The 72089-nt window shown below is 42.4% G+C and overlaps 3 protein-coding genes and 1 long non-coding RNA gene across 5 annotated transcripts in view; 2 read left to right on the forward strand and 2 right to left on the reverse strand.

The window, feature by feature from the left end:
- The first annotated feature begins 25277 nt into the window (after positions 1 to 25277).
- On the forward strand, positions 25278 to 28106 carry LOC120952980 (apomucin-like). Its single transcript, XM_049607468.1, has 2 exons — positions 25278 to 27408; positions 28087 to 28106. Exons 1-2 carry the CDS (start codon positions 25278 to 25280, stop codon positions 28104 to 28106), a joined length of 2151 nt encoding a protein of 716 aa, XP_049463425.1.
- LOC120952988 (uncharacterized) lies at positions 27506 to 30448 on the reverse strand. The gene is made up of 3 exons (XM_049606693.1): positions 30141 to 30448; positions 29750 to 30057; positions 27506 to 29623 (listed from the first exon to the last, which is right to left on the reverse strand). The coding sequence occupies exons 1-3, from the start codon at positions 30446 to 30448 to the stop codon at positions 28437 to 28439; spliced, it is 1803 nt and encodes a 600-aa protein (XP_049462650.1). The 3' UTR covers positions 27506 to 28436.
- A 3673-nt stretch (positions 30449 to 34121) lies between these two features.
- LOC125906770 (uncharacterized) lies at positions 34122 to 35972 on the forward strand. Its single transcript, XR_007452112.1, has 3 exons — positions 34122 to 34215; positions 34291 to 35592; positions 35668 to 35972. It is a non-coding gene; the product is annotated as an uncharacterized LOC125906770 (long non-coding RNA).
- A 34324-nt stretch (positions 35973 to 70296) lies between these two features.
- Positions 70297 to 72089, reverse strand: part of LOC120960959 (glutamate receptor ionotropic, NMDA 2B) — a 155082-nt gene continuing 153289 nt past the window's right edge. For both annotated transcript variants that reach the window (XM_040384462.2, XM_040384460.2), the window contains one exon: positions 70297 to 72089. This exon is cut by the window's right edge and continues 1007 nt beyond it. In XM_040384462.2, the coding sequence (XP_040240396.1) occupies positions 70658 to 72089 (1432 nt within the window). In that variant the 3' untranslated portion in view covers positions 70297 to 70657.

A 72089-nucleotide genomic window follows, 5' to 3' on the forward strand; every position in this document is an offset into this window, starting at 1 on the left:
CGCGTGGGTGGGTAGCTCATTGGTCGAAGGGACACTGTATTTCGACAGCGTCACTCAAATCACTCAAAAAATACACTCATTTTGCCGGACGGGAACAATAGTATCTCGTGAGTGCCGAGAAATGGTGTGGGTGAGAATATAACTCGTCAGAAGCTCTCTCTTCTTAGGGTGCATTTACATTCCGCCTTACCTCAGCGCCAGCGATGAAACGTTTCAATGCCTGTCATGTTCAATCGACAAAATTCACGACATTATGAGACCAAACGATAAACTGATAATACTTGGCGATTTTAACCAAAATCGAATTGAATGGAGTAGTGGTTCTGCCCAAAGCGCTATAGGTGATAATCATATAATTGATATCATTGATATGTACCTGTTAAAACAAGTCAACAATGTGAGAAATCAAACTGGACGAATATTAGATCTTGTATTAGCTGATGACAATTTAGCAAATCTTATGACCGTTAAACAATCAAACTCTACAACATATTTGTTACCTGCTGATAATTATCATCCACCTCTAGTCATATGTGTCAAAATGGAAAAAAACCTCTGCACCGCGTGCTTGTTCTAACAGCAACCAACGAAAACTGAACTTCTTTAAAGCCAACTATACTGCACTAAACACTGAAATAGCAAATACAAATTGGAACTTTCTGTATGGTGAAGGAATCACAATTGATAACGCAGTCTTAAAATTCAACAAAACATTAACAAATGTCATAAGTAAAACAGTTCCTCCAAAAATAAACCACGCAAACCACCCTGGGGTAATGATGATGATGATGATGATAAGTCCCACCTCTTACCCCAACACAGGTTTGAGAAGGACGAAAGTATCTATAAGATAATTCTACTCTAATAGTTGTTATGAAATAAAAAACGAGCAAGTGGTGGCTTCGGAAAACTCTCAGAGGAACCGTCCGAGTCATACACACACCCAAGATGACCAACATAGTTTCATCAAGAAAAAACGGGTCATACTCCATCGAATACAATAGTATTCCCTAGCATTCTTTACGTAGTCCGCCAAGAACCAGCAAATGGATCTGGCGCACCACTTATCAGGACACAACTGCAACATGCATATGGCCAGTTCCACTAGTGCCAATGGTTGGCTCTAGGGCACTACCTTCCGAAGCAGGTGAACCTAATGTATCTGGAATTGGCCACTTACAATCATCAATGAGTGAATCCTGTTGTGACCTCCCAGACCGTGTGCAAACCGTAAATTCCCCCAAATAGATCCCGAATCTCCACTTCAACGCGCGCGTGTCTCAAACCTGTGTTGTCTCTTTCTTATATATATTTTTTTTAATTTAAATTTTCATATATAAAGAAAAAATCTTATCATCATCATCAAGATCGTGATGACAACTGTAGTTACACATTACATAGTGACATAGGACATCTACACATATTTCACGTTACACAGTTTGCTTAACATAAATGACGCACTTACGTTTGAAATCAAATAAGTTTCTCGCATTCTTTATTTCTCCGGGTAATCTGTTGTACCGTTGAATACCTTTGAAGAACAAAGAGTTTCTGGCACTTTGTGACTGCAAGTTGGGTACCCTCGGCTCATTAGCCCTGCGTGTGCAGTGCCGGTGGACGTCGTACCCCCGAATTATGCTCTCCCTCAGATACCCAGGCAACAGGCCTTTTAACATTTTAAAAATAAAGATCATGGTCTGGTATACAATCCTCTGCTCTACCGACATCCATTGAAGAATATCTAGCATAACAGTGGTCGGCGTACGTCGACCGCACCCTAGTACTAACCTCATGATGCGATTTTGCTACCTTTGAAGCCTTTTAATTTGCCCCTTATTGCCAAGAAAAAGAATGGACGAGCAAAAGTCAAAGTGCGGCGATACCAATGATTTGTAGAGGTGAACTTTCCCAAAGAAGTCGAGATCCTTCGCCAATCTACTTATTACTCCACACTTCTTAGCCACTTTAGCGATGACCCAGTCAATGTGAGCGAGGAACTTTAACCTGTCATCTAGGATTACCCCTAAGTATTTAGCCTGTCTAACTCTTTCGATTCGTTCCGAATTTATCACAATAGATGGAGGTTCGTCCAATACACCCGCAGACATTACCATGTAACAAGTCTTGTTAATGTTTAATGCCAGCTTTTTGTGCTTCAGCCATCCATCCAAAGCGTTTAAATCGATATTAATCAGAGACTCTGCTTGCTTGACATCTTTGTGCGAGATAAACAGAACAGTATCGTCAGCAAAAAGATTGATCTCACAAGCCTTCAAAACCTGTTTCATGTCATTGATATACATGATAAACAAAATTGGTCCAAGAACACTTCCTTGCGGAACTCCAAGGGTATTTTCTATAGGCTTTGATACAGAGTTACCAAATAAAGTTCTCTGAGTTCTGTCTTTTAAATAACTTTCGAACCAACTGAGCTCCCTCCCCACAATACCAAAACGCCTTAAGGTACAAAGCAATAATGGCCTAGATATTATTTCAAATGCCCGTTTTAGATCCAAGAAAACAGCAACTATCGATTCTCTCCGATCCATCAACACCCTCCACCTCGCCAGTACAAGATTCAGAGCAGTCTCACAAGAGTGTCCTTGCCGATATCCTGATTGCTCTCGGATCAACAGCTCGCTTCCATTCAGAAACTGAACCAATTGCTCCTTAACTACTGTCTCCAGCACCTTTTCGAGCACATGCAACATGTTGATAGGACGAAAATCCTCCGCATTGGCAGCTCCGCTCACCTTAGGAATAGGTATTATCAATGATTCCTTCCATGTTTTTGGGAAAATTCCACTCTCTAGAGATTCATTTATCACTATCAAAAGGTCATCTCCTATCACATGAAAGCAATCCTGTATGGTTGTTGAACTCACGTTCCCTATACCTGTGGTTTTTTTCAGGTTGAAACAAATAATCTTTAGCTGACTAAGAGTTATTTTTTGAAATCTGAAATGGTTTCGTGGAGATTCTCTATGCGACAAATAATAAGGCTCATTAACATCATCAATGTTTTGATTTATATCCAAAACAGTGTTGACAAAAAACGAGTTAAACCTGTTACAGATGATGGAGTCTTCAGATTCGATCAAACCGTCAAATTTAACAATAGAAACATGTGCTTCATCTGGCGTTAACATGCTTTTTAGCACTTTCCACAATTCTCTGCTATCTCCCTTGTGCTTATTTATCTCACTGCTATAGTAATTTTTGCGTGAGTTTTTAAGATTTCTACTGTATAAATTTCTGAGTGTAGTATACTCAGTCCAATCATAATCTGTGTTAGTTCTAATAAATTGTTTGTACGCTTTGTCTCTTTTCCGTTTAATACGTGCAAGATCCAAAGTATACCACCTACTAGTTTCTCTTGAAACAATTGTCTTTTCTTCCACCAAGGTGTTCATTGCATTTTTCAACGTGTTCCATAACAAGTCAGCTGCTTCATCCAAGTTGGACGCGACATAATGTAAGCCTTGTGACACATTGTTGCAAAGAGCAAGTTTCGAGTACCTATTCCAGCATTTAACTTTACGTTGAACCGTTTTACGATGCTCATCATTTATGGTCAAAACAAGTGTTTCATGATCCAATATTTTCAATAGCGGATCAGTAGTGACTTTGATTGAGTCAATACTACTGTAAACCTGATCAATCAATGTTCTGCTCTGCCTAGCAATTCGTGTGAATTCGTTGACTTTTTGGATCATATTTACTGAATCCATTAAGCTTTTCAGCTTCCCAGATTTTTCAACATTCACCCAGTCAATATTGAAATCACCGACGACAATGTTCATTTTACTAAAATCCAGAAATCTTTCTAACCACTCTTCCAAAATGTCTACGAACCTTGAATCACTTGCACTAGGTGAGTGATACAATATGCTATAATTTCCTGCCGTCATACCCCGAGAAATCGCTAAACCGAGAAACCAATTGCCCTCTAATGACTCGTTTAAGATCACTTTAAGGACAATATCACTTCTGGCATAAGCTGCAACACCTCCTGTGTGACGTGAATGTGATAAACACGACACTACCCTATAACCTTTTATATAATATTGCTCAAATGCTTCCTCCTCGGTCACGTGAGTTTCCGAGATCAAGACCAACAAAGGTTGAACTTTTTCTACTGTCTCACGAAACATAGCATAGTTAGATGAAAGACCGGCAACATTGAAATATAAAATCTCTCTGAACCGCCCTAATTCCACCCCTCCCTGCTATTGAGAAAGTTGCATTCGTCTCTCTACCTGTTTTTTAAACAGCGGGCATTCATAGCTATTGGCCGCATGTTGTACCTGTAGTTTCTGGTTCCTAGATGTGTTAGCCAAAACACAATTCACACACTTTAGGATGGACGAGGTGCAATCCGACGTTCGGTGCTCACCACTGCACTTTGAGCAAGCTTCCTTATTTTGGCATTCAGTGCTCTTATGGTCAAACTGACCACATTTAAAAAAACGCATAACATGTGTGCTCCTAGAAATTTTACAACGATCAAAACCAATATTGATTTTATCGATTTTTTCCAAACATTTATCAGTCTCATTGTCGATTTCCAATACCGCGTTGTGTTTCTGGTACTTGTAGATCTTAATCTCAAACATTCCAATTACTTTCACCTGTTAAATACCCGTCTCCTAAAATGCCTTCTACTTCATTTCTAACATTATCTAAATTCGCCTGAGCAGAACATTGAACATAAACTTGACCGTCCCTGCCATTACGGAATTCCGATATTTGCTGTCGCCTCGGATCCAATTTTGCGCGTAGATCAGCTCTTGTCGTATCGCAAGACTGAACCACCTTAGGAACAATAACCAGTGTTTTATTCTTATTTTTGTTTTTATTTTTTTCCATGGACTCCTTCATATCGTCATTTTTCCTAATTTTGGGAGTAACTTTATTGTTTCCCTCGTCAAATCTATTAATAATAGTTTGAACATTACTGTTCCCACTATTTGTCCTCTTCCTTTTTTTAGTGACCGTCGCCCATGATTCTAAATTTATTTCTTGCACTGTTTCGCTGGTTTTCATAGTGTCAGAAGTTGCACGCAAGGCCACCTTAGACATTTTTGAGGCTTCTATAGCACTTAACGTTTCACGCAATGTTGTCTCCAACTTACGCTCCACTTGCGCGCAAAGCTCAGTTTTGAGAGTCTCGATTCCTCTCTCTAAAGCGTTAGATATCCACACGCTCACATTGACCTCTAAATCCCTCAATGTTTGTGCAAGCAAATCATTCGATTTAGCTGCATCAATCTCCATATCAAAAAAGCCCGCTTTTTGATCCAAACAGATGTCACAAATATATACAACATTGCGGTTCTCACTTAAAAGTTTTACCGCAGGCTTATTGAGTGTGGGTGTAATACACCGACGGTGAAAACTAAACCCACAACTCCCGGCACAAACGATCGGGTCATCGCCGTTTACGATCACGGTGGAGCATTTCAAACACTCCATGCCGAAAAACAAATCACGGGCGAAACTATTATCAACTATTTATACTTACATTGATATCTACGCAGGCGTCTTCAAGCAAAAATAAACACACACTCTTCGGTGTCACACACACAACACAAACTACGGTACTAATTTGGTCGGACACAAACACAAACAAATATCTACACCGGGAAGGATCGATCGTTGTCTCAACGTACAACGCTGTTGACCGCACAATCTTCTTCTTCGTCTTCTTCTTGGCCTGCTCAATGAGCACGTCTCGTAGACATGGCCAGGTCGCCAATTCGTTTCCAGGAAACTCGGTCCTGGGCTGCAGTCCTCCAACCACGGTTGCATCCGATTTCCGACAGGTGCGACTCCACCTGATCCAGCCAGCGAGCTCGCTGTGCTCCTCTACGCCTCGTGCCGAACGGGTCGCTGACGAGCACCTTCCTGGTGGGGCATGAGTCCGGCATCCTCATCACGTGCCCCAGCCAGCGTATCCTTCCGGCTTTGATGACCGTCAGGATGTCTGCACCGCCAAACAGCTCAGCTAGCTCGTGGTTCATCCTCCTTCTCAACACGCCGTGCTCGCACACACCGCCAAAGATAGTCCTTAGCACCCGCCGTTCGAAAATGGCGAGTGCATTGGCGTCCTCCGTCAGTAAAGTCCAGGACTCGTACCCGTAGAGGACCACCGGACGTATCAGTGTGCGATATATCGCGCATTTCGTGTGTTGCTGGAGTCTTCTGGATCGCAGCAGTTTGTGGAGCCCGTAGTAGGCACGATTTCCCTGAACAATGCGCCTTCGGATTTCGCTGCTTACGTTGTTGTCCGAAGTTACGATCGTGCCAAGGTAGCAGAACTCCTCTACCACCTCGAGATCGTCGCCGTCAACTGATACTCTGCTTCCGAGTCGGGCTCTATCACGGTCAGAGCCCCCGGCAAGCAGGTACTTTGTCTTCGTCGCATTGATCCTCAATCCAATCCTAGCGGCTTCGCATTTCAGTCGGGTGTACGCCTCGCACACCGCCGCAGATGTTCGCCCGATGATGTCGATGTCATCCGCGAAGCCAAGGAATTGGAGAGTTCGGGTGAAAATCGTGCCCCGGATGTCGAAGCTCGCGCTTCGCATGACACCTTCCAGAGCGATGTTGAACAGCAAACAGGAGAGTCCATCCCCTTGCCTCAGACCCCGGTGAGATTCGAACGCTTCTGACAGCATGTTTGTCACTCTCACCTTGCACTGCACCCCGTCCATAGTGGCCCGCAACAGTCGTACCAGCTTCCCAGGGAATCCGTGCTGCTGCATGGTGTTCCATAGTTCGGTCCGATCTATGGTATCGTATGCCGCCTTGAAGTCGATGAACAGGTGGTGCGTAGGGATCTGGTGCTCTCGGCATTTCTGGAGGATCTGCCGTAGAGTAAAGATTTGGTCGGTAGTTGATTTGCCTCCAACAAATCCAGCTTGATAGCTGCCGACGAAATCTGTAGCAAGAGGCGAAAGTCTGCAGAAGAGTATTCGGGACAGGATCTTGTAGGCAGCATTCAGGACTGTGATGGCCCGGAAGTTAGCACAGTCCAGCCTGTCGCCCTTTTTGTACACTGGGTGTATGACACCCAGTTTCCACTCGTCCGGTAGTTCTTCCTGATCCCAAATCCTAACAATCAGCCGATGCATGATGACGGCAAGCCTCTCCGGAGCCATCTTGAACAGTTCGGCCACCAGACCATCGCGGCCAGCTGACTTGTTACATTTCAGCTGTTTGATGGCGCTGATGACTTCGTCCAAAGATGGCGGGGGCACTTCGTCATTGTCATGCTGGCTGTCGTAGGGTTGCTCTCCGCTGCTTCCTGCGTCTGCTCTGGTATCTGCTCCGTTCAGGTGTCTGTCGAAGTAGCACTTCCATCTGTCGATCACCTCTCGCTCGTCCGACAGGATATCTCCCTCCTAACTGCGGCATATAGCGGTCATGGGAGTAAAACCGCTCCGTGCCGCATTCAGCATCCTGTAGAACTTACGAGTTTCCCCCGACTGGGATAGCTGCTGCATGAGTTGCTCGTCCGACTCTTCGAAGCCGCGCCTCTTGTCCTGGAAGAGTAGGGTCTGCTGCCTTCTCAGTCGTCTGTAGTCTTCCACGTTCTGCCGGGTCTCGCGCTGGAGCATGCGGGTCCGCGCGGCGTTCTTCTCGGAGAGTGCTCGCCTGCACTCATCATCAAACCATTCCTTCCTCTGGTTATGGGTCACGCGGCCAATTGTTCGCTCGGCCGTGCTGCTGATGGCTTGCTCCACCATGCGCCAGTGGTCATTGAGAGACATCGCCTCGGTAGTGGTGTCCTCCGGCAGCGCTTCCCCAAGCGCGATTGCGAAGTCCCTCGCCACAACAGCTTGTTTCAGCCGGTCTGTGTTGAGCCTTGGGGTGGGCTGATAGCGCAGTTTGTTGGCCACGCACAGTTTCTAACCGCACAATCCATCCGTAATGTTGCACAATAAACAACGTACACAATATCAACAGTGACACCGAAAGAGTTTACAAACATTTAACAGCACTTGTTAAATTTTTTTGAGCGCTCAGCTCTTTATATCACACGTTTTACAGGAAAACACAAGGAGCTAAACAGTAACACAACTACACTTGACACCAGTCACCAGAAAGCTTGTAATCGCCTTTTAACAGACATGAAAAGGCGAAGTAAAACAGCATTACGAAACTTTGAGCGTCATAACACAGTTACAAACCGAGAACAACATCGTAATGCGTCGAGAAGATACCGTGCATACAACAGAATGCTTCATGAAAATTATATTACTCGTGTCCAAAACAACCTTCGAAGAAATCCAAGAGCATTTTGGTCATACATAGACTCAAAACGAAATAACAGACAAAGTATTACAGAACTGTCATACAATGGTACCACTGCATCGCTAGAAAGTGGCATTTGTGAGTTGTTTGCTTTTCGGTTTCGTGATATATTCAGTCCTCGCATTATTGATCAAGAGAAAATTAGCGAAGCCACTTGTAACACTCCTGCTGACATGTTAGAGATGCCATTAATTGAAATAAATTGCAAAATGGTAGAAGCTGCAGTAATTAAATTAAAAATGAACTACAATCCTGGTCCAGATGGGATTCCCTCTGTTGTACTAAAGAAATGTGTCATCACCTTATTGCCGTATATGACACAATTATTCCGAATCTCATTATCTTCCGGAACGGTCCCGAGGATCTGGAAAACTTCCTGGATGACGCCCCTGTTCAAAAAAGGCGATCCGAACCTTGCAGAGAGCTACAGAGGAATTACGTCAATGTGTTCATGTGCTAAAGAGTGTGAAATAATTTTTCATGAGATCCTGCTGAATGCGTCTCGGCATATTATATCTGCAATGAACAACATGGATTCATGCCGAAGCGTTCAACATCCACAAATTTGGTAAAATTTGTCTCGGATTGTTTGAGTGGCATGGATTTAATCGTTAAACCAGCGCGCATCGCTGGCGCGTTGCATAACATAGCTAGTCAGCATTTATTGACCTAGCAACGCTTTGTTTTTTAAGCCTAAATTGTCGTCAGCGACATCCCTCCCCCCGTAAATCCTCGTAGGGGAGTTACAATTCTAGGTTTAAAGTGGGTGGCCTGCATGGAGGAGGACCAATATTTTGTTTTAGATATTTCTTGATTAACATCGCGGAAACCAAGATGACCGTAATAGAAACACTTAGTATGGTTATCGAGAAGAGTACATAGTTACTGGTTACTGATTCTACTTCGTTAGACTTATCTTCTTTTGATATGCTTAAATTTAACATGGGTTTAAAATATGCTCTAACTTGCTCAGATTTTATTAGCATCGTCGGTTGTATTTCGAACTTGCTCGTCAAAATGCTACAGTCTAGTGACAAGGTTATGATTCCGATTGAGCAGCTTGGTGTAGTGAGTGTTTTATTACATTTTAGTAATATCTTATCAGGGTTGGTAGAGAAGAACAGAATACTGTTTGGATTTGTAAGTTGTATAAATTCAGTGACTTCTGGCCCTATTTCCTTTGAACTACATCTGGTACCACTTTCTGTGTATAGTAATGCTGATGCTATGCAGTCTGGTTCTCGTTGTATTATTTTCTCAGAAGATATGTAATGCGATTCGTTCAGTTTAACAATTTCCTTCGGGTATAAGTAACTAGTTTCGTTGATGGCTATTGTATTTTCGTGTATGTCTAAAATCGTATAATTAGCAAAGTTTGGAATGGCTATGACTTTAAACATCTCGTAATTTTCTATCGATACAATTACGTTTTTGATAGAAAAGACTATTTCACCATTTTCTATCCTCCTATTGGTTATTTCCGAGTATTCTAAAACATTATAATGACTTGCCATCTTTCTTCGTATAGTTTGTTTTAACATCTCTTCATCCTCTAAATATAATTGGTTTGAATCTATTTCGTGATACTTATTTATCATGTCTTGTACTAGAGCGGTTGTAAGCATGATCGTTTCTTGTATGTACTTTGTTAGAACTTCATTTTTGTTATGCTTAAATTCTTTGCTGAGAACATCTATACCATCATAGAGTTTGTCTATTCGGTGACGTAAATTTTCTGTTAACTCATTGTGTTTTTTATTTGTTTGGGTCAAACGTTCGGACACATGTGTAATTTTTGTATCCTCTGCTGCTCTGAAGGCTGCTAATTGCTCGTCTATGTCGTCTCCCCCGAACATGAAATCTTTTAATATACCAAATATTCCCCGGGAGCGTTTTGTCCTTTTGTGACTTATTCCTTGAATTAGTTGAATTGCATGGTTGCATTCGCGCTGGATTGTAACTTTTAGATCTGAGAGTTCGGAGTCCGTACTATTAACGGAGTTCAATACTGTGGTTAAGTGTTTTTTCAACGTTTGTAACGTATCCGTATCATTTGCCGGACGTGTCCCCGTATGGAATGTCGTTTCCCATGCTCCTTTTTTCAATAGGAGTGTCCCAATATGATCAAAGTATATTCCTGGTTCAGGGATAGGTACGATCGATAAGCATTCGACTTTAAACAGAGCGGCTATGTATATTGTTATTTTAAGGATGAGCTCCATGATACGGGCCTAATTTTGAGCTTTTTCCTTTTTGGTATTTGACTTGCTAGTTCTTCTGCTTTAGCTTTTATAACGTTAAGATTTGTTTCCTTCCTTTTTCCCCAATTTGGAAATGTTTGATCTCGTTTTACCTCGAGTACTGCTAGTTTTACAGTTGGCCTATTAACTACATTATTACCTACTTTGATTCGTGCTGAACGAGTTTGTCCGTCTACGCCAGTTACCAGCTCGCAGATTCGGCCTTTAAACCACTTTCCTTTCCTTTGTTCATCGGGAAACGTGACAATATCGCCTATTTGTAATGGTTTGGCCGGTTGAGTCCACTTTTCTCGTATAGAGAGCTTTGGGAGATACTCAGCTATCCACCGTCGCCAATATTGTTGTGTGATTGCCTGGGCCCTTTTCCAATCGGACCGTACCAATTCTGTTTTGGTGATATCTGAGATATTCGGCTCTGCCTCGCCGGAACAACCTAGCAAGAAATGAGCTGGAGTTAGGGGCTCGTCATCTTCTTGTTCTAGTGTTAAGTGAGTCAATGGTCGATTATTTGTTAGGAACTCTATCTCAGTTAGTATTGATCTGAGAACGTGTTCTTTATAACTCTCAGCCATGGGAAGCAGACTCTTGATTTCTCCAACCATTCGCTCCCACGCACCTCCAAAATGAGGGGCGCCTGGTGGGTTAAAGATCCATTCTATGCCTTCTGAGGCACATCGATATCTTATTTGTTTCATCTCATTGTCGGCTCCGACAAAGTTGGTCCCATTATCGCTGTATAGGAAAGATACCTTTCCTCTTCTGTATTGCAAATTTTTTAAGCAAACAATAAAGGTGCTTGCCGTTAGATCAATGGCTATTTCTATATGGATTGCTCTTGTGGTTAAACACGTAAATATAACACCCCACCTTTTTTCTGACCGTCTGCCTATCGTAACGAATAGGGGGCCGAAGTAATCTACTCCACAATGCGTAAATGGTTTTTTAAACACTGCTGTTCTACATGTTGGCAGTGGTGCCATTATTGGTGGGATTGGTTTAGCTCGTGCGTTTTTGCAGTATTGACATTTGTTTATTACGTGCTTAACACTGCTTCTGAGATCTATCACCCAGAATTTTTGACGAACTGCAGCCATCACTGATTCGCTCTTCTGGTGGTAGTACCTCTCATGATAATGTTGCAGGATAAGGTTTGTAATGTGATGCCCTTTTGGTAGGACAATAGGGCTACGTGCGTTAAATTGAAGAAATTTAACGTGTTCAAGTCTTCCTCTAGAACGCATGATCCCATCTTGGTCCAACATAGGGCACAGGCACCGAATTTTACTGCTGCCATTAATCGGGTTCTTCAATGAGAGTTGTATCATCTCCGTTTGAAAGCTTTCCCATTGAGCCTTTTTTATTAAGTGGCACTCAGCTAAGTCAAGGGTAGCTTTATCGATTGCTGTCGAAAATGACAGAGATTTAGCCTTACTTTTTAACCAATCCAAGTACTTTAGTGCGTACGCTACCGATCGTTTTAGACGGTGCCAGTTGGAACACCATTCGACGGAAATGGCGTCATAATCTATTCTTTCCACTGTTCTCGAAGTGTTTACCCTTTTCCGGTCTTCAAATGTGTCCGGAATGTCTGGTGTTAGTATTTTTATTTCTAAATTTTTGAGAAAGTCGGGACCATTTAACCATATTGACTTTTTCTTACAAGTTTTTGTAGCTTCGTCAGCAGGGTTTTCTGCAGATGCTACCCAGTTCCACTGCTTCGGAGAGTTGAACTCCAAAATTTCTCCGATTCTCAGGGCTACGAACTGATTATATGTTCTAGGTTCTGAGTTAAGCCAAGCTAGAACTGTTTTTGAATCGGTCCAAAAGAATTCTGTTTGAACCCTTAACCGCAATTCCCTCTTGATTGATTCGTTTAGGCGAGTGCCTAGCACTGCCCCTTGCAATTCAAGCCTAGGGATCGACAGTGGTTTGGTAGGAGCGACTCTTGATTTTGCGGCCACGATACTTATGTCGATGCCTAAGTCGTGGACTGTCCTAAGATACGTGACTGCGGCAAAGGCTTTTTCTGACGCGTCTACGAAAGTATGGAGCTCCCTGATCTTTACGTTATTTTCGATCGAAAAACATCTAGGTATGGATATGTTGATCGAGTTTTCGATTCGGCTTATCCAGTTTTCCCATTTTTCCTTTATGGACTGTGTGACTTCGTCATCCCAGTCTAGTTTAGTTTTCCAAAGATCTTGCATCAAAATCTTACCTTCAACAGTAATGTTGGCAAGATGGCCTAGAGGATCGTAGATTTTCATTATATATGAGAACATCTGACGTTTCGTTAGTGTTTTAATATCTGCCCTTTTAAACTTGTAGGCAAAGACGTCAGACTCTTTGTCCCAAACCAATCCCAACACTTTATCGAAGTTTTGATTTTTCTCCTCTATGCCAAGTACACTTTTCTCGGATAACCTGTTGGTTGGAATGCCTTTCTCCACTTCTTTTGAGTTGGAAAAGAAGTTTCTCATAAAGAATTTAGCATCATCATGTATTTTACACACCTCCGAGATAGTATTCACGGCTGTATCAATATCTGGATAACTATCTAAGTAGTCATCTACGTAGTGGTTTTCAATAATCGCTTTTACTGCCTGGGGATAAATATTTTTGTAACGCAGTGCGTTTTCGTTCTTCACAAACTGAGCACAAGTTGGTGAGCAAGTTGCCCCAAATGTCATCACTTGCATAACGTAAACTTGAGGAACGTCAGAAGGCGATTCTCGAAATAGAAATCTTTGAGCGTCTTGATCTTCCCGTCTCACCTTTACCTGGTGATACATTTCCTTGATATCTCCTGAACAGCCTATTTTGTGTTCCCTGAAGCGGAGTAGCACTCCGAACAGGGACGCAGTAAGATCTGGACCGGAAAGAAGTTGAGAATTAAGGGATATATTTTGATTTTTTGCAGCCGCGTCGAATACTAAACGTGGTTTGGGAATGGGTTTATTATGGTTTATCACGGAAAAGTGGGGAATGTAGTTTATTTTTCCGTTTAATTGCAGCAGTTCCATTGGTGTCGCCTTACGTGCATATCCCTTTTCAACGTATGCGTTTATTTCTTTACGATACCATAATTTTAAGTTTGGATCCCTTTCCATTGCCTTCTCTTGACTTTTTAAGCGCGTAAGCGCTTGTCCGTAACTGTCTGGCAATTTAGGATTGTCGGTTTTCCATACTAAACCAATTTCGTATCCGTCGCCAGTATTTTTAAGCGTGTCTTTCATAATTTTTAACGCTCTTTTGTCTTCTTCAGAGGCACGGGTTGGAGTAGGTTTAACTCCAAATTCCTCTGTAGAAAAGAAACCACGCAAGATTTGCATCATGTTCTTGTTTTCTTCTTCGTACGTCTCTGTCATCACAAATGAGTTCTCTGTGACATTTGGCGTATTCGTTCCCCCAAAAATGACCCAACCAAGCCTCGTTTCATGGGCAATTGGTTCGTTTGGTCTACCTTCTCGATATTTTGCACCATGGCAAAGATACGAATGAGGAAGGCCTAGTAGCACGGTAGGCCTCGCATCTGCATAGCTAGAGATACTAATGCCTTTCAAATGTTTAAAATTTCTTTGCAAACACGGAGCATCTATGGTTTGAACGGGAAGGTTAAGTTCCCTTACACTTCTGAGACCTTTTACTTGAAATTTTCTTTTGTTAGCTCCCTCTACTGTTATGGGAACTATCCTACTTTCTGTCTCTTTTTGAATGCTTCCGTCCGTCCAGGAGAGAGTTAGCGGTCTTTTTGGTCCGTGAACGTTTAGTTCTTTTCGGACACTTTCCAAAATGAGGCTAGTTGAAGAGCCAGGATCCATGAATGCATAAGTTTCGAATTTTCTATCATTATGGTGCAAAGTGATGGGCACGATCTGATAGAACAGATTATTCTTTTCCTGATGGCAATTTATTTTGTTTGTAGGTTGCCCTTCTACCAGATTTCTTTTATGAAACATACTATGATGCCTTTTGCCGCACCCGTACACACTACATTGTGGTGGTAGACGACAGTTTTGGGCGTTATGGTTGCTGTACTTGCAGCAATTGGTGCAAATTCTATGCCGAATGAAAAGAGATAATTTTTCATCGGGCATCTTACCGTTCAATTGTCGGCAACGAGTGGTTTCATGAGGAAATCCACAAATTAGACATATCGTTTGCTTTTCAGGCCCTTTAAGACGATGCTGCATGTTTTGACGGTTCGACCTTTCTTGTTTGGCTACTCCTTCGTTCGCGGCCAGTATAATGGCCAGTTCTTCAGAGGGTTTCAGCCATTCTGCTAGGTCTTTTAGCGTGAGATTCTTATTATCTTGTTTCCTACTTATTGTGTGTTTCAACCATTCGTTCCGAAGTTCGGTTGAAAATCTTGATGTCAAATCGTTTAGCAGCCTCTGGTCATTCAAAAAACCTTCTTGCTTCAACAACACCATGTTGTCAATGAGATTGCGCAAAGCGTTGGAAAATTCTAAGAATGCTGAGGGATTATCTATCGTTATGTGCTTTACTACTAGTAATTCTAACAGTAAAGACTTGTAAATGCTTTCAGCATTTCCAAACATTTTGTCGAGCCTGTTTAATACAAGCGGAACGTTTTCTGGGTTAAGCATTAACCCACTAACCGCACGAAATGCTTCGCCCTTCAGATGCTTTTGCAGCCTATTCATGTTTTCTAAATTTGAAAAATTACAAGCTCGGGAAGTTTCTTCGTAGGCTTGTTTAAATTGAGGCCAGCATTTATAGCTTCCATCGAAATCTGGAAGCTTTGAAAGTGTTACTTTCGAGTCCTTAGAACACAACGATTGAACCATTTTGTCTAAACTCTGAGTTAACAGTTTTACGTCTAAACTTGTCATTGGTTTTTCATTGACATCTTCTGATTTTTTGTTTTGTATCTCTTCTTGTAGCTGTTTTAGCTCTTCTTCTATTCTTACTTTTTCTTTTTCTTTTTCTTCTTCAATTGTCATTTTTTCTTTCAGCAGTTTTTGCGTTTGCATTAGTGCTGACCTATATTCCTGCCGTTCAACTTCCTTATCTTTACATTTTTTGCCGAATGAAAAGAGATAATTTTTCATCGGGCATCTTACCGTTCAATTGTCGGCAACGAGTGGTTTCATGAGGAAATCCACAAATTAGACATATCGTTTGCTTTTCAGGCCCTTTAAGACGATGCTGCATGTTTTGACGGTTCGACCTTTCTTGTTTGGCTACTCCTTCGTTCGCGGCCAGTATAATGGCCAGTTCTTCAGAGGGTTTCAGCCATTCTGCTAGGTCTTTTAGCGTGAGATTCTTATTATCTTGTTTCCTACTTATTGTGTGTTTCAACCATTCGTTCCGAAGTTCGGTTGAAAATCTTGATGTCAAATCGTTTAGCAGCCTCTGGTCATTCAAAAAACCTTCTTGCTTCAACAACACCATGTTGTCAATGAGATTGCGCAAAGCGTTGGAAAATTCTAAGAATGCTGAGGGATTATCTATCGTTATGTGCTTTACTACTAGTAATTCTAACAGTAAAGACTTGTAAATGCTTTCAGCATTTCCAAACATTTTGTCGAGCCTGTTTAATACAAGCGGAACGTTTTCTGGGTTAAGCATTAACCCACTAACCGCACGAAATGCTTCGCCCTTCAGATGCTTTTGCAGCCTATTCATGTTTTCTAAATTTGAAAAATTACAAGCTCGGGAAGTTTCTTCGTAGGCTTGTTTAAATTGAGGCCAGCATTTATAGCTTCCATCGAAATCTGGAAGCTTTGAAAGTGTTACTTTCGAGTCCTTAGAACACAACGATTGAACCATTTTGTCTAAACTCTGAGTTAACAGTTTTACGTCTAAACTTGTCATTGGTTTTTCATTGACATCTTCTGATTTTTTGTTTTGTATCTCTTCTTGTAGCTGTTTTAGCTCTTCTTCTATTCTTACTTTTTCTTTTTCTTTTTCTTCTTCAATTGTCATTTTTTCTTTCAGCAGTTTTTGCGTTTGCATTAGTGCTGACCTATATTCCTGCCGTTCAACTTCCTTATCTTTACATTTTTTGCATAAAAAATCTTTAACAGGTGATTTTATGTCTAAGCATGACAAGTGAAACCACCTGTCGCAATCAATACAAGTTATCAATTTCCCTATCTCATCTGGGTTCGTGCATAATTTGCAGTGCCCATTCGGATTTTTTTTAAAATCGTATTCCATCTTGAACTCACCGTGGTTCAGATCCGCTTCAGCAGGGTCAACTCCTATTCGGCTGGTCAGGGACGGCTGGATCGGGAGTGATGTCTTCACTGCTGCTTGTTGGTCTTCTCAGGATTACAATACGACGTCTTCCGTATTACGTGCCGGTTGCCCTCAAACCGAGAACGATGGTTGCCTCAACCGGAACGATGTTTTCTTAGCGGTGGGTCGGCGGTCATACACACGACGGTCATACACACGATGGATACACTCGTCACAATTAATTTCTTCAATTTGCTCTTCCTACGTTGCACTGCGTCGGATGCCTTATGCAATATTTAGCTCGCGGCACACGTGTTTCGTTATACGTTTCGTCGGAGTTAACGTCCGATACTTGCGACGCACGCGTTTTATGATAACTGTTTGTTTTTTTTTTTTTTTTTCAACTGGCGCTAAACTGACGGTTTCATGTTGCGTTGCGAGAACGGATGCACCTTTCGAAGCTCGCGACGTACACGTATTGGTCACCTTTTTCACTAGTTCAGCATTTGCCTTATACGTTAGCAGTATCGAGTTCACTTTCGATTGCGTCACTTCACTAACGGTAATGACCGCGTTCTATTCACTGTTGTGTCGTTGCACTTACAGTTCTTTTGCACTCACTCACCGCCGAGGCGCTTCTCGGGTTTTGCTTCGTCGAGCTCGCGGCGTACGCGTATTGGTCACCTTTTCACTAGTTCAGCATTTGCCTTATACGTTGGCAGTATCGAGTTCACTTTCGATTGCGTCACTTCACTAACGGTAATGACCGCGTTCTATTCACTGTTGTGTCGTTGCACTTACAGTTCTTTTTGCACTCACTCACCGCCGAGGCACTTCTCGGGTTTTGCTTCGTCGAGCAACTGGTGCGTGGCCCTTCTTCCTGGGCTGGCTGTCGTAGATCGGCTACGCCGGATCGTCGTCCGTCGCCGTTGTTTCACTATCACAACCCTGCTTGGGTTGCTGTGGGATCTATTCACGCCTCTACGGGCTTGTTACTACTTCGGGTTTTTATTTCCCGATTTATTTGACTACTTGCCGAACCATTGGTTGATGCGTCCTCTCTGGAGCCACCATTTGTCGCGCACACGAAAGTGTCTTTCGGAGCAGCAGCTTAAGACAGGCACAGTACACGCCGACTTAAGCACAATAATGAACGCACCAACTGGTTCTTGGCAAGTAATGGCTTCATTAATTTATTCAATTGATTTTATACTCTAAAAATGCTGACCGTCGTCGATCAGCATATTCTTCTTAATCTATTCTTCTTAGCCTATTTTTCCATTTAATCGTTAAACCAGCGCGCATCGCTGGCGCGTTGCATAACATAGCTAGTCAGCATTTATTGACCTAGCAACGCTTTGTTTTTTAAGCCTAAATTGTCGTCAGCGACAACTAGGACTAACCGAGAGTACTCTCACTTGGCTTCAATCTTATTTAATTGATCAACTGTTTTGTGTAAAATTTGGACAAGTTGTATCAAATCCATTTTACTGTACGTCAGGTGTGCTGCAGGGCAGTAATCTTGGACCGCTACTTTTTCTGTTATATATTAATGATGTGAGTTCTGTCCTGCGTGATGTGAAATTTTTAATGTATGCCGACGACATTAAGTTATACTCGTTTTCCAAAGACACTCCAAATGGCTCTGGACTTATTCGATAAGTGGTGTAAGCGTAATATGTTATGTCTGTGTATTGGAAAATGTGTCGTTGTGTCCTTTACTCGTGCACGTCTAGCAGTCTCACATAGCTATAGGATAAACGGACAGCTTTTTCAGAAGCAAAGTGAAATACGCGACCTAGGTGTTCTACTTAACACAAAACTGACTTTTAAAACGCAATATGAAGATATTAACAAGAGAGCAAACAGAACTCTAGGTTTAGTGTTTAAAATGACGAGGGAATTCAACGATCCAGTGTGCGTGAAAACTTTGTACTGTGCATTAGTTAGGCCTGTATTGGAGTACTGCTCAATTGTCAGGTGTCCATCTGCAGAAGTTTGGAAAGAGAGAATGGAAAGAATCCAACGCAAATTCACACGTTTTGCGATACGGCGACTCCAGTGGAGTGATAGTAACACTTTGCCACCATACCAATCGGGTCGTTTACTGCTAGGATTAGAGACTCTCACTGATAGCAGAAGAAATGCGCAAGCCTTGTTCATTGCTGACCTACTTTGTGGAAATTTTGACTGTCCGGAAATATTGGAACACATTAATTTAAATGCAAACAGGCCAACCATCAGAAATCGACAATTATTAAGAACTAATTTTAGAAATACGCAGTACGGATCTAATGAACCCATTACAGTAATGACGCGCGAATTTAATGCACTTGCAGGCCATTTTGATTTTAATGAAATGACACGACAATTTAGAGAGCGAATACGATTTAGATAACATTTAGTCGTTACCTATTAACATTATTATTATTACTACTATTCTTCTTCTTCTTTGGCTCAACAACCGTTGTCGGTCAAGGCCTGCCTGTACCACTCGTGGGCTTGGCTTTCAGTGACTAATAGATTTCCCCCCATAGCAGGATAGTCAGTCCTAAGTATGGCGGCACGGTCCATTTGAGGATTGAACCCATGACGGGCATGTTGTTAAGTCGTACGAGTTGACGACTGTACTACGAGACCGGCTCCGGCATTATTACTACTATTATTATTACTAAAGCTTGTGTAACCATTATATGGCGGACTCGCAACTAAGAAATACAATACAATACAATATGCGGCATTTAATTGTTGCTCATCCGCATAAAAAGTTTACCACCATGTTTCCCAAATCTACACGGATCATAATACTGTGTTTGTGGTTGTGCTAATCACAAAACGCTTTCCGTATAGCGTGGCACATAAACGTGCACGAGGTGGCACATCATTTGGTGTGCCAGAGCCATTGCTTCTAACAATTTACCTTTAACTAACTAACGAATCATGATGATACTGAGCGTTCGCAGCAAATGCCACACACGGGAAAAACAAGGAGAAAGAAAACTCCCTCATGTGCGAGAAAGAGCAGCAACAACCAAACCGCAGAGCCGATGGGATTGTGAAAATGCGACGGAGCATCATCGTCTGTGAGGAAGAGTGAAACAGAAGTCAGAACCATAAACTTCCCATCCATAATTTGTGACCGTAATTTGGGTGTGTCTTCGCTCCATACAAATCGTGAAAAAAACGTTTTCGCTAGGTCGTAAATCGCGGCGAAAACCGCCTTTTGCGGATAGGAGTTCTATCAGCTCTATGTATAGCATAGTTGTTTGCACAAAATTTAATCTCCGGTTTTAAGAATGTTTCTGTAACGGTCATGATGTGAATGTTGTTAAACTTTAAAAAATTGGCTAGCTCTCTTTTTTTATTCAGAATGCTATTTGCATTCCAGTTTACGACTCTAATCTACTCACTTGAATCAGTCATCGGGAGAAACAAAATTTGCTGACTACTTTGAAGATCGCTGTGATAACGTCTTGTTTTGATTTACATTTTTGTAAGCGATTAAACACTTCTCCTACAATTGCGGCTAATTCGTTCGGCGCAAACAGGTCATTGCTGCTTGTTGTGTTTCCATTGTAACCATTAAACGGGGTTGTGTGGGACGGTATGGTGCGGTCTTGTAGCCCGCTACATTAATGATTTGTTGCAACTGTGGGAAATTGCACCGCGTCACATCAAACCCTGGAGGATTTTCGGTGATTTTTGTTTTTCTCTTGAAACTGGTCTATTAACTAGCTGAGCGATTTCCATCACAATTGGCATATTTTAGGTTGTGCTCGGGAATTTTTCCGTCACCTGTTGATGAGCTCGCAGTTTTTGTTTTCTTTATTTTTATAGAGACTTTGAGCCAATTAGCCTTATTCGCCTCTTTTAATCGGTTGGACATTTATATACTTTTTGGGGGTTTTCCAAGTAGGGTTTCGGATGATGAGTTTGTAGCGGTTTTACTCACGTCCGTTCTCTTAGGTTGGTGAAATAGAAGAGAGCGTTTATTCGTATAACCGTGGGGAGATTGTGTGGTCGGCTCAGAGCCCGGTTTATGTCCTCAAGTTGAGCGTTTGTACCTTTATATATTCACCACATCACATCCCCCTTTCTTTTAAAATTTCCTTGGCTGGTAAATATTCCTACCGTAGCGCGATTGGTGAACTTTTATGCGTTTAGTCTCTGAGTGTTGCTGTGTGTTTTTTTCTACTTCGCTGTCTTGGTTCGCGCTATCTACATATGCAGGCTTAAGCCGATCAATCGAGATTGAGGCTTTTTTTCCTTTCACTTCGAGTGTGTATGTTTTTTTGTTCCTGTCTAATACTTTGTAAGGACCGTCATACGGCGGTGTTAGTGATGGCCTGATCTTATCTACTCGCACAAATACATGAGTACAACTATCTAAACTCGAATGTACGTAAACTCCTTTGTTTGTGTTATGATTGGATGTTTGTGTTGGCTTTAGCTTCCTCATCACTACTCTCAAATTGTTTACAAATTCGCGCGTTGCATTCGCTATCGTTTTGTTGTGGTCGAAAAACTCTCCTGGTAGGCGTAAACAAGTACCATAAGTTAATTCGGCAACGGTTGCTCCTATATCTTCTTTTAACGTCGATCGCATTCCTAACAAAACGAGTGGTAGTGTCTCAGTCCACCTGGATCGATCGTGGCACATTAGAGCTGCTTTAAGTTGGCGGTGAACTCGTTCGATGTGCCCGTTTGCCTGAGGATGGTAAGGAGAAGATCTGAGGTGATCAATACCGAGTGTTTCGGAAAGCTTTTTGAACAGATCGCTTTCAAACTGTCGACCGACCGCGGTGGTGATTTTGCTAGGTACACCAAACCTAGCAATCCAGTGTGTGACGAATGCGCGTGCGACGGTATCAGCCGTCATGTTTGGTAAGGGAATCGCCTCCGGCCAACGCGTAAACTTATCGATAAGGGTTAAACAATAAGCATTTCCTTCGGACGGAGGTAAAGGGCCGATGAGATCCATGTGCACGTGCTGGAATCTGTGTTGTGGTACTTCGATGTGTTCTGCTTCGGTGAAATTGTGTCTAGTTACCTTGCTTCTTTGGCATTCTATGCAGTTTTTTACGAATTGTTTACAGTCCTTTCTCAGGGCTGGCCAAACGTAGCGTTGTGAAACGAGATGCGTGGTAGCTCGAATGCCGGGATGAGAAATACCATGTATTTTTTAATTACGTGTGCTCGGAGTGCTTCGGGAACTAGTGGTCGGATTTCTTGTGTGGATCGTCGCAATATAGTATACCTTTTTTCGATGGTAGTTCCAATTCCTTCAGAACAATTGAGCTAGATTGTGGTGGGTTTCTTATGAATTTTTGTATGTCATTATCCATTCTCTGTAGCTCTGCCATTTTTTCGTAATCGATGGAATCGGAAGAGACGGCTTCGATGCGACTTAGCATGTCTGCAACGTTGTTTTCGTTACCAGGGATGTGGCGAATATCTGTTAAATATTCGCTAATGAAAGCCAGTCGTCGCTGCTGAGTGGGGTTAGCTCGCTCTGGACGTTGTTGAAACGCCGTCACTAAGGGTTTGTAGTCGGTGTAAATGCAAAATGTTCGTCCTTCAAGAAAATCGCGAAAGTATTTAACTGATTCATATATGGCATACAGTTCCCTATCATACGTGCTTGCTTTTAGCATGCTGGTGCATAGTTTTTTTGAAAAGAATGCTAAGGGTGTTATGCCTTTTTTTTCCACCTGATGGAGTGCGCCTCCTATGGCAACATTCGAAGCGTCGACGTACAAGCAGAGTTTAGCATATGGTGATGGATGAGCGAGTAATGTTGCACTCGCCAATTCTTTTTTAGAGTTTTCAAATGCATCAATTGTCTCTTGGTTCCAGTTAAGTGGAGTATTGTCATTTCGCACATTTCCTGGTATCATTTTTTGTAAAACGTGCTGATTTGCAGCCGCGTGCGGGATAAAACGCCGGTAAAAATTTATCGTGCCAAGGAATGTTTTTAGTTGTTTTGTAACCTTCGGTCTTGGGAAATCGATAATGGCTTGTACTTTTGATGGGTTCGGTTTGATTCCCTCCGGAGTTATTAAATGACCGAGGAAAGTTACGGAAGATTTTCCTATTTGGCATTTATCAGCGTTAATTGCTAAACCATTTTCTCTTAGGCGTTTAAAAACTGTTTCGAGGTGCATTTTGTGATTTTCTATGCTACTCGAGGCGATGCATAAATCATCTATATACGGGAAAACGTACGGGAGATCGCAAAATATTGCGTGTAGGTAGCGTTGTAGGGTTTGTCCAGCGTTTCTCAACCCGAACGTCATAAAGTTAAACTCATACAAGCCAAACGGAGTGGTTATGGCTGTTTTTGGGATGTCTTGCTTTGCTACAGGAATCTGGTGGTATGCGCACTGCAGATCTATACATGAAAACACGTTATTGCCGTGTAGTATATTGCTTACGTCTTGTATGTGTGGTATAGGATATCGGTCTGGTTCGGTCACCGCGTTTAAGCCTCTGTAGTCGCCGCACGGTCTCCAGTTACCGTTAGGTTTTTTAACCATGTGCAGTGGACTGGCCCAGCTGCTTTTAGACGGTTTGCAAATGCCTTGTTCTACCATGTATTGGAATTCGGTTTTAGCTGCTTGTAGTTTTTCTAAAGGCAATCTGCGTGGTTGGCAGAAAATAGGCGGGCCAGTAGTGAGTATTTGGTGTTCCACCGTTTTAGTAGTTTTTTTTGTTTAGTGTTCAGCTTTGTGATATCTTTGTATCGATCAACTATACTGGCAAATTGTTTGTTTATGCAAATTGTTGAAATAGTATTCTTATTTTGACTTTTTGTACTTTGAATCTCGAGTTTTGTCGAGTTGTCTATTAATCTCTTTCTCTTAGCATCGGCTAATAGATCGTAAAACTCGAGAAAATCCGCACCTATTATAGGCGTACTGACGTCGGCGACAACAAATGTCCATGAGAATTTTCTCTCGAGTCCCAAATCAAGACTTAACGTTTTTTGCCCATATGTAGCTATTTGTGTGCCGTTTGCGGCTGAAAGTTTTCGTGAAGGCGAAGGGTTAAGCCTCTCTTTCGTATTTGGTGGAATAACCGATATCTCAGCGCCGGTGTCGATTAAAAAACGGTGATGTGAAATGTTATCGGTAATGTGTATTCGGCATATTTGTTCAGAGTTAGTGTTAGTGTTGCTTTCACTTCTCGCAGGTGCTAACGATGGTGAGTGCGGTTGAGGTCGATCTACGGTGTGTGCGATACCAGGTGCGAGTGGTGTCTCACCGTGAGTGATGGTGTTCTCGGCAAATCTGAGTGTTTCAGAACGTGTAGTGTTTAGTGGTATATGTGGTTCAGTGTACCCGTCCGGCAAAATGAGTGTATTTTTTGAGTTATTTGAGTGACGCTGTCGAAATACACCCGTCCGGCAAAATGAGTGTATTTTTTGAGTGATTTGAGTGACGCTGTCGAAATACAGTGTCCCTTCGACCAATGAGCTACCCACCCACGCGAGCCCTCCCCCACCCCACCCGTAACGCACGGTGCGCTCTGCAGTTCTCAATGTGTTTGTGTTCTTTCGAGCCATGCTACCAACACATCAAAAGCTTGTTGTTTTTCGCTTTCTTTCATGCACTTATTCTAAAAATAAACACAAACACAAACACTCTGTTCAGCAAATTCTTACCTGTCGATCCACGCACTGCATGTGCGTCTGTGCACACTGTTTATTCACTGCACACTTCACCAAAACACACCGACGCACGAGACTTAGACGAAATGCGCACCAACGCACAAACACTGCGCGCGGGACTTTGAACAAAACACGCACAACCATCTCCAGCAAAGCGTCGCGCTGTACTGGTGGTGTTGTACGCGTAGGAGGGGGGGGACATACGGAGCGATGGTTCGATGCTGTAGTGTAAGCGAGACAACACGATGTGACGAGCAGCTCCAAGTTGTTGAGCTCGCTGAAAGAAGACACACACACATTCACAGACGGCTCGTCAAAGCACGGTATTTGTATTGGTGTTAGTGAAGCGCGCGTGTAAAACAGAATGCGAACTCTCATCGCAGCGCGTTTCTCCTTGCTTCCTCAAGCTTCCTCATACCCCTTGGCCTGAATCACTCAAAATTTGGGGTCTCATTGTTTGCGTGGCAGTGTCTCTTCGACCAATGAGTTACCCACTCACGCGAGCCCTCCCCCACCCCACCCGCAACGCACGGTGAGCTCTGCAGTTGTCAATGTGTTCGTGTTCTTTCGAGCCGCATGCTAAGGTAATAGTGTGCGTGTCATTTTTACACATCCATTTTTTATTAGGCTGACAGCGCATCATTCACAAAACCGGCTTCAAAACGTTTACAACAGCATTAGGACAGTGTTATAAATCGATATATGTTACAGTTTACAGGGTATTACTGAAATAAAAAGATAGAAAGTGTAAGTTATTGTGATAAAAAGTTAAACAACCATAAAATTAATACCTTTTTGTGTTTATGTGCAGCAAAAACATCATGTCTTCACCGGGGAACGAAGCGCGTCTAGTTGAAGGAGACCGGGATGAACTGTTGTTTTGTTTAGGCCGGATCCCGGCTTGTATAGATGTGCGAGCAGTTACGCGTTTTGAAGAGGGACATCTAGCCACGGCATCTGCTTCATCAACGGTGTCGGCTGCATTCGGTGGTAGTGTTGCTCTTGTGACACGGCCAACCGGAACAGAGCAACGCAACGATGGACAACAGCCGAGTACGGCTGCAAGTCCAACGGTGCAAGCGACTGCTGGTGGTTGTGATACGGTTGTGACACTGCCGTTTGAAATCGTCCGACGCCTTGGTGAGCAGCAACCGACTTCAGTAGCATATTCGCCGTTGCAAGTAGCTGCTGGTGGTGGTGTTACTCTTGTGACACTGCCGTCCGGAACTGTTCGACGCATTGGGGACCAGCAGCCGAGTTCAGTTGTCTATTCGCCAATGCAAGCGGTTTCTGGTGGTGGCGTTGCTACTGTGACACGTCCACCCGGTATCGCTCGACGCAACGACGGACTTCAGCCGAGTTCAGCTGCACGTTCAACGGTGCAAGCGGCTGCTGGTGGTGGTGTTGCTACTGTGATGCGGCCGCCCGGTACCGTTCGACGCATCGACGGACAACAGCCGAGTTCAGCTGCACGTTCAACGGTGCAAGCGGCTTCTGGTGGTGGCGTTGCTGTTGGGGCACGGCCGCCCGGAATCGCTCGACACATCGGTGATCTGCAGCCGAGTTCAGCTGCCTATTCGTCGTTGCAAGCGGCTGCCGGTGGAAGTGTTGTTGTTGGTGCACGGCCGCCCGGTACCGTTCGACGCATCGACGGACAACAGCCGAGTTCAGCTGCATGTTCAACGGTGCAAGCGGCTTCTGGTGGTGGCGTTGCTGTTGGGGCACGGCCGCCCGGAATCGCTCGACACATCGGTGATCTGCAGCCGAGTTCAGCTGCCTATTCGTCGTTGCAAGCGGCTGCCGGTGGAAGTGTTGTTGTTGGTACACGGCCGCCCGGTACCGTTCGACGCATCGACGGACAACAGCCGAGTTCAGCTGCATGTTCAACGGTGCAAGCGGCTTCTGGTGGTGGCGTTGCTGTTGGGGCACGGCCGCCCGGAATCGCTCGACACATCGGTGATCTGCAGCCGAGTTCAGCTGCCTATTCGTCGTTGCAAGCGGCTGCCGGTGGAAGTGTTGTTGTTGGTGCACGGCCGCCCGGTACCGTTCGACGCATCGACGGACAACAGCCGAGTTCAGCTGCACGTTCAACGGTGCAAGCGGTTTCTGGTGGTGGTGTTGCTAGTGTGACACAGCCACCCGGTATCGCTCGGCGCAACGACGGACTACAGCCGAACTCAGCTAGATGTTCAACGGTGCAAGCGGCTTCTGGTGGTGGCGTTGCTGTTGGGGCACGGCCGCCCGGAATCGCTCGGCGCAACGACGGACAACAGCCGAACTCAGCTAGATGTTCAACGGTGCAAGCGGCTTCCGGTGGTGGTGTTGCTGTTGTGACACGGCCACACGGTACCGTTCGACTCATCGAAGGACAACAGCCGAGTTCAGCTGTCCATTCGTCGTTGCAAGCGGCTTCCGGTGGTGGAGTTGCTAGTGTGACACGGCCACCCGGTATCGCTCGACGCAACGACGGACAACAGCCGAGTTCGGCTGCACGTTCAACGGTGCAAGCGGCTTCTGGTGGTGGTGTTGCTGTTGGGGCACGGCCGCCCGGAATCGCTCGGCGCAACGATGGACAACAGCCGAGTTCGGCTGCACGTTCAACGGTGCAAGCGGCTGCTGGTGGTCGTGTTGCTGTTGCGGCTCGATCGCCCGGAATCGCTCGGCGCATCGGGGAGCTGCAGCCGAGCTCAACTGCCCATTCGTCGTTGCAAGCGGCGGCTTCCGGTGGTGATGATGCAGTTGTGGCACAGCTGCTCGACTTACTCGTGTCAGATGATATGAGTGTTGATGCGGCTGATTCACAATTGCAAAACACATCGGCTTGTTTTAACGAGAACGAGCCGACGGTGTCTGCTGCACAACCAGAACCGACTGGTATTGTCGGGCGACAGCAACCGTTGGCTTCAGCTGTGCTTTTGCGTGACACAGTTGCAGGGAGTTTGGATTCCCCAAGTATGCCATTGCCCTCCGAGTGCCATGGACATAATTGTTGCGTGCGCTGCCGGAATACGCTCATTAGTTTGGATGCTCGTAACGCACAAATTTTGGTTTATACGATGGACATACTTTCCATCGTACAACCAATGCAAGGAACGCGCAGAAATAATCAGGCCTTTCAACTCACTGTTGTATCGAGCCTTCAAGAGTTCGATGACGTTGAACAAAGATTAGGAGCTGATGAATTTTTTTTCTATTCTTATTTACACAAAATTGATTCTGAGATCGACCGTCAAGATGCTAACAATAGGCTACACCAGGCTATAAATATTTTATTTGAAAAAAAATTCTTTGCTACGTGCAGCTGGGACGGTTCGGCTGGAACAAAAATTCCTTTCGAACGATACATTAATGTATTGCGGCTTATGAAAGCTGTCGCCACTAACCATTTGGGAATCGAAGTGGACATGAATTATGTACATGATTTTTTTAAGCGTAAACTTAAGCATGCACATGAACGCATTAATATGAAAGACGAGCGAAAGAGTGTATGTCATACTAGGCGATGAGAGATGTATTGCTTTTTTTTAAACACGTGTATATACTTTATTATTACCAAATGAGATCAAATTGGAATAGAATAACGAAAAATGTTAATATGCTATGATATTTATTTAATGTTTTTCTGTTTAGTTATGTTTTATCGAACGTGAAAATTAAAAAAAAATACTGTGATCGGGAAATATAAGGGTAAACGTATTTTAGAACTACAAGAAGGAATATTTATGTGATAACTCAGGTTGTGATAATTATATGTAATGAAACGTTTACCAAAACCTTTTTTTCTATTTTGTTTCATGCAACATAAACATATCGATTTTCAAATATTTATGATTCTAAGACAGTGATAAAATGAACATCGTTAGTACATAGTATTAACATGTGAATAAAAAAGGCCGAAAATAAAACACGAACTTTAACTTCCAATCAAATACATATGCTCGATTTTATTTCTAAAAAATAGTTTAAATTACATTTTACCTCTAATTAGTTAATGTTCTAAGAAATGGAACAAACACTAAACTGCTATTACCTGTTTTAATAGCTACTAATTTACACTTTATATCCCTGGGTAAAAATACCATTTCATCGGTACGAAGGTTACATGAATCTTCTTCATATATATCCTTCATAAAAGGTGAAATATAGTACGAGCGGGTTTCCGTTATATAATTGAATGCTCTTCCATTAATTATTATAGTTGAATCTTTTTGTTCTGCGCTACAATATTTAACTATGTAGTTATCATGAGTCAAAAACCAATTGGACTGGAAACCAGGAGAAAGAGTTAATTGTGGATTTATGTGCAATGCTACTCCATTAGTTTTGGTTTTCAAAAATGGAAAAGAGAGATTTGTTCTATTTGATGACGCAGTACTTGGTTTTTGCTCCGATATCCTATTTGCAGCCTGCACCAAAACCTTATGACCGTTTCGAAGACAGTTCTTAACATGCTGGAGCTTACTTTCAAAGGGATAAGATGAAATGGTGTAAAGCGGGCCGAATTTGTCTACATCATCATACACATGCAACAAACTATGTATATTGCTGGTGATGCAATGTTCCCCGTAGATAACACCATAGTCTAAAACGAACTCTTTTAGCAAGCATTTCGCCTCAAGCCAATCATTCTTATACACTTCGGATGATAACAATGTTACCGCACAGTAATATTTCATAAAATGGTCATACTGTACATCTGTTAATACATCCTTCAAAACGATAAAACTCGCGTAATGTAGAAACATTTGGAACTCACTAGCTTTCCACAATCCAATGTCTTCAACAGAACGGAGTTTGCGATGAAACTCTAAAGGAAGTTCCACCTCCTTCAGCAAAGCATCAATCTTGCTTATTGTGTCTTCAGACCACTTGGCACCCCCTCCTAATTTGCCTGATTTCCATCCTTTCAGCATTGTTCTTGTTACGCCGTAGTCAAAGAGGTGCAAACGATCTGCTATAATAATCTGCTTTATGATGTCAAAGTTCTTAAGATCCATGAGAGGCGTTTTTTCCCGATGATGTGCTCCGTAATTTGATTGGACGAAATCTTCATGCGTTCTTGCTGGATGATCCATTCCCGGGAAACATGTAACTCGGTGTGCGCTGTGATATTTTCCTTGCACCGTACATTTTTGGCAACCATGTGTGTGGTTGAAGTAAACTGAACCTGTAGGAATATTTAAAAATATGTATTAATACACCTCATAAGTAAATAAGTTTCAAAAGCCTACGTTTTTTCAATAGAAGAGAAAGCAAATGTATCATTAAATTAAAGAAGATTTTTATAATTTACCTTTTATGAATGCTCGTGCTGGTGAGTCCGCGATGAAAGCTCTTACGTGTATTTCGATTGGCTTATTGGCTATTACAATGCCATTATCCATCAACCCATTTAGCTCGTCGACTAGCGGACGCAGATATTCCTCAACACTCTTTGGTTTCGATTCACCAAAAAAGTTGCCAACCATCAATACTGGAACTTCCGGCATTTCTTGAATGCTCATTAATATGGGCCAAAACTGTTTTCGAGTGCTCTTGTGCAGTGGAAGTCCATCAATCGAAAAGTTCAACGAAAATTTGCTGACTCTTGGTGGTACATCGCTGTAAAGATACAAAATACAGAAAATAAAACATATAATATTAGTAAAAATTTACCATCGTATTTAAGACTATTGCTTTCTTACCGAAAGTGATCCTTGAGAACCGATCGTACCCCAGGGAACCAAAATTCTCCCCCTGCTATAGGGTACGTTTCTTTTCCACATTGCCTTGTCTTAAGCAACGTGCGAGCATCTTTCGGCAGTTGGTAGTCCGTTTTTTTACGTAAAATTTCTAATAGTCCATTTAGCGCTTGATGTGTTTGGTATGTTTTTAATGCCCAATTTCGAATAAGCTCATCAAATGGTTCCTCTTCGTGTTGAGACTCTTGTGTACTGTGTATAGTTTCCTCAGCTTCATCGTAATCTTCGTTGACCTCTTCATATACTTCCATATCGTCGAATGCATCGATAGTAACCCAATCACTGACGTATTCTTCTTGCAAGATGTATTCATCAAATGGACAAGGATGGTTCTCTGCAATGAATAAATAAAAAAAAAGTATTATAAATGTGTTTAATTTGCATTGGTCACTAATTAAAATTTTTATTTTTGCACTTACCACAATGCGGGTGTTCACTGAACTCTACATTTGACGTAGCTGTCTGAATATTACTTGGCCCAGCTTCACTACTCTCTCCAAACAATTCAGCATCAAGCTTTTTATTATTGGCTTCTATGGATCTATACGTGGATCCTGACTTGCGCTTGTCTTTGGCCGACATTGTCGTGATTGAGTGAAATTCACGGCACGTTGAATATTTAAAATATACACTTGTATTATTCTGCACTTGTATTATAACAGTATTGCACAAAATTTATAACTGTACAGAGCACGCATAACAACACCGAGTGAAACGACTGCCCGAATCGTATTGACACAAACAAAAATTGCGCGGGTTTTTATAAGACAGAAAAGAGGTAGGATTTTCTATTTTCTTATGTAACGGACTATTTAGTACCTTTATTTTAAGGTACTTATGTAACAGGATAAACACTAGCAGGTGTAATGTTTAGATATTTACCCATTGAATCCTTGTATAAACCAGGGTAATACTTTGATTTTTAGCAACACCATTATGCAGATACACAGGTAAAGAAAATTATTATTACATTTCTCTTGGGCAATGGCTATTTGATCAAAAGAACAAATTAACAGAACAATCTGAACTCATTGGTTGAACTTCGATTCCATGCCAACTATTGAGTATGTGCTTTTTAGTCGGCACGTTTTTCCATACAAAAAAATGAAATTTTTCTCGGCAGGCCATGAGATTTTTGTGAAATTAAAAAAAAAAACCGGTATTCTGATACAAACTATTGAATTCTGACTATAGTTCAACGCTTATTCGTTGGCATGCTTTTTAATTGAACACTTGATACTTGGTTGACAGTTCAATTTAAAAGCATGCGTTTGTATGGAAAACAGGGTTTGTTAAATTTCAAATTATTTATTAAAAGTTAACCATATGACTGGTCCAGATCGAACTATTTTTTTTTTTTTCTTTTGACTCAACAACCGGTGTCGATCAAGGCCTGGCTGTACCACTTGTCGTGTTGGCTTTCAGTGACTTTTGGATAACCCCCCATAGCAGGATAGTCAGTGTTACGTATGGCGGCACGGTCTATTTGGGGCTTGAACCCATGACGAGCATGTTGTTAAGTCGTACGAGTTGACTGTACCACGAGACAGGCTTAATTAATTTATTAATTTAGATTGTAATAATCACGCTCATAATAAAATTTTATCGTTTATGTTATGTCATAATATAATTTATGCATGCATTGTATGGTGGTCTCGCTTGAATTCCTCCAGCCAGGCGGGCATTCATAACCGGGTTTCTAACAAAAGTGTTAACTGTCCTTTACTGCTCTCGTGGGTTCAGCTATACTTGACGATTAATTTTACGATACGATCCGGAGTCTCACGGAATCGATCCCGAACCATGGTTGCAGTAATCAGTAGGTACGTAAAAGTATAAGCATTTCCGACCCGGTGCTTGGGCCTACTTTACCTACTTGTACCTTTCGGGTCGACCCGAACGACTACTGGTCACTTACGGATGACTCTGACCCGGTAAGTTCGGATCGACCCGCTCATCACAAAGCCACGACGTACAAGTCAAGATGTACACGTGCGATCCCGGTTATTGCTGCATCCCGGATTTCGTTTGGCGTCCGCAACCCCATAATCTGCATGTCCGGTATGCTAACCACGGCAGCGAAATTAGCTAGCCGCATATTAAACTATATAAACATAAAACACATTATATGTACAACGATATGCCACGATTTTTATAATTTCACCGGTACACAAGTGGATAGGCGGGGGAGGGAAATGGAATAACTCGGGTAAATAATAGTAAAAACACTTTTTTCACAAATCTAACATAATATTTGCATATGGCATAATTCTTTTACATTTGTAAAAAGAGCATATGCCTCGATGCATGTTGTTGTTATTTACCTTTTTGTTGACTTTGTTAACATGATGTTTACCTCTTTGGCCGAGGTACAAACAGGCATAAATATCACTACAACACTTTGTTTTCCAACACTTTTCATATTTAAATTAACTGTGCACGTCGAAGTAACACTAAACACATTAATACACTTCACTATAACAAGTTTTTGTACACTTTATCACGCAGAATCAAGGAGATTAAAAACATCAACATTCGAAACGTCAAACTTTGCCACTTTGTATGAAGTCAAATGTGGTAGTAAGAATGAGACAGACTGACCGGAAAATATTGGGTGCAAATAAAAAACGAGTTCTCCAGCTGAAATAGCCGTCGACGCACGCACACAATCACACACGGCTTGTTCCAATACGCTGGGTTCGTTTTGTGTTAGTGACAAGCGCACTCAAAAAGCAAAGCGCGCTCTCACCGCAGCGCGTTTCTCCTTGCTTCCTCAAGCTTCCTCATACCCCTCGGTCTGAATCACTCAAAATTTGGGGTCTCATTGTTTGCGTGGTATGGTGAGCGGCTTCGTGGTGCGCTATGGGATGATAAAATGAATGTTTGAGTTCGTGTTGCGCTATGTGGTGATGAAATGAATTGAGATGGTTTTACGTGAGTGTCTCTTGCTGGGAGTAAAAATCGAACTATTTTTTTGGTTGTGTTGGCATCAGCTCGTCGAAAAAAATGCATCGAGTGTTATGATCATTTGGATGATCTTTCTCACATTTTTCGGCTTTGTTGCCAAAACGCAAATGAAACCAGCATATCCATCTGCGCGGTGAATTGTTGCGTGGTTGAGAGGGGGAACGTCTGCCCCATCCCCCAGGACAATCGCATGGCAATCGGATTGAACGCGCAACATTTTCCATACAATCCGCAGTGTTGCGTTTTCTTCGCGCCAACTTTGCCTGTATTTTCAATGAGCCAAGCGATTTTACCCCCTCCTACACGCATTGTATCCTACAGCACGCTTGTCGCGGCAACGTTCACCACATACACACACACATCTCCACACTCAGGGTACGACATCTTCTCTGTTGCTGTTCTGGACTCAGACAAAATTTGTGTTTCTACACTTATTGTTCAAAAAAGTAGTAGCTCCTAGGATCTGAATTTACAAACAAATATCAATATATTATGTTCTGCTAATGATATTGCACTGAATTTAATTGCACTACATTAAGTTTTGACATATCTTTCGTAAAAGTTCATCAGAGTATGAAAATGTCGATACAATTTGTCATGAATAACTTCAATTTCAAGATTTTCGCGCATAAAATTATGACGCACGCTGTGTGTGTGCGGCGGCGTAATTCGCTTCTCGTATAGCCGTCTCACTTCTTCTTGTGTGTGCTTTACCGTTGCTCATCGCTTCAAGAACATTGCTGCTCACACACACGTCAGTCTGTGGCAAACAATTGGAGGGGGAGGATGTTTCGGTTTGCTCCAGAAATCGTGCGTGATTTTGGTGTTCTGGATTTGGTTCCATGCCTGTTTGTTTTGGTGAATTTGAAAAGGTAAGAATCGTCAACCGATGTAAAAGTGTGAGAGTAAGATGATGCTGATGGTGACTGATGCTTTTCTTTGTTTCTTTTCCTGCTTTCATCCACTGATGGCGTCGAGCATCGCCGAGGATGTGATCGAATGCGGAATATTCGAAACGAGGAGCTTCATTCCGGATTTTGTTTGCAATAAGGTAAGTTATGATAACATACAAAGCATACGAAAAAAGAGTGAGTAATCTTATTCTTAACTTTCATTTCTTCAACAGCGCTGAACTCATCCTCCAGCTTACAACGAACGGTCAACGGATGAGGAAGGAGAGGAGGGACGGCAAAGGTACACGCATAAACGTGCACACATCAGCCTTCTCGGAGAACGAGAACACGGGAGGGGGAGACCGGCAACGTATAAAACCTTTACGCTCCCTCGTGCGTTCGTGCGTGCGTGCGCGCGCGCGTCTATGTGTGTGTATGTGTGTGCATACCTGCGTGCGTGGCTGTGTGTGTTTTTGCCGCTTCGCATAACGAGATCCTACGGGATTACCTTGCGAAAAACACCAAGAGAGGGGGAGGGGTAGGTATGTGTGTATGTGTGTGTGTATGTGTGCTTGCATGCGTGCGTGGCTGTGTATGTCTGTGTATGTGTGCTTGCATGCGTGCATGGCTGTGTATGTGTGTGTATGTATGCTTGCATGCGTGCGTGGCTGTGTATGTGTGTGTATGTGTGCTTTTGCTGTTTGGCGATCTCCTACGGAATCACCTTGCGAAAACACGTGGGGGGGGGGGAGGAGGAGTGAGGTGTATGTGTGCTTGCCTGCGTGCTTTGTGTGTGTGTTTTTGCGTTCACGTTCTACGGGATCACTTTGCGAAAAACACCAAGGGGAGGAGGAGGTGTGTGTGTGTGTGTATGTTTTTTTTTCTTTGCCGATTCGCACTCTCTCGCAGATCTAGTTGTGTGCGTTAGTTTTTTTTTTAGTTTCTTCGAAAAATACCTGGGGGAGGATGTGTGTATGAAAGAATGTACTTCATAAAAGAAAGTGAAAAATAAAAAACGAATATGAAATATGTTAAACGAAGTTTTAAGTGTGTCTGAACTCATTGCAATCCGAAAGAAAGCGAGGGGGGCTCTTGAAATGTAGTACACATGTATGCAACATGTATCGTGTCGCCGCGACGGTGTATCTCGCTCAATCCGTTAAGCCTGAAAAGTGCTTCTATCGGATCGTCTAATCGGGCGCCATTTAATCAATCCGTTAGCAAAAAGTCGCATGGATTTTGGTACCGGGGAAACAATTGGAGGGGGAGGATGTTTCGGTTTGCTCCAGAAATCGTGCGTGATTTTGGTGTTCTGGATTTGGTTCCATGCCTGTTTGTTTTGGTGAATTTGAAAAGGTAAGAATCGTCAACCGATGTAAAAGTGTGAGAGTAAGATGATGCTGATGGTGACTGATGCTTTTCTTTGTTTCTTTTCCTGCTTTCATCCACTGATGGCGTCGAGCATCGCCGAGGATGTGATCGAATGCGGAATATTCGAAACGAGGAGCTTCATTCCGGATTTTGTTTGCAATAAGGTAAGTTATGATAACATACAAAGCATACGAAAAAAGAGTGAGTAATCTTATTCTTAACTTTCATTTCTTCAACAGCGCTGAACTCATCCTCCAGCTTACAACGAACGGTCAACGGATGAGGAAGGAGAGGAGGGACGGCAAAGGTACACGCATAAACGTGCACACATCAGCCTTCTCGGAGAACGAGAACACGGGAGGGGGAGACCGGCAACGTATAAAACCTTTACGCTCCCTCGTGCGTTCGTGCGTGCGTGCGCGCGCGCGTCTATGTGTGTGTATGTGTGTGCATACCTGCGTGCGTGGCTGTGTGTGTTTTTGCCGCTTCGCATAACGAGATCCTACGGGATTACCTTGCGAAAAACACCAAGAGAGGGGGAGGGGTAGGTATGTGTGTATGTGTGTGTGTATGTGTGCTTGCATGCGTGCGTGGCTGTGTATGTCTGTGTATGTGTGCTTGCATGCGTGCATGGCTGTGTATGTGTGTGTATGTATGCTTGCATGCGTGCGTGGCTGTGTATGTGTGTGTATGTGTGCTTTTGCTGTTTGGCGATCTCCTACGGAATCACCTTGCGAAAACACGTGGGGGGGGGGGGAGGAGGAGTGAGGTGTATGTGTGCTTGCCTGCGTGCTTTGTGTGTGTGTTTTTGCGTTCACGTTCTACGGGATCACTTTGCGAAAAACACCAAGGGGAGGAGGAGGTGTGTGTGTGTGTGTATGTTTTTTTTTCTTTGCCGATTCGCACTCTCTCGCAGATCTAGTTGTGTGCGTTAGTTTTTTTTTTAGTTTCTTCGAAAAATACCTGGGGGAGGATGTGTGTATGAAAGAATGTACTTCATAAAAGAAAGTGAAAAATAAAAAACGAATATGAAATATGTTAAACGAAGTTTTAAGTGTGTCTGAACTCATTGCAATCCGAAAGAAAGCGAGGGGGGCTCTTGAAATGTAGTACACATGTATGCAACATGTATCGTGTCGCCGCGACGGTGTATCTCGCTCAATCCGTTAAGCCTGAAAAGTGCTTCTATCGGATCGTCTAATCGGGCGCCATTTAATCAATCCGTTAGCAAAAAGTCGCATGGATTTTGGTACCGGGGATGGCTCTCTTATTCTGGAACGTTGCCGAGGTCGATGCTCGTACGATCTAGGTTGTTGCACTGCGAGCACTTCCTCAAGACGCTGCGAAAGGGCTTCGATTTTGCACTCTAGGGCAGCGATTTGTGCGGTCGGCTCGTGACGGTTTTCAGCGGATCGTGCGCTCACTGCTAAGACATCGCTATGGGGGACTTCCATAATTTTGTCAGCTATCGTAGCTTGCTCGTCTAATGACGCGGATGGCACTGCTGCTATAATTGACCGTATCGTTGGTGTTAGCGCTCGCAACCAAATGTTGGATAGTATGGTGTCAGGGCAATCGTCTCCTCCCATTCGACGCATTTGGGCCAGGAGTTGGCTTGGTTTTTGGTCGCCGAGGGATACGCCCGATAACAGGCTGGTCAACCTTTGGTTCTCCGAGGGCTGAAAATGGTCGATGACAGCCTTCTTAATCGTTACGTATTTGCCGATTGTGCCCGCTTTGTTGCATACTGCGATGGCGGAGTGAAAGTGTTTGGCTTGAGACCCGAGTGCAACAATAACTGCATTGAACTTGTGCTTGTCGAGTTTCACTGCATTCACGTAAAACGCTGCCTCGAGACACACGAACCATGTCTCCACATCTTCCGTATCGAACGTCAGGAAACTGATACGCGGTCCCGTTGCCGCGATCTCCTGTTCCTCTTCGATAGGCACGGCAGTTTCGGGTGTCGTCATTTCGGGCAGCCAAAAAAAAAAATGGAAAAAAATCGTGTAAAAATTCACTTTCGGTCACGATCACGTCGGGGTCACCAGTTTGGGGGTTTTCCAAGTAGGGTTTCGGATGATGAGTTTGTAGCGGTTTTACTCACGTCCGTTCTCTTAGGTTGGTGAAATAGAAGAGAGCGTTTATTCGTATAATCGTGGGGAGATTCTGTGGTCGGCTCAAAGCCCGGTTTATGTCCTCAAGTTGAGCGTTTGTACCTTTATATATTCACCACAACTTAAAGACAGACAGTCTTCTTTGCAAGCCATTTGTGGCTTGCAAAATACCTTATACCGGGTAGTCTCAGTTTATTTAACACTAGAACTGCCGGACTTTTCATCCTTACTAAAACCGCCATTTGGGACAATTTTGTCCCATTCGTTATGTGTACATATTTAGACATGTTTATTGTTTTCTAAGGGTTTCTTGTGGCAAAATAATTAATCAAATTCATAATAAGGTATAATAAATCTTTATAAGCAATTCAAACAGTAATAAAAAAAACGAATTGCGATCATATCAACCGCATACCATGGATTTTTCTTTGCATTAACATAACAGTATTGGGCTTTAAGTGATAAACGCTCATAATTATTCCTTACAGGTTTGAACGACAGTAAATCTAGGCTGATAACTATAAATTATTTAAACAATCAAGTGATAAGTAGAGTTTTAAGGATAATGAAACAAGTCTTTTGTTCTTAGTTCTTTTGGTCTAGGTGGGCATCTGTGACTCCCTCTAGAACAATTACAAAAATCCGATATCAATAGAGCTGTAGCTATATAAATGGCCAAAAGAAGAGGGCAAGGCTCTTTTCAAAAGCAAAAGGAACACCTAGATTAATTATTTCAATCATCTATAACACATCTTTAGGTTTCTTGGCATCAGGACAAAATATTACAATGCTTCATCAGAACCTGGCTCACATGTAACGCATACGTACGAAATTCTTTTAGTACATTTTTTAACAAACTAGTCTGTTGTATGTGAAGCATTCGTTAGCACTTTTGCCCTCGTGACAAGACATTTCATTCAGCGTTCTGCAGTCGAGTCGATAGGACGTGTTTGATGATAGCTAGCCTTGTGGTTTAATAAAGAGTAAACGTGAGCACAAACGTAACTGTGATAGTTTGAGTAGATTAGTCGTCGTAGCGGCAAGCTATGCCAGCTACGATACGATCGCAAACAAGAGAACAATGCGTGTCCAGTGATAGTAGTGGATCTACGTCTATCGAGATACCTAATCGGAGCAAGAAAACCGGTTTGAAAGAATCAAAACGCAAACGACCTTCATCCTCATCGTCGTCCTGCACGTGCAGCTTAGTGACGGAATATGAAGTAAGCACAAGTGATCAAAGTGAAATGTCCATTGTAGAGGTGGACGTCGACGGGTTTCTACCTGGGTTGAAAAAACGTAGCGCAAAAGATGCTAAAACTGTTATCTCTGCACCAGTGGCACCAGCTTCTGATGCCAACTCTGCTACGGTGACCCCTCGCGTGGCATCCCCCGTTCCATCTTCCTCGCATGATAATCATGCTACCCCAACCACCTCTCGTACGGTGACCCAAACCTCTCAACGGATGAATGTTGCGGTTCTTCTTTCAACTGGACCCGTAAAGGAACCAAAACTGCGACCAATAGTGGTTAAAACCATGCATATTGCTACGCTTAAACCTACGTTGCAATCTCTAAACGTCAATGCGCTGTATCAGCTTTGTGGTCTTGGGACAAAGGTTTTCGTACAGTCGAAGGTACAGTATAACGCAGTGATCCAATTCCTGGACGATTCTCGCCTGGAGTTCTTTTCTCACGAGATAAAACAGGGAAAAACCATTCAAAGCAGTAATCCGCGGCCTTCCTTTAATGGACCTGAAAGACATCAAGACGGAATTAGTCGAGCAGCACCAGTTGCAAGTGCTGGTAATATTCCGAATTAAACGGCGTAATGAGGAAGAACAACCGTACCACAACCAACTGTACCTGATACACCTGAAACGAGGCTCGTGTACTCTTGCTAGTTTACAGTCAATCAGGAGTGTGCAATCTGTGATTGTTCGATGGGAAGCCTATCGAAATGGATCTAAAAGTCCTGTACAGTGCGGCCGATGCCAAGGCTTTGGTGCGGCCGAGGCCAAGGCACGGAATTGCCGCTTGAAACACCGCGGCGCTATATGTGCTGAAAATCATCTAACGGATACGTGCCCTACTAAGGAACAGCCAACCGTTATGAAGTGCACAAACTGCCAGGGACCACGCCGTGCCAATAATGTTGTGAGCCCGCAACGTACTAAGTAAGTTGAAATTTGCCAACAGGCCAGTTCGCGTTCTCGTAATCAGACGCAACGCCCTGTGGTACGGCTGACTCCAGCACCGCTGAAATCTATGCAGGATTTCCTACACCTACGTACAATCGCGCCGCCCTCTGCTCACCGAAGTACCGCACGAACTACTACAGCTCCGGTTACACCGCCAAGGTTCCAGTATAATGTAGCCCAGCGCCTGGCTGCTGCTCAACAATCCAAACCCGCTCCTGTAGAGGACGAATCAATGTATGACGTTGTTACACTTATGGCAATATTCAAAGAAATGGCTACGAAACTCAAGGAGTGTCGAAGCAAACATGAAAAAGTTGCTGTCCTAGGAGAGCTGCTGATTTGCTATGGATAAATTGAGTGTTGTCACATGGAACGCTCACTCAGTAATACACAAACTTATCCCGCTATGCGATTTCCTCCATCTTCGTAATATAGACATCGCATTAGTTGTTGAGACACAACTGAAACCTACTGTAAGTTTTTCTATCCCTGACTTTGTCACACACAGGCTTGATCGAACCGGCTCTACCGGTGGAGGAGTGGCCATCATCATTCGTCGTGACATTAGTCACACACTCCTTCCTCTCTTTAACACAACAACAATAGAGGCAATCGGCGTACAACTGTCTACTAACAACGGACCACTTGGAATAATTGCTGCTTACTGTCTGTTGTGTCTCTAGCGGTGGACTGTAACTTGAGGGGGTGGGGTAGTAGGTTTTCTTTCACCATAAATCGGGAGCCCTCACGGACAAGACGATCTATCTTCGTTGATGTCGCATGCAAGACTAAAGTACATTTATTTTCATTTCAATGTGTGCGTGTCGCACTCCGAATTCTACTGTCACAAGAAAATGCAAACCCAAGCGACAAACCCAATCCCTGTGACATATGTCAGTTTGCCCAAGCAGCAAACGCAATGCGCAACTCGCACAACACTGTCCTCAAGAGTGCAACAGTGCGCTTGCCACAGCATTTCAAAAAGATCTGAAAAGCATCAGCTGCGCCACCACGAAGAGCATCGTGGAAGGCGATTTCAATGCGAGACATGGTTTGTGGGACAACCCTTGGAGCAATCGTAATGGAAACCTTCTAGTCGAAGTTGCTCAACTAGGATTTTTCACCGTTGAGCACCCTGACCAGGCTACACACATACCGACCCGTGGGAATTCTAGTATCATTGATATCTTCCTGTCAAATATCACTATCACCAAAACCAAAAGTGATTGACGCACTAAACTCTGACCACTTCCCCGTCGCAACGGAAGTGGACGTTGACTGTCCCAAAATTTCTCTTTATAGGAGGAGGAACTACCAACGAGCTAATTGGGATCAGTTCGGCACAGTAGTCGACAGGAACATAGATTCTACTGAAGTGACCACCAAAAGTGACATTGAAACAGCAATAACAAACCTGGAGGCGACTATCAGGAGGGCGGAGCGGATAGCAGTGCCAGAAGTGCAGGTTATGGAATCCATTATTCAGCTGGACTATCACAATAGCCTCCTCATCAAGACGCGCAACCAACTTCGTCGACAGCACCAGCGAACGGGCGATCTGGCGAAAAAATACCATGCAGCCGTTCTGTCAAGGATCATCTCAGCTCGAGTCGAGGAAATACGCAACAACAATTTCGGGACTAAACTAGCTGCTCTCGGTGACAACTCCAAAGACCTGTGGAAGGTGCAGAAGATCCTTAAAAAGAAACCAAGGCCGATTCCTCCCTTGGTTTCCAACACAGGTACGACACTGATAACCGCCGAAGAAAAAGCAAACGCAATTTCGCTCCAATTTGCCAGCGCACATTCTCTTGGTGACCGTATTAGCAGTCCTATGGAATCCGAAGTAGGCAGCAGTATTGGTCAACTACAGCAAGCATTACCAACAGCCGTGGAGATGTCGCCTGTAACGGTGAGTGAAATTTTATGTACTCTTAAAGGGCTAAAGAATTTTTAGGCACCAGGGTTCGATGGGCTTTTTAACATCGTACAAAAACACCTTAAAGCCAAAGCTCTCACCCTAGTAAGTAACATTCTCACTAGATGCCTTAATCTAGCTTATTTCCCTTAAGCATGGAAGCACGCAGTTCTAGAAGCAAAGTTCTTTCTTCTACTGAAACTAAACACGTGATTTTTTAACTCGTCGTTTACTGCACTACTTTATTGCTCAAAATCGTACAACGTACCAAAGGAAATTTTCGCGGCGGATCGTTAAAAGAATTCACGTACGCTTTCCTATGCTTTCTGACTTCATCTCATGGCGCTCGTGCAATGGCCGTTTTTTCGATTCATTCGGCGATGTTTTTTCTGCTCCCTCTGGTAACGGCAAATCGGCGACGTTACGGTTCGGCTGTCAACGGCATAATAATAAACACAAATTGTAGACAACAATTTGTCACTTTTCGCTGACCTCGTTGTTTCATACAACATTCTCCCGCCCGATACGTTGCTAGTATACGCAACTTACCCTACTAAAGTTGACGATCTACTTCCGTTCATCGTTCAACCGTTACGCTGGTACCGCATCACCACAAATACGTTCTGGGTTTGGTTGGTTGACCGTATCGTTCTTCATTTGTTAGGTCTACGAACGTCCAACACGGCTATTCGTTGCAGGTCTTTCGATGATTCCGCTTGCTGTCTGCACGGTGGCTCGCCTTACTTGGCCGTCGTTGGCTTTAACCACTTCTATCACCCTTCCTTTCGGCCAACAATTCCTCGGTAGGTTGTTATCAGCAATCAACATTACATTATCTTCCTCGATCGGACGAGATAGAAAAAACAACTTTGTTCTGCGGGTCAGGGTCGGAAGGTACTCGGCTATCCATTTTTTCCTAAACAAGTTGGCGTTACACTGCGACGCTTCCATGTTGACTTACCGGCCGTCGCTGTATCATCAAACGGTGCAGATGGCTTGATGCCGTTAGAGCTGCCCAAGAGTAAATCATTCGGTGTTATCGGTGGTGCCAAATCGTCGTCTAACGGCACGTAAGTCAGCGGTCTCGAATTAATGATCATTTCTATTTCAGCCATGGTAGATTGCAATACCTCGTCGTTAGGCAGACGTGGCAATTCGAGTTGAGCGAATACTTTTTTCACTGACTGGACGAGGCGTTCCCAGCAGCCTCCAAAATGTGGAGCAGCCGGCGGGTTAAAGGTCCACTTCAAATCAGGACTAGTAAACACTTCTATCAAAGCGTTTTCATCGACACTCTTTCTGGCCTCCTTGAGCTCTCTCGAAGCTCCAACGAAATTCGTGCCTCGATCACTAATGATCTCTCGCGGCGTTCCACGCCGCGCGATAAAACGCCGGATCGTTAGGATGCATGACGAACTCGTCATTGAGTGCGCGATTTCTTGGTGGATGGCTCGTGTTGTTAGGCAAGTGAAGATCACTCCCCAACGTTTCTCCACGCGGCGACCAACTACTACGTTGATCGGCCCGAAATAATATATTCCGGTACATGTGAACGCACGCTGAGCTATTGTCGTTCTTTGTTCAGGAATGCACCCCATCAACGGCGGCTCGGGAACAGCTTTCCGATTAAGGCAGTGTTGGCAGTTTTTTCGAACCCGTTTATACTCCGATAGCAATCGCGGTATATGGTATCTGGATCACAATTCATTGATGACGGTCTGATGGTTGCAATGTTGATATATCACGTGGTAGTGATTAATGATCAAATCTGTCCCTATATGTCCCCTGGGCAGTATCACGGCCATCCGAAGCGGTTCGGCCACTGCAGTGCAGTTTGCAAGCTGGCCACTTATTCTCAACACACCATGGTGGTCGAGTGCTGATGAGAGTTTGTACAGTGCGCTACTTTTTTCGATGCTTTTTGACCACGGATGTTTTAATGTTGGAGGATTCTCAAGACACTTGATTTCTTGCGGAATTGCTTCTCGCTGGATTTGCTTCAGTATTATCTGTTCAGCTCTTTGAAGCTCTTCTTGTATCAGCGGTTCTGTTGCGATCGGTATTCTATTGGCCCTATGAGTGCAATTGTTCAAAAATCGAACGACATATCCAACGGATCTCAGAAGTCTATTCCACTTAGCAAAACGATCGATTTGGATGAGTGGCTTAGTTGTGACGTGGAACAGCAAATTTGCGACGTAGTTCTTCTGCTGTATCATCTCGTCATCTCGTATCATCAGAAATCATAGTGGTGCTTGCGCTTGGGCTTGTGCTTCGATCGTGCTCCGTTTGTTTTGTCTGTTTACGATTGCTTCTACGTTGTGCTCAGCCAAAGTATTTTGCACTTCAGTTGCTGAATGGACCGTAGTGCTCTACGACCATTGCACAATGGGCAGTTTAGAACAAATTGCGGGATAAAATTATTTTCGCAGAAATTGTTAGTTTTTATCATTTGTAGTAGAGTTTTATGATAGTAAATAACATTTTATTTGTAGTTCGCATCCATACCACCAGGTGGCGCTACATAAAATAGTGTTTTAATGGATTTTTGCTTAGTTTTATTAATTTTGTGTGTTTTTTTCTTGTATTATTTGTTGCTAATAGTTTAAACCATTTTAAAATATACTGTAATGTTCCATAATGAAGATTAAATAAATAATAATAATAATAATTTATAAACAAAACATAATAATTTTGAATAAAATAATGTTTTCTGCTTTGTATAGGACAATTGTAGCTAATTCTCGTCACTTTTACTCACAGGTAGTACAAATATTAAAAATTTACATACACAACTTAGGTGGATGCTATTACAAGCTCCTGACGTCTAGTTCACTTTTCTAAAGACATGAATAAAGGCATTTAAATAATTAGATAGAGCAGGTGCATTGAAATAAAGTACTTCCCAAATTCATAATGAAAAGCAGCACATATTGTTTGTCTTTGAATATTCATCCAATACTTTTCCAAGTGCTGTACTGCCTTCAGAAGGGGTAATAAAACTAAAAATCCTTCTTGGTTTTACAACTATCTGAAATAATCAAAATTGGACGATAGCTACAAACTAAGTATTTACTTCATTTGTAAAGTTAAACCCTGTCGTTGTTTTAGTGCGTGTAGCTACTGATATTGAACTGGTTAACGAATCAGAGGAATACAGCTCATTATACAAAATGTCCTTCTGGATGCATTTTCTTTCTTGCAAAATATTCTTTGTAGCATCTCCCCTCTATCCCTATATTTAGTTTGTCATGAGTTTTGGGAGTTTCTTCTCCCAAAACGCCAATAGATGCTACTGCATTCATAACGTTTTCCTGTTATGCGTATAATTTAAGAATTATTTTCCTTATATCCTTCTGTAATCTGCAGTAGGACCAAAAGGTATTTGGTTCTGATTTGCTTCATTATGTTTAATGATAAAGTTAGGTTAGAATAGAAATTTACGTATAAGATAAGTACATGAGCTGAAACTAAGATACAAAGCTTCGTAATTGAAATGAAAGTTGATCAAAAGCACGTAGAATATATTTTTGTAGAATACACGAAATACGCTACACTAGGCACCTATGGAGCCGCCTAGTTACGCATGTGTCTGTTTTTAGAAAAAGTTGATGTGAAAAAACTTCAATAAAATTCGCGTTCGCAAACTTTCGCAGAATATTTCTTCACAGATTGATAGCATATATATTACACTATGATGTGACATATATGAGACAACGCCACTCTACGCCACTTCCATAATGGCATCAAGTCAAAACTTAAAATGAAGAAAATTTTCGGGAATTTTTTTCAGTTATTATCGTATATTTTTGCATTAAATTAACTTAGCTCAAAAATTTTCATGTTTTAAAAAGCTGACTAAATATCCTTTATAAAATGTCTAAATTTATCAAAATCGGTTCATATTTGAAAAAGTTACAAAGGTTTAAAGTTTTCCAAAAAAGTGAAGATTTTTCTGCGTTTTTTTAACAAATCTCGACTTTGAGAGGTGTTTTCTAGAGAACCAGAACAGATAAAGAGCTCATATTTGGAATTTTTCTTAGTTTAACCCTTAGTATTAAAACCTATTATGTGGAATTGCGCTATGACAAAGTTGATTTTTTGAATTTCATCCCGGCAAATGCCCATTGTGCATTGCAAGTCCAATTTAGATCGAACCCGCGGTCTTTCTGGCGTTTCTGTAAATCGCGTCAGAAACAGATTGGCATCCCTTCTAACCTATCCCTTAATAATGAGTCTGCTTCTTCTCCCGAAGACTCGAGTAAACTTTTTGCCAAACATTTTTCTAGTGTTTTTGTTGACCCCAGCAGCAGTCCAGTTAATGTTTCTGATTGTCTTGTTCGTACACCGTCGAGTGTGATTTCGTGTAATAATGTCTCAATTCATGTTGATTCTGTGTTGGTTGCCCTATCCAAACTCAAACTATCTTTTTCCCCCGGTCCTGATGGGATACCATCAGCATTATTAAAGAAATGTTCTACATTTTTCGCTCCTCTACTTTGCCGATTATACAATAGATCAATACAGGATGGCTATTTTCCGTCACTGTGGAAAAAAGCCTGGCTCATTCCAATCCACAAAAAGGGCGATCGTTTTTCATGTACTAACTATAGGGGTGTGTCCATATTGTGTTCGTCTTGCAAAGTGTTTGAGTCAATTGTTCACTCGTCTATTCGTTCGTGTGTTACAAGTGTAATTTCAGAATATCAACACGGATTCATGCCAAAACGTTCAACCTCTACTGACCTAATGTGCCTTGTATCCTCGATCTTTAACAACATGGAGCGAGGCTCTCAAGTGGATACTATGTATACCGAATGCAAGTTTGCGAACGCGAATTTTATTGAAGTTTTTTCACATCAACTTTTTCTAAAAACAGACACATGCGTAACTAGGCGGCTCCATAGGTGCCTAGTGTAGCGTATTACGTGTATTCTACAAAAATATATTCTACGTGCTTTTAATCACGTTTAATTTCTATTACGAAGCTGTGTATCTTAGTTTCAGCTCATGTACTTATCTAATATGTAAATTTCTATTCTAACCTAACTTTTTTATAAAATATAATGAAGCAAATCAGAACCAAATACCTTTTGGTCCTACTGCAAATTATAGAAGGATATAAGGAAAGTAATTCTTAAATTATACGCATAACAGGAAAACGTTATGAATGCAGTAGCATCTACTGGCGTTTTGGGAGAAGAAACTCCCAAAACTCATGACAAACTAAATATAAGGATAGAGGGGAGATGCTACAAAGAATATTTTGCAAGAAAGAAAATGCATCCAGAAGGACATTTTGTATAATGAGCTGTATTCCTCTGATTCGTTAACCAGTTCAATATCAGTAGCTACACGCACTAAAACAAAGACAGGATTTAACTTTACAAATGAAGTAAATACTTAGTTTGTGGCTATCGTGCAATTTTGATTTTTTCAGATAGTTGTAAAACCAAGAAGGATTTTTAGTTTTATTACCCCTTCTGAAGGCAGTACAGCACTTGGAAAGGTATTGGATGAATATTCAAAGACAAACAATATGTGCTGCTTTTCATTACGAATTTGGGAAGTACTTTATTTCAATGCACCTGTTCTATCTAATTATTTAAATGCTTTTATTCATGTCTTTAGAAAAGTGAACTAGACGTCAGGAGCTTGTAGTAGCATCCACCTAAGTTGTGTATGTAAATTTTTAATATTTGTACTACCTGTGAGTAAAAGTGACGAGAATTAGCTACAATTGTCCTATACAAAGCAGAAAAATTATCTTATTCAAAATTATTATGTTTTGTTTATACATTAATATTATTATTTATTTAATCTTCATTATGGAACATTACAGTATATTTTAAAATGGTTTATACTATTAGCAACAAATAATACAAGAAAAAAAGCACACAAAATTAATAAAACTAAGCAAAGATCCCTTAAAACACTATTTTATGTAGCGCCACCTGGTGGTATGGATGCGAACTACAAATAAAATGTTATTTACTATCATAATACTTTACTACAAACGATAAAAACTAACAATTTCTGCAAAAATAATTTTATCCCGCAATTTGTTCTAAACTGCCCATTGTGCATTGGCGGCATCTCATAACAATCGGTGTCCTGTGTATTTTGTGTTTGCATCCGTTCATAAATTCGCCGCTGCTTGCGATTTTTGTTGCTGCTTATCGTCGGATCGAGTGAGCCTGTATTAGTGTGTTACCAACTATGTCGGAAGTGTGTCCATCCTGCTCTGCTCCTGCAAACGATATCGATGCATATAAGTGTGATGGTTACTGTAAGTCTTCATACCATCTTACGTGCCTGGATATTAGTGAAGCTGCAGTACTGGAGTTGAAGTGGGTTGATTCCCATTCGCTCTGGTTGTGTCCTAGTTGCATGGATGCTCGCCGCCGTGGGAAAGGTGCCTTCTTGGAAGAGTTGTCAATTACACTCATGGATCTAAAATTGGAACTGCTAAGTGAATTTGATTGTCGTGTTTCTGCCGCTTTGGATACCATTCGCAAGGATATTTTATCCATGTTCGATACTCACACATCTATGAAAACGCAAAACACGTATGCAACCAACACTACTCTGAATATTCCGAGCACTGAAAATATCACCACTACCACCACACCACTAAGCTCGCGCCCAGGCGATGTCGACTGGGCTTCCCGTAACACACTCCAACGCAACGCGCCTAAACGTAGGCTTGTAGACTTCACGCCACCTGATGCGAACCCTGCTGCTGTTTTAAACACTGGTATAGCCCCCGTTACACCTTCGTCTCGTGTTGTGTTGACCGTTCCATTGAACGTCCTAAACGGTCCCAGATTCTGGCTATATATTACGCGTATCGCCCCTTCGGTTACTGACGAGGAAATGCGTGAAATGGTAACTACTCAACTGGACACTGATGACGTCATCATCTAAAAGCTGTTACCAAACGGCAGAGAGGCAAGCACATTGACTTTCATCTCATTTAAAGTCGGGATGTCGCTTGACCTTAAGAGCAAGGCTCTGTCCGCATCTACATGGCACAAAGGAATCATCTATCGTGAATTCATCGACCAACGCAACACTACAGCCCCAAATTTTTGGCGACCAGCACCTCGAGACCCACCTTCAATGATCCAGGAGCCTGCACCTCTCCATCCTTTGAACACAACAATACACCATCCGTTGACACAAACAATAGCACCATCCACAATAGCACAATCACACAATACGCAAACAATAGCACCAGAACAAATGTAAACACCAGAGCAGCACCACAGCTGCAGCACACCAATTTAAACACCACAGCAGATTCAGCTTCCCTTTCAACAACCAAAACCGATCTGTTTTTCTATTATCAAAACGTCCGAGGTTTACGCACAAAATTAAACGATCTCCGGCTCACTGTATCTAACTCTGATTTCGATGTATGGGTGCTCACCGAGACATGGTTAGACGACTCAATACCATAATCGCTCATCACCGACGACTCTTATCAGATTTATCGCTGTGATCGTAACCCAGCGAATAGTTCTCACTCTCACGGAGGAGGCGTTTTAATAGCATGTTCGGCTAATCTATCGTGTTCGGTACTCACTCACACTAACGCTTCGCTCGAATCGCTTTGGGTATGCATCAGACTCAGCCACCGTTCACTGTATGTCGGTGTTATATACATTCCTCCGGACCAAAGCTCATCATCAACAGTATTCGACGCTATGCATGACGATATTAGCGCGCTTTGCGAAAGAATGCGCGCTACCGACTTACTAATATTATTGGGTGATTTCAACACGCCGTCACTCGCTTGGGAATTCCCCCACCCTTCATCGAGACACCTATATCCTTGCCGTTCATCGTCGAGTAATGTCGCTCTCATAGACGGTATGATGTTCAATGGGCTTCATCAACTATCCGATGTAAAAAACGGATTGGGTCGTCAACTTGATTTAGTTTTCGCCAATGCTGCAACTACCGATATTGTTTCCTGCATAAGCCCTTCCGTAGCACCTTTACTCTCATTGGATCGACACCACCCGGCACTTGAATTATCCGTTCCTGTCTCTGCAAGTTCAACCATCACGCCGCCGCAACACTATTCCCATCGAACCACACCGGCATGCAGATTCAACTTTAAAAAAATGAACCACGCCCACATCATTGAGACATTATCAAATGTCGATTGGTCTTTCATCGAGGATGCGGACAGCATGGACGATGCAGTTACTGTCTTCAATACTGTTATTACTTCCACATTCCCTATATGTTGTCCTCGTCTCAAACCCCCACCTTACCCCCTGTGGTCGAATAAGACGCTCAGATCGCTGAGAGCCGAGGCACGTCGTTCCCGCCGAATTTTTCACAATAACCGCAATCATTACACCTTACGTATCCATAATTTCGCTACAAATGCATACCGCTCCTACAATCGATGGTGTTACTCATCATTTGTAGCACGGCTGCAAGTCCAATTTAGATCGAACCCGCGGTCTTTCTGGCGTTTCTGTAAATCGCGTCAGAAACAGATTGGCATCCCTTCTAACCTATCCCTTAATAATGAGTCTGCTTCTTCTCCCGAAGACTCGAGTAAACTTTTTGCCAAACATTTTTCTAGTGTTTTTGTTGACCCCAGCAGCAGTCCAGTTAATGTTTCTGATTGTCTTGTTCGTACACCGTCGAGTGTGATTTCGTGTAATAATGTCTCAATTCATGTTGATTCTGTGTTGGTTGCCCTATCCAAACTCAAACTATCTTTTTCCCCCGGTCCTGATGGGATACCATCAGCATTATTAAAGAAATGTTCTACATTTTTCGCTCCTCTACTTTGCCGATTATACAATAGATCAATACAGGATGGCTATTTTCCGTCACTGTGGAAAAAAGCCTGGCTCATTCCAATCCACAAAAAGGGCGATCGTTTTTCATGTACTAACTATAGGGGTGTGTCCATATTGTGTTCGTCTTGCAAAGTGTTTGAGTCAATTGTTCACTCGTCTATTCGTTCGTGTGTTACAAGTGTAATTTCAGAATATCAACACGGATTCATGCCAAAACGTTCAACCTCTACTGACCTAATGTGCCTTGTATCCTCGATCTTTAACAACATGGAGCGAGGCTCTCAAGTGGATACTATGTATACCGACTTTAAAGCAGCTTTTGACTCTATATCGCTAGCCTGTTTACTTTCAAAGCTCGAGAAACTCGGAATTGGTGATCCCCTTCTATCCTGGCTTAAATCTTACCTTTACGGTAGATCTTATAAGGTCAGAGTCGAAAATAGTTTTTCCGAGCCTTTTATTGCCTCTTCTGGGGTACCCCAAGGCAGCGTACTTAGTCCCCTACTTTTCATACTGTTTATTAACGATTGTGTTAATGTTCTTCCTCCTGATGGTTGTTTGCTTTACGCTGACGACATCAAAATTTTCCTACCAGTGACCTCGTTAACTGATTGTGCGCGTCTACAGGATTACATAGATTGTTTTAATGTTTGGTGTAACTCTAACGGTCTTAGTCTGTCTCCGGATAAATGTTGTGTGATTTCATATGGCCGCTCGTCCAATAAGATCGAGCACGATTACGTTCTTTGTGACACTGTACTTAACAGAGTTAATGTCACAAGGGACCTTGGAGTTTGGATCGACGAGAAACTCTCGTTCCAAGAACACATCCAAATCACCCTTAATAAGGCCAATAAAATGCTCGGTCTCATTATTCGTATGTCCTCTGAAATCACTGATCCTATGTGTTTAAAGTCCCTGTACTGCTGTTGGGTCCGCCCGATACTTGAGAATGCGTCGGTAGTTTGGTGGCCTGCCGGCCTAACACTGATCGATAGGATCGAACGAATTCAGCGGAAATTCACTCGTGTCGCTATCCGTCGTTTTCTTGGACGATCGGATCGAATTCCTTCGTATCCTATCCGATGTCGTTTGCTCGGGCTAGAGACGTTAAGAACGCGTATCTATCACATCCAGTCATATATCATTGCCTGCCTCCTTTCCAATGACTTGGATGTTCCCGCCCTCCTATCCTCGATTCCTATCTATGCCCCCTCACGTCGTCTTCGTGACCGACCCCCGCTCCTTATTCCTTCCCGCCAACCTCGTCATGGCCAGAATGACCCTTTCTTGCGCGCTCTTTCTGCGTTCATCGATTCTTATCACTTATTCGACTTCAACGTCCCAGTTTCCCAATTCCGCTCCCGTCTTCGTGAATCCTGATCCCTTATGTTTCCCTAGATTATAAGAACACATTTGTAAAACCCTAGAGGCCAACAAATTATTAAACAAATAATAATAATAATAAATAATAATCTGGTCGTGTCGGTGAAGCTGGCCAATCGCTCTCCGGCTGCCATAGAAAGCTCGGACCCTTGAGCCATCTGCTTTTGGTGCTTAAATCGGGTATTTTTGCCCATTTCGTACCATCGTCTGCAACATTGACCTTCGTTGATATCCACTGCCAATCGTCTACTTTGGTCAACTCTAGGATTTCTCCGACTCTGAAGGCCACGAATTGACTGTATCGTCTGTGATCTGAACGTAACCAACAGATGACTGTGAGTCCGACCAAAAGATTGTTCTAGTGATTATTAAACGATTTGGTTTGTGTATCGTACGTGCGAGCCGTGCGCCAATCACTGCTGCCTTCAATTCTAAACGGGGAATCGATAGAAACCGTAGCGGTGCTACTCGAGTTTTTGAACCTAATAGAGGGCATTCTATTGTTTCTCCTTCTTCAAACCAGAAATAGGCAACCGCTGCCATCCCGTTTTCACTTGCGTTGCAGAATATGTGAAGCTGTACATTACCAGGGAGGGCCGACGTACGCTGGCGGTAGCACCTTGGTATTTTGATCTAGCAGACGGCAGGTAAAATGCTAGTCCACCTTTCCCACTGTTCTGCTAAACGGCCGCCAATTTGCTCATCCCATCCGACACCAGCGCGCCATATTTCTTGCAGCAATACTTTCAAGAACATCAACACGTTCCCCAATAGACCCAAAGGATCGTAAATCCTCATAAGGATACGCAGCCCTTCGCGTTTAGTCGGCAGTTTCGTTCCTGCCAGTAACTGCTCGTCGTTTCTAGGTGAGTCTTTATACATGAATGTGTCGGCTTGCGTGTCCCACCACATTCCCAAAACCTTTTCTGTTCTCGTATCTGTGCCAACGTTAACATCCTTCTCTATCTTTACAGGTACATCTAGCTGTTCCATTACCAAATGCGAGTTTGAGAGCCAGTTTCTAATCTCGAATCCGCCTTTCGCATACACGTGACGTACGTCTTTCGCCAGCTTAATTGCTTCGTCTTCCGTTTCGACACTGGCGAGCATATCGTCGACGTAATGCTCTTTGACAATGCATTCGAAGGCACGAGAAAACTCATCTCTATACTTTTCAGCGTTCAAATTCTTTACATAATGCGAGTAGCAGGGCGAGCACGCCGCCCCAAACTTCATAACGGTAACAACATACACGTCTGCGGCCTTATCAGTCTCGCCACCGTTCCATAGAATCATTTGACTGCGCTGATCCTCGGGTCGCATAGCCACTTGAAAAAACATCTCCTTGATGTCTCCTACTACGACTATTCGATGCTCTCGGAACTTATACAGGACCGTCAGGAGGTCTACCAGCTGATCTGGACCCTTAAGCAGGAACGTGTTTAAACTGACTCCGTTAGACTTGGCGGTTGCGTTGAACACTATACGGATTTTTCCTGACTTGTTAGGATTCGTTACTGGGAATGTCGGCAAGAACCAGTTTGTATTCCGTGTATCAGCTATTTCGGTTGGTGTGAGGCGCCGGATGCAGCCCTTTGTTTCGTAATCGTTCATCTTGTCGATGATAGCAGCTCGCAACACCGGATCTTTTTGCATTTTTCTTTGCAGGCATTCGAAACGTCTTATGCCCATGAGTTTCCTTGGTGGTAGCTGAAAATTGCTATACTTCCACAGCAAACCTGTTTCGTAACGATTTCCCTTTAAATGAGTCGTGGTTGCAAGGATCTTCAACGCCTTTTCATCTTCTTTAGAGCCAACCGGATGGGGTGATTTGGTAATGCTCATCGATTCGATCGCAACATATTCTTTGAACTCAATATCGATTCTATCGTCGGTGCTATCTACACACGGGCAAACTTGTGGGCTATGATGGTTTAGGAAGCCATTCGCGCCATTAACGATATTCGTTGGGTACGATCCATACACTATCCAGTCCAATCGTGTCTTGGCGGCAACAGGTTCATGTGGCTTTCCCTCACGGTATGACATCAGATTACCTAGATGGCAGTTATCCATACCAATGAGAATCCTAGGCGTGATATCAGTGTATGAATTAAGCTTTAGGCCTCTCAAATGCTCGAATGTTCTTTGAAGTTTCTCTGCGCTAAGTGACTGTCTCGGTAGCGCCAGACTCTGTACGGTATGCACATTTGGTAAGACATACACCTTGCCGATTTTATCACGTCCTGATAAACTCAACAATACCCTCACTGAATTCTTCTCCTCTCTTTTCTGATTTCCGGTCCACCGGAGGCACAACGGATGAGGAGTCCCTTGTAGGCCAAGTTCTTCTACCAAAGCATGTTCGACGAAAGTGGCGGACGAGCCGTCGTCCAAGAACGCAAACGTATCCACTTTGCGGCCATTGCCACACGGCGTTCTTCTTTCGCAACGATTAAGGTGTCGTTCAAGACATTTGCGACAAAGATGTTTCTCTCGCACTGCTCGCCAACGGGTGTCTATGTCCATGGCAAGAAAATCAGGGCAGTTTTCTACGTTGGCGCATTGTTGTTGGCATACTGGGCAACGTGTGTGGCTCTGCTAGAATTCGATGCAGTGTGTCGCGCTGGAGCGGCAGTGAGATGCGCATTCACGTATCGATGTTGCCTGTTCGCTGTGGTATTCAATGCAGTTCTTGTATTATACAAACTTTCTGGAACGTGTACCGAGAAAACAGTCACCAAACTGGCTGCTTGGACCAAATGATTCAGCCAATCATTGAAGCTCGACAACGTTACACGTCCCAAGTTCATTTGATGACATCCCCAATTGAGCTTTAGCGACGAAGGCAAGCGCTCCGTCAGCTCGTATAACAAAGCCACGTTAAACATGTATTCGTCGAGACCTGTGGCTGTGATTGTCGCACAAAGATTCTGGACTGCGATCCCAAAGTCTATCAGCGTATCGAGACGATCCTATTTAGGCACGGGCATGGCGCGCACCTTGTTTACTAGCGAGTGAACAATAATCTCAGGAAGACCGTAGAGTATTTTAATGTGCTGATAACGTTTGGTACATTGGACGGATGTATCAAGAGGCAACGTACTGACTCTAACGCCTTTCCCTTAAGAGCCTTTTTGAAGTTGGTCTAGATTGTCCACATCGTTGTAGACGTACTCCTCCGTGGTGTATTCGAAGGAGGAAAGAAACATCGGACACTCTTCGGGGTTGCCGGCAAACGTCGGCAAGTCCCGTAGCCGTACTCCACCATGTCTAACCGTGTATCGCATCTGCGAAGGATCAAAGGCTGAGAAAACGTTCGCCTAAAATTGGTTGCTGAGAAGAGATTCCCTGATGACCAGTTGCGCTTGTTTGCTGATGCGTTGTTCCCTGATGACCGGTTGCCTGGAACGATTGCATCAACTCGTTCCGTTCCCTGAGCTGCTTGATCTCCAGGTCTTCTAAAGCTCGCTGTAGGTCACGATCTCGATCAGGCTGCGTGGCTGGCGGCTGGCTGGGCCTAGCGTTCTGGTTTGCGTCTCTACGCCGAGCCGCATAAGTGCTAGCTTGCGCGTTGTAACGTAGAAAATCCGGGAAAGCAATGCTCGATCGAGACGGTGCGCTCGCAGGTTCACGGTCCATGTTGCCGCGGTCATGTGTACCTTGCGTTAATCTCCGCGGTACGGGCTCGGTCGAAGGAAGGAGCACATCTTCGGCAGTTCCCTGGCTGACTGGGGAGACCGTGTCTCCACATTGCGCGGTCAGCGACACTCCAAAGCCCCGTGATACACTCGAGTTTAACTGAGCGATTTGCGCGGTTAACCGGATGAAGCTTTCGTTAGCCTCCCTGGCTTGCTGAACCAAATCCTGTATCGAAACAGTGTCTTCCTCTAAATCGTGCACCGGGGAAAGTTGTCGCACTGTCGAATTCGCGGCGGGGTTGGACTCAGCGTTCTCGCGGTTCATGTTCACTCAACTAAGCTTCACACGGGGCTTTCACAAATTAAGAAAGTGAAAATTTTTTAAAATGTTCTAGAAGCAAAGTTCTTTCTTCTACTGAAACTAAACACGTGATTTTTTAACACGTCGTTTACTGCACTACTTTATTGCTCAAAATCGTACAACGTACCAAAGTAAATTTTCGCGGCGGATCTTTAAAAAAAATCACGTACGCTTTCCTATGCTTTCTGACTTCATCTCATGGCGATCGCGCGATGGCCGTTTTTTAGATTCGCGCGGCGATGTTTTTTCTGCTCCCTCTGGTAACAATCGGCGACGTTATGGTTCGGCTGTCAACGGCATAATAATAAACACAAATTGTGAACAACAATTTGTCACTTTTCGCCGACCTCGTTGTTTTATACAATACACGCTTAAGTAATCCCCATACTGAAGCCAGGGATCCAACGTTTCCGGCCAGCTACAGAGCAATTAGTCTTCTTTCAGCGTTGGGGAAGCTGTTCGAAAAGATTGTGTACAGGAGGTTCAAGATAGTAGTCGATGAACTTAATATCCTACCAGCGGAGCAATTTGGATTCCGAGAGGGTCACTCTACCACTCACCAGCTGTTACGGTTTCACAACACGCTTCAACATAACAAACGAGCGTCCAAATCCACAGCCATTGTTGTTCTCGATGTCGAAAAGGCCTTCGATTATGTGTGGCACGATGGTATTCTGTATAAAATGATGCGGTTTGGCATCCCATTCCATCTCACAAAGCTGGTGCAGAGCTACCTTAGTGGAAGGTCGTATCAAGTCTCACTTGGTTCGATCAATTCGCTTACCAAAAACATCCCGGCTGGCATCCCGCAAGGCAGCATACTAGGCCCTCTGCTGTATACATTGTATATAGCTGACCTGCCAGAGCTGCTAAAATCCTGTCAACTGTATCTATATGCTGACGACACTGCAGTGACAGTTAAGGGGAGGTGTTTACCACAACTTCGCAACACCACCCAGCGTTGCCTGGATATTATTCATAAGTGGATGACAACCTGGAAAATTGCACTCAGTTAAGGTAAAACTCAAGCGATGATTATCCCGCATAGGTGGAAAGAAAAAACTGCTAAACCCTAGCAAAACTGTAAATATGGACGATATCCCACTTACATGGGAGAACTAATTAGATTATAAAAATAAGAAAATTAGAAATAAGATTAGAAAAGAAATTAGAAAAATAGGTTGCTAATTTATAAACAAGTTTTCGTCCCAACAGCTACTTATGGGATATGCATATGCGAAAATTGTGCCATGATGCATAAAAAAAGAGTACAAGTAACTCTAAACAATGTACTAAGAATGATAACTAATGCACCACCAAGGACTAGGCTAACTCATCTCCACGAAATTACAAAAAAAACCCTAACTTTAGAAGATATTAGCATAGCTAATAGAGAAAAAAATACAAACATCTTGTATGAACTCATCAAATAATATTATAAGAAACATTTCTTTCTAAGATAAGGTTAAGTTGTACAGTTAGAAATTATCTTTAGCATAGAAAAAAACAGTAGTAGAAGTTAGGATTAGATACAACAAATCATACCATATTGAATTCATACCATTCCCATTTTCAAAAACTGAACGGTCTCAGGACTAATTATAATAGATTAGGCGTTGAAAAGCAAAACTGCTGTAACTCGCGGACTCCCCACTATCACTAATGTAAACATAAAAATTAAATGAACTTTAAGAAGAAGAGTGACAAAACATTTGAACCTGACAGCGCCGACGAGAACCTCCAGCATTTGACACAGGCAAGTTAGCATTGGCGCTCTTATTTTCAACGTACTCTTCATCAAGTTCTTAGCCTAGCTTGAAAAGAAAATCAAGTCTTGATATCCTTACTTTTGTAAGTTCTTTGTACAAGACCCAAGCATTGATTCCCGCCAAATCCAGAATATTAAAAAATGAATGAACAGGCCATCTTCTACTAACACTTTTCACGGAGTATTTTCTACACATTTGATCAACTACATCAACTCGATACTTGGTCGAGTTGTAAAATGACACAGTTTCAGTCTTTGATTTTTTATCGTTTCCAGTTCTTATATCACGATGCATTGAGCTCAGTAATACGACTTTTTTTTTTAGTTTTTCCTTGATAGACTGTAAGAGTTGTGTCATCGCTTTTGAACGCTTTGGTGAAGTAAAGTTTCTTTTTGGCTTTCTTTACGCATATCGGCACTTCCCTTCTAGGCTTGTTAACTGTGCGAACTAAGCTAGTTTTTTTTTATTTCAAAAACTTCGCTAATTCTAAGGAGGTGAAAAAATTATCACGTGTTACGTTCCTTCCTCTGTTTAGGTACGGATCTACTAACTTTTTGACTACAAAATCTCCGAGTCTCTCCTCCGCAGGACGTTCATCATTTTTTCCGAGATAAGGAAATATATAATGATGAGTCGAGGCTCGATGAGGCCTTTATTCGTTCACAGTTCGCACAAAAAAGAGCGTGTCCAACGGTTACGACGAACGGCAGAACCGTTGTTAGCTAACACACACGTACACACGTTCACTTAACAGTGTCGTACGGTCTGTTTACGTGGAGCAGTCCTCTTCTATGGTGCAGCGTTGATATGCCTACTTTTTGGCATATAACTATATTGAGAAATATATTGAATCTACGTCAACAACCATCCAATACTTTTACCCGTACTTATCCGGCTTCGATGCCATAAACTGCGTAAATGGGCATCTTGTCTTGGATGGAAACAATTATTCATCGACAGAAATGTAAGGACCCGGTACGTAATTGGTTTGACAGTTTGAAACAAATCTTGAAAACACGTCTGATATTAGGGCAAATTTGACTGATTGCAATCGTTGCGATCGTGTCGATTTTTCGTCAAATCTCAGGAACTTCATAATTTTGCGAAACCTTTTACGCGACTACACGTGGAGTTCTTCCAGCGTTAGAATCTGTAATTTGAGGAGTGCTACTGACCCGACGAGTTTCTTTTGAAAGCCCAGTGCCGATGTCTGCGACGGAGGTACGCTTTCTTCCAGGGCCTTGGTATGTAGATTCTTTATCTGAAATAAAAATAAAATAAAATAATTTTTGTTTATAGCATATTTGTGAAAAAGTGTATAAAAGTGGTTTGCCAGCCAAACTACTTTTGTATGATACTTGCCTTCAACTGAGTGCTGTACTTGTTCTGGAACACAATCTTCGGATGATTCACTAGATGAGCATACCAATGGATAAAAAAAATCGCAATCCGAGGTATTCGACAGAGGATCCCCTTCTGATTGATCACTGGAAATGTTGTTCAGAGCAGCGACAATCTCTCCGGGTCGTAAACCAGACTGGCGCGTCATATTGAGATGGCGCACAAATATATATTGCACCTAGCAAACACTTGCAATGTCCTAAGTGCACCAGGCAAACTGGTTGCGCGGGTGTTGGGAGAGCATACAGCGACCAATCAAACCGGCAATCGAACTCAGGGAGGATAGGGACGCTCAGACGAACCAGTGCTACTAATAAAATTGCGATAGAGTGCACGATAGAATGCTTTTATAGACTAGCCGATTGAATATATCGAAAACATAAGCACGTAGTAAGCAAGAGTAAAAGCACGTACGTAGTTGAATACTTTCGCGCACTTTTATTATTCTATTCGTATTGACATGCTTTGTCACGAAAACGCGTACACGCCAGTGCTGCCAGACTTGCAGAAGCACACCCGTCACTCGTTGACAGCAGGGATGCCAGCCATCACAATTAATTTTGCTTATGGGACAAAAATGTCCTATTTGGCGGTTTTAGGTTGAAAATAATTTTTTAAATTACCACATGAGATACAAAATGTTGTATAGATGCATTCGAAAAATCGTTAAAAAATATATAAATAATATATAAATAAAACTCAGAAAATTTCAATGAGTTGTCACGAGGGCAAGCGGAATAACACACCTTTCTCGAATGCGATGAGACAAAAAAGTCCCATCGGCGGTTGTAGTATTCATGGAATTATTCTGATATTCTAAAATTTCTGCAGCTCAATGCGTTGTGGATTTTGCGCCATACAAAGCGGAACGATTGATTTTTTGTAGCATAGTTCATTTTGCTCGTGTCTGTCATGGTATACCAGTTTTCAAAAAAAACCATTAAAATGAATACCTTGGCGGCGAAATGAGTGTCAAATAACACCAACATGACAGCCAGATCGATCGAATTTTTTCGTTCGAAAAATTGTGCAAAGGCCGAGGAACTATATCATCAGCATACATGAAACATTTAATATTACTAGGCATAGGGCCGAAGAAGGATTCCACACTAATCAGGAAAAGAGTGGGAGAGAAAATGGCACCCTGGGGAACACCATTCTTTTGGACGTGCAGGTCAGAAGATTGAGTTCCAATTAAAACTTTAAATGTACGATTTGAAAGGAAGCTTTGAACATACGCTGTAATGCGACCTCCAAAACACCACACATCGAGCTGTTCATGATACACTTCATTCGCCAGGTTCTGTCAAAAGCATTTGATAAATCTGATATTGCACAGTCAATTTGGTGGCCTGATAGATTGGTACTAAGGAGGTTCCGGTCTTCTAATTTTTGTGTCAGTCTTCTATTTACTATTCCCTTCATGAGTTTGCCAATGCAATTCAGGAGAGAAATGGGGCGGTAGCTATCTATTGCATGTGGTGATTTATTGGGTTTTGGAATGGGAATTGTGAAACAGGTTTTCCAGTCATCCGGTATGTTCCCAGAAGACCAAATATTATTGTAAATCTGAAGGAGGACTGTTTTAGACCGATAAGGGAGATTTTGAAGCATTGGATAACCAATGTTATCCGGGCCTGAAGACATGCCACGGCATTTATTAAGATCCCAATCAAGCTCATTAAGAGAAAAAAGACTATTGTAATTTTGGTCGGAAGCGTCAATGGGTGGAAGGGGTCTGGACTCAGAAATGAATTTATGGGTTAGAAAATGAGATGGAAAATTATGTGTTGCAGATTTATCATAAAAGTATCTAGCTAAATCTTAAGGTATTTTTCTTGGTGGAATAATGGTGTTTTCTGTTTTTAGAATGATTGGAGTTGATTTGTGGTTTTTACCGTATAAAATTGCAACTTGCTGGAATATTACTTTGGTGGTTGTCTTAGGGTTAATTTTAAAAACAAATTTGCCCCAAGATAGCTTTTTTGCAAATTTGACGGCTTCTCTTGATTCCCGATTGGCTTCTTGGTATTGGTCGGCCAGGAGCGGTGTAAAAATATTGTTTATTTTTCTTTATTGTTTGAGACACTTCATTGCTTTACGTCGTGTCTTAATGGCAAGGTCAACTGTTTTATTCCACCAAGCAACAGACTTTCTGCCAACTGTACACTTTGTAAGAGGGATACTAGTTAAGGCTGCATTTGTAATTGTCCCTGTAAAGCGTGTAAGGGAGGAAGTGTGTATGTCATTTCGATTTTGTACTTTTCTCTGCTAGCCTCCTCATATTTCCACCTGGGACGTTTTTGAGGGCTGTGGGTTAGTTGATGGCTATGGACAAAAAGCGGGTGGTGATCACTGCCATGGGTATCGTTAAGAATGGAAACAGAAAAACTAGAAACTGTAGAGGAGGAGAGAGCACAAAAATCTAAAATAGTACCTTGTCCACTAGTGGGACATGCACGTGTGGCTGTGGTGTTATGAATAACCTCTATACTACAGGTATCAAAATAGTGCTGTAGCATATGGCCACTAGTATTAGAGCCAGTTCTCGTAGCAGTACAGTCGTCAACTCGTACGACTTAACAACATGCCCGTCATGGGTTCAATCCTTAAATGGACCGTGCCGCCATACGTAGGACTGACTATCCTGCTATGGGAAGAAATCAGTTAGTCACTGAAAGCCAAGCCCACAAGTGGTACAGGCAGGCCTTGACCGACAACGGTTGTTGAGCCAAAGAAGAAGAATTAGAGCCAGGATTACCACAGGTAGAATGTTGGGCATTGAAGTCGTCAAGTATTATTGCAGGCGACGGTAACTGTGGTAACTCAGTTTCCATCTCCTGAGCCTCAATAGAAGGAGATAGAGAAAGGGGAAGGTACAAACTGACAATGGGGCCCTTCACGAATCTAGTTAGTTTTTTTGTATGGAGTTTGACAGTTAGGAGCTGAAATCATGTAAACAATCTATACAAAACCACACAAAAAACTAGCCTGCTATTTTCAGTCTAGATTATTTTAGCCTCTAAGCTAGAATGAGATTCGAGTACCTGCTCGAAAAAACGGTGTTGTTTACATTTACTCCAAGCTGCATTGAAAAGATCACGTGATGGAATCTAGAATCAAAGTGTATGTAGTCCAGATGGTCTGATAGCATGTTTGTTATAACCAAATTTGAATATCACTTTTTGACAGGATGGGTGAAAACTTTTGTTCAAACCAGTTTTATGAAGGTTTCACAAACATTCAAAACACTCTTAAAATCTTCATTCAGAAAAAGAAGCGATAAAATCAGATTTGTAAAGTCATACACCTTGGGATAAGCCCACCTGTATCTTATACCCACTTAGATAGCTGCTCGAAAACTGCTATACAATGCAAACAGCTTACAGGCTACGAACTTAAAACGGAAAGGACCCCAATTGTGGATTCTATTAGTGAAGATATTTTAACGGCTATTGCGGGTATGTTGGTAAAAATATTAATAGGATTAGAGGGTATGTGTTTTTGTATGCCTATGCCAACGGAGTGATGCATGTTGGTTGGTGTTTTGAAAAAAGCCAATTATAGTTATTGAATGGGGAACTGTTTAGATTTGGTATGGTCATTATTTGTGGTAAAGCGACTTTTGTTTGGTTGTGGCGGGTAATTAGAAGTTTTAGCTCATCAGAGTTACGGCTCATGCTCCTGATATTCCAGGACATGGCAAACAAAGGTGTTTTGTTATTTAACGGATGATGAGAATTTGTAGAATGAATGTTTGGAGTTGATACAAAAGAAGGTGTGGTGTATGTGTTCATTGTGTTTAAGAAGCTTTTCTCCTCTCTGATCTGCTCACCTCGATAATTGGAGCATTATCAGGTGAGAGAAGGGGCTCCTCTCCCTTGGAGTTCAGGAGATTGGAAGAGGAAGCGATAGGGATGGGAGAAGGGGGATGGGAGGTTTTGTGAAGGGTTTTTTTGGGAGGGAGGGAGGTTTCTTCCACGGAGGAAGAGCAGCCCTTTGAGAGGGCTTGTTTTTTAAACACCTTCGAAGAGGTCGCTTTGCTTCCGTCCAGAAGGGACGAGGAGCAAGAAGAGTCAGACTCTTTGGATTGGTGCATTGTTTCAACTTTATCAGTGGTTTTCGTTAGTTTCTGTTAGTAGATCAATTTTCCTAATAAGCATTTTCTTGTTTAAGTAGGGCAATAATTTCGTCTTTTGGGTTAGGGGTGGCAACAGGTAGAGTAAGTTTTTTCAAAAGTTCTTCATTTAGTTTTTTTAAGATTGGCAATTTCTTCGTCTCTAGAATTGGGTTTAGTGGAAGGGGCAACGTTAGTTTGTGGATTGGGGGACACAACTTAAGCGAGAGTGAGCCTTTATTGAACTGTGCTCTGTTTATGTAGTTGGGAATCTATGTATTTCCGTGCTTCAAAGAAAGACACGTTGTAATCAATTTTATATTTAATGACTTCCTGTTCCTTGAGATAAAATGGGCAGGATTTGTCAAACGAATTGTGGTTGCCTTTGCAATCAACACATTTCAGTGGAACAGTGCATTCAACATGGGCAGGGATACCACAATTGTGGCAAACTTGTGAGGTTTTGCATCTCAGCTTGGTATGACCATAATGAGCACAATTAAGACAAAGCATGGGTTTGGGATAATATGTACGGCGAATCACTTGGAGTGGGTCAAGGCAGATAACAGAGGGGACTCGTGTTGCACCAATACGGAGGAGGAAAGAATTGGTTGGTATTATTTCACTTTTAACTTTACGAGTAAAACGACGCACTTCAGTAACTTGTTGGTCTTTTAAATTTGCTAGAACTAACTTCATCCTTCATATGTTTAAGGGCGGTAAAGAAAATTACGCATTGGACGGTATTAAGAGTAGTGTGGGGTTTGATGGTGATAGGTGTTCCGTTAATAAGTTTAGTTAGTGTTTGTAGCTTTATGTAGTGGGACAATGATCGGGTTTTCAAGAGGTACTTAGAATTATTGTTAATCAGGTTACCTTCTACCGGTCGTCCAACATGTTGTTGTAGACTTTTAACCACGATGCAAAATCCTTCTTCGGTGGTCAGAACCAGATACATTATCTCTCCATCCTCGCCGTTAAACCATTCCAGGTATGTCCTAGCCCGGGAACTCGTGCCGGGAGGGGGATGAGCCCTCCCGGCAGGATGAGTGTCCGACATATCGTCGGCCCTCTCAGCACTGGCACTTGAAAAACGTCACTGTAACAATTTTTCCTCAATGTCCACTGCACCACAATACCACTTGTGGTACTCAATAATAACACGTGTGGTTTGCTCGGTTGATAACTATCAAGTGCTCTCTTTATTCTGTGCTCATCGCACTCTCGGATGCTGTGTTCGATGACACAGCACCAATACTTATCTAACGATCGCTATCGTTAGAAGCTCACTGCCACATCTCCCCTTGTGTTAGATAACTGAATTGTCTTAATGTGCAAAAGTTCACTTCTTTTCCTCTTGAGTTCATTTGTTTTCTGTATGCAATACTCCCACATAGATAATTAATCCAAATATCTGCTTGGACGTTTTAGTGCTCGATGTGGTCTAGATTTCTTAAGTGGGGTTTCCTGAAACACAGATTCATGAGTGCGTTCTTGCTCCTTTGTGTGACTTGGGCAGTTTATCTTTTTCATGTGTCCTGAATTCCTATCATAGACTTTTCCTGATTCGGTGTCTTCCACGGTAACCCTTGAACCACTCTTATCTATTACCGTCATCACGGTCGGGTTGAAATTAGTACTGAGTTTATTTGTAGGAATACTATTTTTCACAAGAACTCTGTCACCAAGTTCAATGTTTGAACACTTAGCTCTCCTCCGTTGATCTTCCACTAGTTTCCCTTCCTCCTTCTTCCTTTGATCTCGATCTCTAAAGTCTGACGAATCCACTGCAGGGCTCGTGCAAATATCTTGCAAGGAGGGAATTTTAGTTCGAATTGTCCGTCCAAACATTAGTTCGGTCGGTGTCTTGCCTGTGGTACTATGAGGTGTGATATAGTACATTAAAAGGTACTTCCCCAAATCGGTTTTCCAGTCACTATTCTCCGCCTGACTAATTTTCAAACGTTTCACCAACGATCTATTCTGCCGTTCAACTAAACCGTTCTCCTGAGGCCAGTATGGAGTAGTTTTGTTGAGAACTATTCCTTTTGTTGAACAGTAATTTTCGAAATGCGTGCTAACAAATTGCCTTCCGTTGGCCAATGCAATTGTCCTCGGGTATCCTAACCTTATGAAGATTTTCTCCAACCGTTCAGCTGTCTCGCTAGCCGTGATTTTTCTCATTATCTCAATCTCTTTATATCTACTGAAATAATCTATTATTACCAACAGATAGTCCCCTGACGGTAGTGGACCTAAAAAGTCTATCGCTACGTCAACCCACGGCTTGATTGGTAACGGTCTCCTCGTCATTGGTTCTGGACGGTCCGGCTGACTTACCAACCGACATTCCGTACAGCTGTCGACCATACGGATAATTGATTCGTCTATACCAGGCCACCAACAGGTGGTTCGCAGTCTTTGCTGCATTTTAGTCCTTCCCGGATGCCCTTCGTGGCTGACTTCGAGTAATCTTTGTCTCAATTGTTTTGGAATTATCAATTTACTTCCTCGAATGACGATGTCCCCTACTGTACCTAATTCCAACCGGAATAGATGGTATGGTTTTAAGACAGCGTTAGAATAATTCCATCTCCCACTCCACACTGACTCTCTTAACGCTTGCACTTCTTCGTCATCCGCGGAAGCCTTTTCTACTTCGTCTACATCGACTGCCGTATGCTCTATTATATTGCGAATGTAGATATCAGAGTCCGGATCAAATTCTTTGATTTCTGTGGGGCATGATAGTCGAGACAACGGATCAGCAATATTTGTTTTTCCTTTACGGTACACTATGTCGTAACTAAAGGCTTGGAGTCGTAAAACCCATCGCTCAATTCGTAAGCATGGTGATGAATTAGGTGCAAATATCGATTCGAGTGGTTTATGGTCAGTTTCCAATTCAAACCTTATACCGAATAAATAAATTTGGAATCGTTCTACTGCCCATACTAATGCCAATGCTTCCTTTTCCGTCTGTGCATACCGACACTCTGTATTCGTAAGGCTTTTGCTAGCATACGCAATTACTTTAGGTTGACCTTCGTGGAATTGTATTAAAACTGCTCCTAATCCGACCGGAGAGGCATCTGCTATAACTCTGGTTTTATACCGAGGATCGAAATGAGCGAGTTTTATATCGAGTTTCAATATTTGCTACCGATCAGATAAGTTCATTAAATGCCTTTTCTTGATCATTTCCCCATGTGAATGGTACGTTTTGCTTAGTGAGCTCGCGGAGTGGAAATGATACTGTAGCTAAATCTGGAATGAAGCTACCGATGTAAGTGACAAGCCCTAAAAAACTGCGCACTTCCTCGCCATTCTTTGGCCGCCGAAAAGTTTTTATAGCTTCAATTTTACTCAGAGATGGACTCATTCCATTTTCGTTAAACTTTTGTCCGACAAACTCTATTTCTTTTAACTTGAATTCGCATTTTGACTGGTTTAGTAAAATACCAAATTCCTTTAGCCTATTCAACACTTTCTCGAGTGCCTTATCATGCTCTTGTTCAGTGCTCCCCGTAACGATAATATCATCAATAAAATTTGTAGTGTTACTACAATTCGCCAGAATTTGCTCCATGATCTTTTGAAATTTTTCTGGGGCACAGGATATTCCGAATAGTAACCTTTTATATCTAAAAAGACCGCTATGAGTAATAAATGTGGTCAATGGCTTGCTCTCGTCATCAAGCAGAAGTTGGTGGAAAGCATCTTTGACATCCAACCGCGAGAAAAAACTTTTTCCCATTCATCTTCCATCGTATTTCTTCGATTGTCGGCAATGGGTGTGATTCGCGTAGAATTGCTTTATTTAGTTGTCGCATGTCAATGCACAACCGTATGTCGCCACTATCTTTGACGACTATGACCATCGGAGAGACCCATTGGCTTGGCTCGGTAACTCTTTCAATAACATCCTTGTCTAATAACTCTTCGAGTTTTTTATCCACCTTTTCTAATGTCGGTAAAGGTAGCCGTCTTAATCGCTGTGCTACAGGCCTCACCGTCCTGTCTATAGGGATATTTATTTTAACTCCCTTGATGTAAGGAAATTGCCGGCAACTGTCTACACTATGAATCAACTCACGCTGACTCGGTAATCCTACAACCAATACTCCCAACTGTTTTGCCGTATCTTTGCCCAGAAGGGGTTGCGGTCCATTTTCAACGACATAAAACCGAGAAACGGTTTTTAGTTCTTTATCTCCATCTGATATGGCTATTTGTGCGTCAAACATTACAATTACTTTTAAGCAATTTGTTTGAGCATATGCTTTAAACTTGCGATCCGAAGCTCTTATTTCTCCGATGGTTTTGATGCCATTATTTTTCATCGATTCCCATGTCTTATCATCAATGATATTGGATTTTACTCCTGAATCTATTTGCATCTCAATTAAAATTCCTCCTACTTTTGTCCAAATTAACCCATCCGAATCATTTCCCGATGAAACCATCTCAACCAGCTCAGTATTAGTTTCCTCCTCTTCGTATTCCAAAGCGTGTATTCTTTGAATTTGTCGAGAAAACTTCCTTTTTGTAGCCGGTCCCGTATTTAATGACTCAGTGTTGCCATGCGATCTTTTAAATGTATTCTGATTGAAATGCTCACTTTTTGCCGCAAATGAAGTAGAGCGACACACTCCTGCAAAATGGCCACGTTTCCCACACTTCGCACACGTCTTGTCTCGTGCTGGACAGGTTCTTCGGTTATGCGACAATCCACAGCATCCGCAAGGTGATACTATATAGTTTATATTATCTGATGCTTGGTTATTCGCCGGACGAGTGTTATTAGAGTTACCACTGATTTGATCGTTTGCGGAACGAGAGGCTTCATAGGAATTGACTTGTCGTACTAACTCTTCTATCGAAAGATCTTTTTCTTGAAGCAATCTAACCCTTAATTGGTTCGGTACGAACTGTAGCATTTTATCTACCACCGCGATTCCTGAGCTTTCCAATGCCGTTTTTCCAAAATTGCATTTAGATCCATGTGCTTGGACACGAATCAAAAATTTATCAATGGATTCTTCTGGTTCAGGTTTCATATCCCAAAAAGGAATCTTTCATGTGCCTCGTGTCGTTGAGGGGCAAATATTCATCCAATTTCTCAATTGCAACCGCGTAAGGATCGATTCCTTGTTCCACATTTTCACCCACATCGGCATCAGGAATTCTAAAAAAATTTCCTGTAGCTCAAATGAGCCACACGCTAACAAAAGATCTTTTTTCTCCGTCCCATCGCTGATCTTTGCCGCGCGAAGGCAAATTTCAAATCCTCGCTTCCAGGTTACCCATACCTTTCTCCTATCAATCAATGATACGCCCGCTATGCCGAGCGGCGGTAATTTTGCGAATAGATTCGTATCACCCATTCCTCTCTCTCTCTCTTCTTGTTATCTACCCCCGTCACAAGCTTACTCACACTACCGCTGCTATCTCGACGCAGCTTGATCATCGCTCTCTAGCCGTGATTCTGGCACGCACACTATCAGATGCTCTTTTCTGCCTATGCCTTTTGTTCGGAAGCTTAGTTTTTTTCCAATGTTCTTTTTTTTTCTTTCTACCTGAATTTTTTTTTTTTTTTTTTTGCTGCTTACTAGACGCAGTTTTTTTTCACGCTGCTTACTAGACGCAGTTTTTTCCGCTGCTTCCAAGACGCAATTTTTCCACTTTGCTTACTAGACGCAGTTTTTTTCTATTTTTTCTTCTATTGTTCTGCTTATAAATCAGAACAGAGCAGTTTTTTTTCTTCTATTGTTCTGCTAACAAATGCGATGAGCCCTTTTTTCCACACCTCGCTTATACGCTCATACGCGATCACTTTTACACCATGTGTCCTGTGTGTGCTTTATCTCACCGCATTTGAACTCGTTTGCACTGAACTCCCTTTTTTTTTCTTCTCCCAATCCTCGTCGCCAGTTTGTGGTACTCAATAATAACACGTGTGGTTTGCTCGGTTGATAACTATCAAGTGCTCTCTTTATTCTGTGCTCATCGCACTCTCGGATGCTGTGTTCGATGACACAGCACCAATACTTATCTAACGATCGCTATCGTTAGAAGCTCACTACCACACCACTTCTTTTTTGAACACAAATGTCTTATGAGAGTCCACCAGATTAATGACTTTAAACACTCACTTCATAGAAACTTCCACTAACTGCACACACAAAACAGGCCACAACCTTGGGCCATATCACTTTATGTAGCGCTTTGAGAAAAGCGAACAACGTAAAGTGCCTTAGGATTGTTCTTAAAAATGTTAAATTTTTACTTTAACGTCTCGTTGTGAAAACAACGAACGACGTAAAGGGATGTCTAAGTTTGTTTTTTCCCACACGCACTACACTACATCACAAAACCCCTGAAACACCAAACACGAACAACACTTTCCAGCACTGCACTGTTTGGGCACAGGTAATTCTGCACTGCATTGATCACGGGGGTATAAAATACGAGTCAGTCGAGGAGCGCTTGATAGAACACGTCCGCACTCTTCAGCTGCTACGAGAAGATTTAACAGGAGGTTGCAGCCAGGGACCGAGCATCGTGGAGAATTGTTGTGGATCGGGCCTTGTCATATACTGTATCGTAAGGAGGCCAACTCGTAAAAGAGGGAAGGGGAGAGAGGGAGAGAGAAAGAGAGAGAGAAAAAAAAAGAGAGAGAGCGAGAGAGAGAAAAAAGAGAGAGCGAGAGAGAGAGAGATTGAAAAAGAGAAAAAAAGAGAGAGACGAAGTGCGAGAGAGATAGAGAGAAAGAGAGAGAAAGAGAGAGAGAAAGAGAGAGATGACATATACTATGCAAATAAAATAAAAATTAAGCCTATGCAGTTATTTTTAAATTAAGACTCCTCTAATCAATTTCTAAATAGAGATTAAGATAGTTAGATTTAAATTTAAATTGAAAAATGCGTACGAGGGCAATATTCTGAAGAAAGTTTTAAAAAATTAATAAGTAAAGGACTAATGGCTTACCGATGAATGATCATTTCATTCTTTGCGTCATTTGCACTTTGTGTCATTTGCAACAAATATCATTTGCAGCGTCTTACCTGAGTTACCTGAGGACTTGTTACAGATTAATTTTGTGATAGTCCAATTGCATGTCTAATATTGAATTGAAAAAAGTTTTTTGCGTTACTCTGATTATTTTATTGCCCAAATTTTCATCAAGTTTAATTTTCCATGTGTTATGTATCTTGTATTGTTCTCATTATCATTACTACTAAATACATTAATTTTATGAGTTCAATGTGTTGGAATATTAAAAAAATTTCTAAATGTATGAATTATCTTTTTATGTTTATGCAACAGATTTTCTTCGCTCTTATTTTTGTTTTTGAAGTACTTTTTGTCCGTAATGTTTTATCCATGTTTTAAGAATCGCATTTTGGATCATGTTACCATACATTTTTTGTAAACGTTGAACAATTTGTTATTGGCCAGTATTAAAATATTACATGATTTATTCAAGTTTACAGCACAGTCTCCATTTCTGCAATTTCAGTTTTATAAGACCAACGATATAAATCCTGTGAACTTCCCCCAATGCTTAAATTTCCGAACAAATTAGGCTGTTGGTAACCGTCATCAATCAGGTCACGTGCTCCCGTCGTTCCAGCAATACGAATTATTTTATTCGTTGAGCCTAGTTTAGGCTGTGGAGGCTTTATACCATGTATCTGCATCGTTTTTTCAAGATGTTGATTCCTCAACCGGCTCATATCAAGCTCATGTTTTACTTTCCAAAGATGTGTATCACATATCGGATCATTACATCTGTGACGACGCAGGATTTCAGTCGCTTCATACACTGCACCACGAAATGTGAGGGATTTACCCATGCTGAGCGATATGAGCGCGCAACAACCTCCTCGATCTTTTTTAGCTAATCGTTTACGGAAATATTTGAAATACAGATGCTCTAATAGCAAAAGCAGTGCAGCAAGTAAAATACCAGCCATTAGTAACAGAAATGCAGAAAGAAACTGTTCAAGTGCAAGAGGATCTGATGATTTATGTTCCTGTTTCCCTGGTCGACATGTGCCAGTCATCCAGAAACGTCGAAGACGTTCTAGATCACCATTTGCTCTGAATTCCAAAAGTCGTTTGTTAAACATTCCTACGTACTTTGAGTTTCTGCTAAAAGCTAAACCATATCCTGTCATGGCATACCATTGACCAACAGTGAGCAATCTGCAATCCTCATCTTGTTGTACTAAATAATCAAGAACTGTTCCGTCATAAATAAATGCGTCTAGCTGACCACTGAGCACAGCGGTTACTCCATCAGCCACGCTCGAACGATTATATTGCTTCATATAATAGTGCATTTCTTTGAAATATTTTGAAATTGTGGAGTCAGTATGACTCCATGGGATTGTACCAAATTTAATCGTAGGTTTATGTGAAAATGGGTGAGATAATCGCGAATCATCTAGTCCTGTGAACTCATGAAACTCTTCCCGTGTAATCATGAACGCAGCCAAATTGGCTGTATAGATAGCGAGAAATACGACTGCAAACATCGCCCAAACATTAGTCATGAAACGAGAAGTAAATCCTCGAGGTGAATCAACGTGTACAGCAGCCTGAAAGAGAACAGCCCATACCAGCCAATAAGTCCGAAACAAAGAAAACCGATATGGAGTAGTTTGACCATTTTGCAAAACAGTCTTCATATCATACCCGCTTGGCGACAGCCATTCAAAAAGAAAAATCATAAATGTCGCAGCCTGAATGGCAAATATTCCAACTAACATCCAAGAGGCTGTATCGAAAGGCTCTAAAAAGGCTGTTGGTGAAATTATACCAGTTCGCTTAGCTACAACAATAGCAATACCAGTTTCCATAAAAGGTTCACTGAAGTCCACAACTGCTTCGCGTTCTGCATTTATCATTAACGAG

Source organism: Anopheles coluzzii, chromosome X (assembly GCF_943734685.1).
Source record: "Anopheles coluzzii chromosome X, AcolN3, whole genome shotgun sequence".
Taxonomy (NCBI): Eukaryota; Metazoa; Arthropoda; class Insecta; order Diptera; family Culicidae; genus Anopheles; species Anopheles coluzzii.

Bases quoted from the DNA above. Each gene is read 5' to 3' on its own strand.
- LOC120952980 (XM_049607468.1), top strand. From the start codon at position 25,278: ATGTCTTCACCGGGGAACGAAGCGCGTCTAGTTGAAGGAGACCGGGAT. The intron at 27,409-28,086 runs GTATGCCATTGC...TTTTCTGTTTAG, and splicing joins AGGGAGTTTGGATTCCCCAA to TTATGTTTTATCGAACGTGA.
- LOC120952988 (XM_049606693.1), bottom strand. From the start codon at position 30,448: ATGGAAGTATATGAAGAGGTCAACGAAGATTACGATGAAGCTGAGGAA. The intron at 30,058-30,140 runs GTAAGAAAGCAA...GTATCTTTACAG, and splicing joins GTTCTCAAGGATCACTTTCG to CGATGTACCACCAAGAGTCA. The intron at 29,624-29,749 runs GTAAATTATAAA...ATATTCCTACAG, and splicing joins AGCACGAGCATTCATAAAAG to GTTCAGTTTACTTCAACCAC.